Source organism: Amphiura filiformis, chromosome 13 (genome assembly GCF_039555335.1).
Source record: "Amphiura filiformis chromosome 13, Afil_fr2py, whole genome shotgun sequence".
In the NCBI taxonomy this organism is placed as follows: Eukaryota; Metazoa; Echinodermata; class Ophiuroidea; order Amphilepidida; family Amphiuridae; genus Amphiura; species Amphiura filiformis.
In genome coordinates this window covers 24,168,865-24,231,975 of record NC_092640.1, presented here as the reverse complement: position 1 = coordinate 24,231,975, position 63,111 = coordinate 24,168,865, and the positions used below count along the sequence as shown (strand labels likewise).

The following is a 63,111-nucleotide window of genomic DNA, read 5'->3' as shown; positions in this document are numbered from 1 at the left end:
CATTTACCTCAAAGCGACTGAGGGCACAATAAAAACATCAATAGATTATTAAACTAAGCTTGTTTTTGTGTTTATTTGTGTTGTAACTTGTGACAAAATAATTTGAATAAAAAAATGTGTATTCTGTCATGGTTCTGTGAAGAGAAAATAGAGTGGCCCAAACATTTCTCAAAATCAGACATTGATCTGTTGGGCTGCGATCACATAGTATACGGTATTCACTATACGATATATGCTCATTCAATCAGGCTGAGTTCACATAGTATACTCCTATGAACTCGGCCTTATCGAATGAGTGTATAGCGAATACAGTATACATCTATGTGATTGCAGCCTTAAGGGGGTACTACACCCCTGGCCAATTTTGTGCATATTTTTGCATTTTTTCTCAAAAATTATAGCGGATTGGTGACAAGATATGTATATTATAGGGGCAAGGACTACAACTACTGTACTGAAAATTCAGCAACTCAAGACAAGTAGTTATTGATTTATTGATCAAATATTGGTTTTCCCTCATTTTTGACTGAAACTCCACAACTGTTGTCTGCGTTGAAATAACATTTCCAGTGCAGTAGTTGTAGTCCTTGCCCCTATAATATACATATCTTACTTGTCACCAATGCACTATAATTTCTGAGAAAAATGCAAAAATAGGCACAAAATTGGGCAGGGGTGTAGTACCCCCTTAAGAAACGATTAAGTCCATTTCCAAGCTTCTAGCAATTTCCACGTGATTGTGATGAAGTATTGTACTGTGAATCTTTCTGAATTTATAGAATGCTCTGACACAGTGGATCATACTTTTGATAACATCTTCGTACAAAAAGAACAGTGCAGCATTCATATTCATCAAGATATTTTTTAGAATTGAGTACATGAAAATACAATTTTAGATATCAACGAAAAAAACCCAACCCTGTTCTACAGATAGTACAGGCCCAACCAATCCAAAATTTGCATTTTGCAGAATTAAAAAAAAAATGTTTTGCTAAAATGTAAAATCAGCAGTTTTGGGGCCCAAATTGATGAATGAAGTCTTGGGTGAGATAGAACCAGGGCTGTCAACTTTTTGGAATTGCTTGGCGTGAGACAGCCGTACCGGGATTTATCGACTACAATGTTCATTTTGACCCATGATCAGTGGCGTAGCCAGGATTTTGGAACCGAGGGGGCACAACTTGTAAATGTACCGACGGAAGTTGTGATTTGTTGACCCAAAATTTTTTAGCATGGTTTGAAAAAGTGAAGAGCAAAAAAAAAAAAAAAAAGGATAATAGGCGCTACTAACATAAAAACACATACTTTTTATGTGCAATTGTCAATTTTTCATCATTTTCGTTACAATTCTCCTAATTTTTCTGTCCCCTGGATGGAAAATAGTATATTGTTAACCCAATTTTTTCAACAACGCCTTCCGCCTACCGACGGCCTTACATGAACCGACGCCCATGACGAGCGGGGGGGCACCGGCCCCCCCCCCCCACTGGCTACGCCACTGCCCATGATTACTTGAGCCATGGCGCTCAAGAATCTGAAAAGCTGGGGGGGTATTTACAGCAAATTATTTTGACGATGCGTGAGTATTTACTCATTTTCCAGCATTTTGCGTGAGATTTACTACATAGGTGAGATTATACTACCTTGGCGTGAGAAAGTGACCCAATGTGTGAGAGTTGACAGCCCTGTAGAACCCATTGGTATAAAGTCATCTTAGGTTTATGGTAGATAGCATCCATAGCAATGTTAGGTTGATCTTGCACTCTATGACTCCATCTTAGGTTAAAAAACATCCATATTCCCAAAAATCTCTAATTTACGTCTGTAGATCAGAAACCATGCATAGAAAAAAAGCTATGTTAGAAATGTCCCTAGGGGTCAAATTTCATACAACAGGGTTCAAATTTCAAAATTGCTCAGATTTTTTTTAAATCACACCAAAGTATTCCACTGGTCATAATGTTCAGAAAAAGTATAGTTTGACCTATCTGTGGCACACTCCTATCTGTGGCACACTGTTCTTGGGGGGGGGGGGGGGTTTAGATGACATTAACATTCTTGATTTGGCTCAAGATTTCAGTGTTCGCATGTACTGAATCGACCAATCGATACCCCTTAGGCTGTGCTCCTTTGAAGTTGTGAAAGTCAAAATGTTTGCGCGCTTCGTGCTCATTTTAACATAAATCGTCATTTGAAAGACTTGTTTTAAGACTGAAATTCAACTTGATTATAGGAACCAAATTAATGGTATGTATGCAAATTTTTGCACACAATTGTTTTAGGAACTTGCCCCTTGGTGCCACAACCTCCAGAGCTCTCCAGCTATTTCACTAACGACAAGACTTCAAAAGTAAAGACAATGGAGAAGATGTCAACATTTCTTTGAACATGATAAGTTCATTGAAATGTAAAAATAAATTTAATCTGAATTAAAATACCATTTGTATGGTAAGTTATTGGGTTTATGGCTTTCAATGCCAAAATTGATTTGCTCTGCACCATGCACACCCTTGATCGGGGGAACCCGAGCCTGTTTCCCACCAAACCCTGATCATGGGCCAAAATAGTTTAAAATACCAAATAACTTAACATGTACAGCCTCTCTAACGAAAACCAGTAGGCATTACCGCATTAGGGGCTGTGCAATAATTATGAGCCGGGAGGTAGAATTTTCAAACCGGGTTTCAAACGGCCTGCCAAAAACTGTCCCCCCCCCTCTCGGCCTGCCAAAAAATACTTTCCCCCCTTGCACATGCCAAATTATTTGGATCCCAATTTGTATAAAACCCTAAATAGTTTAGATATATATATTGTGAGCTCACCGAGCAGGAAAATTTGCATATATAAGTGTTTCTGTTCTGTTACTGCATCAAATTTGCATATATAAGTGTTTCTGTTCTGCTCCCCCTCCCTGTGGGATGGTGGCTGCCCCAATATTAAAGATTTTAGGCATTTTTTTTGCACTTATTCCTCTTTAAAATTGGCCTTGCCCCCCCCCTTTGCCCACCCTCTGAAATGTGCTTGCCTTGTCATTTTACCCTGGACTTTTCCAATCAAATGATCCCCCTCAGGGCCGTCACTTTTTAGATTTCTGAGCGCCGTCCTGGCTAAAAAAAATTTGGGTCAACAAATTACAAAAAATTTCCGTCGGTAAACCATACTGTACACCCCCCGAATCATATTGGTCTAGCGACGCCCCTGCCATTGCGGATCCCCCTACTAACTTTAAAAGGACTGATTTTTTTACCCCCCCCCTCCCCCTTCCTCCCTTTGTAGGAACCATTTTCTATCACCCTATATTTTTCCCCCCCCCCCCCCCCTCCCCCGAGAATATTTATGATCACTCCTCTAGTTTTTAGGAAAACCAGAAAAACACATTTTGAATTTCGCGGGATATGAACGACAGGCGGTCACTAGCCGGGGCTACCAGCTGCACTTATTGCAAAATCAATTTCGCCAAAGCGACAGTGTGTTTTAGGAAAGTGGTCAGAATTCTTCGTTTTTCACAGAGATCAATTGCATGATTATGCTGCGGAAGGAAGTAAGTATTGGTGTACATTATCCAAGTGTTAGAAAAGCATTTGATATAAAAGCAATGGCCTTTTTAGGCCAATATTTTAATTATTAAATTAAGTAAGCTTACCAACTTACCATAACCTAGTTCCAGTAACTGTAACTCGTCATACCTTAGTAGATGTCAGGTCCGTAGATGTCATTATGTTTATGATAAAGACTGAAGTCTTGCTGGCAGGACTAACCATAACCATGCAATCAATGCCAGGTGAATTCAAATTTGCCATCAAACTGCATCATTGTATATCAAATTAAAGCCCTGGCTTGAGTAGGTATGTGAGCATTCCTTACCTGAGCATGCGCAATATTCAGCCTCTCAGCATAGGGAAATCGCGCCCGGCGCCATTTGAAAATTCATTAACGGTAGTAAATTTTACGCAAAAAAAAAAGAAAAAAATTTTGGGAGGAATTAGATCGAGTTAAAAACAGTTCCAAAGCTTACAAGGTCAAGTCAAAGGTTGAACTTGATCATAACCCGGAAGAGGTCAGATGATTACATGCGTGGTCGCGGCAAATTTTGGCGACTTTCTAGTGGGTTTGAAAGTGACGATTTCGATCTAATTTTTTTTTTTTTTTTACTCTCCAAATATCTAAATAACGGAGTTGAGCGGTAAGTTAAATGGAGCACGCGGTGAATAAAGGTAGTTTTTTGTACATAAAAATGTTTGGTTTGATGAGATTGGATGGATGCCTTGCGCAAAAAGTGAGTGAACTGGGGACTTTGTGTAGTACTGCAATTGGCGACTTTTGCCAGTGAGTGAACATGTTTAACCCGGCATGGTTTTGCGTATACTAATTGAATGGGCTCATGCTGTGGATGCTGGGATAGATTCTCATTCTGTGTCGACTTTGAGTCGGGGGAAGAAGCAAATTTGGACCTTTCCTATTCCTATCCCATCATGCATAGTGCTAGCAGATTTTTGCTATGATAGATGCATGAATGACTGTGGGCACATCGGGTATGATGGCGGGGGGACGGACACATGCCGTTTTTGCCATTTTCCTATTTGATTTTCTAAATGTTCAAATTGATGGGGGCGTACTCCTATGGCCTTCGTCATTGGGGGTAACAGGGGAAAGGGCGGGGTTCATACTTGAGCAGGAGTGACCCCATTCTGATGATCAAGTGAACTGGCCCTCGAGTTTCGCAATGATCTTGAATAGGGAGCATGCGCCAGCCAGTGCTCCAAAGGGTGCCTGCTCAAAAACATTTTCCTGGGGGGGGGGTGAATGCATCAGCTACTGCTTATAATAATTAAACATTTTAAAGGGTGCCCCCTCAAACAAATTACCCCCCCCCCCCCCTTGTATCAGTGAAAAGGTGTACTCGGGTGGGTAGTATCAAAACCGTGAGTTTTTCAATGACAAAAAAATAAAAATAAGACACTTCAACACAAATTTCATCTTTTTGAATAAGTTTTTCTTTATTTTTGCATTTGGTGTTGGCCCTCACTGTGGTTTCCCAGGGACTGCCTTTTGAGGAGAGCAATCGCTCTCTAGGGCCTAAGTGCTCTCCTTAAATCGGATATAGGAGAGTGATTTTTAGATTTCCTTAGTTGACCATTCTCTCATTACATTTTATTGTAAATGTTCTAAACAGCTCTTGAAGGCTCTAGAAGAGCTATTTAATGCTCTCCTGCAAATTCCAAAAGACAGTCCCTGGTTTCCATCCTCTGTCAAACCTGGAATCTGCATCAGAAAACAGAAATAAAACAAAATGTTACTCATACATGTTCATTTGTATATTAGGGGCTATCATTTTCTGGGCTCCCAAATTTACAAAAGTCAGCAACAATAAAATTGTGACCCCCCTATTTCGGCAACAAAATTTTATGACCCCCTCCCCCACCACCCACTGATACACCTTACACGTACTCCTGAAGAGGCTAAAATTGTATTCAGTTTTTTTGAATAAGATAAACACACTATCTGTGGTCATCTTGCGACTCCTGCATTTTGGTCATCAAAATTTTATGACCCCCCTATTTTTCTTTCCAAAACATTATGACCCCCCTGTATATTTGGGAACCCCCTTCCAAAAGAAAATGATAGGCCCTTATGTTCACATCAATACAAATTCAATCAATCTAGGATTACATTTACAGTTCAGTACCAGTAAATAGCAAGACAGCGCTTGTTTCTTAAAATTGTGTACTCACAATGCACAGTATAGGCCTATAAGCATTTTAATATGTGCATGCACAAAAAGTTTGTACAGGAAATTGGCTGAAAAATTGAGCCATTCAAATTAGCATATCTCCGCAACCACATATCGTATGACATTCATTTATGCCTCATCAGTTTTCTTTCATTTAGCTCTTTAATATGAGATTACTTTGATGAGAATCAAAAAAAGTTCAATTTTTTTTGTATTATACCTAGCTTGAGTAAAGAAAGCCAAAACTGAAAACCTTTTTTCATAGCACTTTCCGTAGCAAAGTTACATCTTGTCAAAGATTGACTTTCATCAAAAAGATTCTGCTGGCAAAATTCCCCAAAACGGCATTTCGGGGGTGTTTTTAGATCTTACTTAGTCTCATTATGATAGCAGCTTTTTTTTAATGGAACTGCTATCAAAATCCCTCTAAAATTCCATGTGCGAGTGACTTATCACCATAAAAAATCATATATTTGGGTTAAGTGAAGTATAGACAACATATTTATGTAGGTTTCCTTGACTATGTTAGGTATGCCCACATTGCCTATCATAGAGGGCTCCTTTTTAGTTCAACACCCAACTTGTGACCACAGAAATGGCTTAACTGTGTAATCCCCATAGGAAAGTACAAAAATTTGAAATTTGGACACCAGGAACTTTACGTAGAAAGTAAAAAAATGTCAATTGGTATACCTTGATACAAAAGTTATCATACAGTGATAGTAAGATTTTTTCAAATAAAATCGCTTTTGTGTAAAATGGATCGCCGTGCTGATAAATGCTGCATTACTTGCTTTTTTGTACAGTAATTCTTTATAATTTATTATAAAAGGTACATCGATGATGGTCACAGAATTTGGAATTAAGACATTTGCCCATAACTTTGCTATTTTTTGTCCTACAGACATGGTTGACCCCTCATTTTTTAAGGTGAACAATCACCTTTCCAAATCAAACAATTTCCATGTGAAATATCCTACTTGAAAATTTGATGATCATACCTATTTATATATGTATTGTGTTCTAGGCGAATTTGGCTGACTAGCAAATGTGTTAATTAAGGTTTGCCTGGCATACCTACATAATATCCATGCATGCATGTAGGCCTATACTATAGACGAATCCAAATCCACGCATTCCTACACCTGACTAGCAGCCTTTAGTTGGGTACCCGTCGGCTCCAATACTCCCAAAATGTGAAATGATTCGGCCTTGGCGGAAATTTTAAACTGCATTCCATCACCCGTTAAATTACATCTTTTGCGAAAACACAGGTAGACAAAAGAATGATTAAAGTTTACAACACAATAGGCCCTACAGTTCCCTTCGGCAAAACACACAGCTTCTACATGGTCTATTCGCTGTTGAAGTGACATAATAATCGGACTAACTACACCATATCAAACGCTACAAATGGATGTACTTGCGAATAATAGGACTATGTATGAATAGATGCGACGGGATTACCTGCGGAATTATCTCTATTGTATTATTCTATCTGCACATGCTAAACAGCGTATCGGGTAAGCCAGGGTGCCTGTGATTTTAGGTTTAAACGTTATTTATTTTTTTGGGTTTAGAGTGTCCCTGGACCTAAAGCTAAATGCTACTGCTAGGATCATTCATGGTTGACCTACTAAAAAAAATTGTTTATAGTGTTTTTAATAGGCAAACTGATAATTTGTGTTCACCGGGGTTGGGGTGGGCGGGAAGTCGTCAGGAACTTGTCATTGAAATTGAACAGAAATGAACTGGGCGGGGACTTTTCGAGTAAAAATCGAGTGTATGCTAACTTCCAGGTAGTACCCCAGGGACCCAGGGACCGGGAATGCAATTGACAGACGCTTAAAATAATGCAACTCAAAAAGCGAAAAACAAAAGGTTTTTTCAAAGCTGGATTTGAAGAAGTACCGTATGTTTTAATTTACAGTGAGGCCTACTGTTGCTTCTGGTCATGTTTTTTATATTGGAGTGCGTGCATGTGTATTTTCAAGCGAATCACATGCTTTTACAGGTTTGTCACTATAACTTTAAAAGTTTACATTAGAACCCAATTAAAGTATATATTCTGAGAGCATATACTCAGATGATTTCAGAAATGACACAATGGGAGTCATTATACAGGGTGACCCATAAAATATACAGGGTGTAACAAGCAAAATAAGGATGAAAATATTAATTCAGTTAGGGTTGTCACCCCCCCCCCCCCAACGTACATTGATAATGTAACAATTTGACAAATGTTTAATATTGCTAACTTAATTGCCGGCACCCAGTCATATGGAACTTATGGCGGTCAGGTACTTCCAATTATGTAGATACAGGGTGGTCAAAAATCTATCTATATTTATATAAATTTCTTCTAAAGACCCCTAGTCTGGCACTGGAGATGCAAATCGTCATGATTGCGGTGTGTAACTAGATGTAAAATAAGCTCAACAATCCAGTTTTCATAAAATTGTACTTTTTGGATCAAAATTGAGCATGAGGGCGCTCTTTCAGATTTGTCGCATACTTTCTATGTTTTAATAGTTTTTAGTTTACATAAGTAAAGAGGATCACAACCAAGGTCTGCTTTAAAGAAATTTGAGCCTTTTATCATGTTTCGTTTGCCCATAGCACCCTTTTGAATGTTCCCTACATTAAATCCCTACTCAAATGTAAATCCCTAGTCAATGAACTTAATTAATATAGCAACATGTAATTAGTAATTTTTAATTGTCTTTAAATTAACAAATTCTGAGTGCATACTAATTCAATGTGTCCCTGGCTGTTCAATAGCGGCAACAGTACGGTAATTAAAACATACAAATTCATCCAACTTTGAAGAAAAACATTTTTTATTAGCAGTTGACAACCTTGAATAAAATTGTGTGTGTCTGTGTTTTCGGGTACCAGGAATCCCCGGATTCCCGCCCGAAAATTCAATCAGATGCCCGACACAGTGCAATTTACCCATTACCAACTTCAAAATCAGTGGTGGCGCTAGGAATTTGTTATGGGGGAAGTGAATTTCAGGGGGCAAAATCTGCAAATTTTAGCATAAAATTGCCATAAAAAGTGGACATTTTCGTACTTTTGGGTTTTTCATGGGGGGCAACAGGGTTTGGCAAGAGTTCTGACTGGGGGCATTTGCCCCCCCCCCCCTGCCCCCTGTGGCACCGCCACTGTAAACAATCGAATATGTTGGAAAATCACTAGTGAACTTCCATTTTTTTTTCTACACCCTGCTATGACGAGTACATACAGTATTTGTGTCTGATTAATTGTTGTAAGCAGAATCCATGCGCACAGCTGACTCCCCTTTATACACACACATAAAGGTCAGATCACACAAAAGATGGATTTTTAATATCATGAAAAACAACAAAATACGCACAATTTGCAAAGCACAATTTGCATAACAAATATCAGTGCAATTCCATTTTACGCTAATACACTGTTTCTTTTTCTGTAGGGATACTACACAACACTCCCGACAACACTGTGTTAATGACAAATTAACATTGACATTATAGATAAACAAGTTAATTATTTGCAATAAAATCTCATGTTATTGAGCGATTCTGAACTTTATAATTAAGCTCACAAGTCATCAGTCTTCAGAGAGTTTCTGAAAATGCGGAATAAAATATTTTATAAAAATCTTTCTCCTGACCGATTTTAACAGGGTTTGAATAAACTTGTGCCGTGGACACGCTAAGAAGAAAATTGCCCTTGAATTTTACAAATCGGCTATTTTAGAAGCTATGCAGTGTGGGTAATATGCCTCAGAATATCAGATAGTACAAGTTGAGATTATGTACAATTACCGTGATTAGTCCGAGTATAGTCCCACGTCCAGTATAGTCCCACCCCCATTTTTGAAAAATTCCAGAAATTGTAATTCATGGTTGACCTAAAAAAATACTTAATCCATAAACAAAGGAAGCAGAGAGGGATGCTAAACGTGATACTTTGCCTAAAATTGTGAGTGTGATGAAACCTAACCAATTATACCCAGTGAAATAAGGCACAAGGTCACTCAAATGTTTTTCTTCATCCAAAATGTCAGGCCATCTTACTCAGGACTCCTAGACAGATAGCGTCATAGCAATGTGCCTAATATCCAGCAAACTGGGCAGCGCCAAAATGTTATTGACACTTTGAACCTTCCCAATCTTGCGCAATATCCGGTATCGCATCACAGTTTGCTATACAATCTAGCCAGTTTGCTATGCAAGTTCCATATGCATATATAGCTATATATATTTTGCTACGCAAGTTTTTACACATGTAATGTGTAATTAATGTAATGTAATGTAATGTGTTTCTTTTAATCGGCCATTATTTACGATCATTTCAAAGGAAAATGTCACAAATGAACAGTCTAAGAACCATTGCACAGAGAGCATTTTGAAACCTGTTTTAAAACTATACAAGGATATGCTCGGCAAACAAAAGAGCATGATAATCTATTTTTATTGCCATTATTGGACTGGTTCATTTGGTTGGCAAGTCGTAATATTTCTTATTCTATAAAACAAACATGTATATTTATGTCAGAGATGGGCCTTCAATAGTGTCACAATATTTATAGGCTTATTTTGAACCCTCAGTTTTTCTAGTGCACGCCATATTCATCATGATGCAAATAAATATACGATAAAAATTGCTGCTCAAACTGCTATACAATATTTGAAAACTGCTATACAAACTAACATTTGCATAGAATTTTGCTATACAAAAATTTGACACTATCATGAACCCTGCCATTGGCTCCTGTAGACACATAGATCCAGTCCTTGTTGGCCCATAATAAAGTCGTTACTAAGCATGGTTAGCCCCACTAAACTGTTTCACAGGAGGTAAATCCATTTATTGTATATTTATTGTATAGATACAATAAACTTAAATATTACTATATATTGTATTGTATATACTGCCATTTCATAAAGACCACATTGGATTATTATCTTAATTCATGTTTCATCTACATTGTAAAGCCAGGTGGGGTTTATGATACAGTCATTATTATTAATTATTTGTTAGTATTTTTTTTTTAGTATTCCATATTATTACACACAATGTATAGGTCTGTATGATAATGAAATTACACCTGGAATTTAAAATTCTATGCACCTGAATTTTGCAATGGTCCATGGTTGGCAGGATCAGTGTGGATACTGGATAGCAACACAGGTGTTGCATGATTGTAGATTTAATTAAATATTAAGTATGCTATATCTGTGTACTAGATATTTTATTAGTATTACATGTAATTTGTAATTCACTGTTCTGAACTGTTGTGTGGTTTCTTTTACTCAGTTTCAAACAGCAACACATGGAAGCCTATTGGTTAAAAAATATTTTCACAGGCTTTTAATTTGCGGTTCTGAAATTAACCGCTAAAGGTGCGAAAATAAAAGCCTCCCCACTATAGTCTGTATATCTACCTCGAGTCACCGGCACTAGCTTTTAAGTTCAGCATGTGCTGTGTTGGCTTAGCATAGTTCCTTGCGTGTACATATTCAGCATGTTGATCGCGTGCGTAAAAGTATGTACATGCACCAAGTAATGCTAAGCTAACACAGAACATGCTGAACTTCAAAGCTAGTGCCGTGATTCGAGGTAGATCTCAGGTTATATACAGTATGGTGTCATCAATTATTATCACTATAGCTTACCTGGGTGATTATTTTTGTCTGAATTTTTTTCATTGACCACTACAAAATGTAGTACGGTATCATCAATTATTATCACTAGCTTACCTGGCCTGGGTGATTATTTTTGTCTGAATTGTTTTGCATCGACCAGTGGACAGTACAGTATCATCAATTATTAGCATGAACTTATACTGGTTACCTGGATGCTTATTTTTGTCCGAGTTTTTTTATTTCATTAAATAGTGGACTATACAGTATGGCACATTGTCATCATCCCTATATCTTCGTGTGAAAAATTGCCGTGATAGTGCCGCAAATCCTCTTGTTTATCAACAGCTACGCATGGCGATTTTGTTCGAGATAGGCCGAGTGACTCAGGCTAAGCATACAATTGACTATCATATGAGATACCACAGAGTTTCTATATTCTACACATTATTACGATTTGTGCATGCTCTAGTACCCCATATGATGTTTCTATTACAAGAAAAATCGATTTGTTTTCAGGTAAAACCAGGGTTTTGTTTCCAGTACACTAACTAGAAAAGCAATACACTAATTAGCGGGGCCTTGCAGCTTGCTGTGGATATCTTTTAATGCATTTTATAAGTAAAGATTTTGAAATCAAAGTAAAAATTGTGATATATTTAATTTTGAGAATTACAATTATACTTTATAGGTATAAAGGAACACGTTTAGCCCATTCAGCTAAGTTCCAGGTGCAAGTCCTATAACACAATGCATATGAAAACTTTCTTTATCTGTGTCAATAATGGAATATTGATTTCAACGGAGAATGGAGCTGTATAGAAAAAATATTTATAATACAGGGTGTTGACACTGTGTATGGTATCATCAATTATTATCAGTACATGTAGGCTATACACTAGCTTTTAGTAACTGGGTAATTATTTTTGTCTGATTTTTTTTTTACATTGACCAGTGGAGTTGATAATTCCAAAAAATTACGAGCCTGGCTTTAATGTACAAGAAGCTGGAAGCTGGCACAGGTCTAGACGTTTACCTGCTGATTTTCTTCAATTAAATTAAATTAAATTTTTTACACCCAAAATATTACACATTTGTTGACAACTTGATGAATAAGGACTGTATAAGCGGAATCTCTGAAATTTGTCTACAGAATTTCAACAAAACTGTAAGTTTGCAAAAACAATGGCCATTTGGGAAGGGTCAATCAAATCAAATGGATTTTTGTTAAATTCTGTCAGAATTTTGGAAGACACATATGAATAAATCTGTTAGGTAGCTGATGGTGTAATAATGTCAAGATTTGAAGTCAAATTTGGAAAGAATTTTCAACAGTTTTTCGGAATTACATGTGTAAGAATATTACAGTAGATGATAATTGCTCCTATACCGTGATCCATTTGGCTTTAATTTGTAACATATGTTATGTGAAGGATTCAAACAATGTAAAAACCATATGTGACTAGAAGTGATGTAATTATTAAAATGATAACGGTGTTCATGCATGTGCATTGATATCGACATATCACATGTGAACAAGAAGCCATATACAGTGAGAGCCAGCTGGGGAAGAGTACAGTATATCGACTGCTCAGTAATTGGGTAAGTGCAATGGCTGCCATGAGTAGATCAGTACAATATACTGTGTGTAAATTGCCAAATGTTCACAGGGCAGCTATTGCACTTACCCACTTCTGCCACTGAGCATTCGATTCAATTATTACATGTAAGTCTTGTCCAATGAAAGTGGATTCATTAGATTGGTTTCTGTTTTCCGTCCGTACCATTTTAGGCAATATTTTCATTCTTAATTGACCATACTAGCCTAGGTAATTACAAAATACACTTCTTCATTACAACAGTTTCGTAAATGTTTTAGGTCTTTTATGAAAATTCATTCCTCATTCAGAATGCAGTTTGGTGTGTCTGATGTGCTCTCATGTCCCACAAAAACATTGTGCAAACGTTGTTATCCGATCCCTTGAAAGTAAATTAAGGAAGATAATGAATAATAAAATGAAATGGCCACATCCTCCCAGATCAAAATTATGAAACAGACCAAAGAATCAACTTCCATTAGCCTAACTGGGTAGCACTAGCTCAACAGTGTTACATGTATGCTATATATACAATTACAATAATACAAAGAAGCCCTGGATATAACATTCAACGTTTTTTTTTAATATAACACATTTGAATATTCATGATAAAAATATTATTTACATCATAATTAGATAAATTATACATAAAACAGAAAACATCAGAGATGAAATATTATAATCAGTCAATTTATGCAACAATCATATAATTTTGTAAAAGTTCCAAACACAAAACACTAGTAACAAAATTAGTAAAACATTACAATTTTGTATGTGTGATTTGCCGAATGAGTTGATTTTAAGGGAATATATATCATTGATATGGGTGTACAAATGACTAAATGAGATTTTTAGATTTTTAAAACACAACGCCGAAAATTATAATTTGCTCGATCGTGTGCCTATATCATTTTTGATATATTTTTTAATGATATTGATGTATATAATTCATTTGGCATTATGTTTTTATTGTACTTATATAAGAATATATTATTATTATACTAGTGAAATTACTGTATCTAGTGATGGTTTCATTATAATTTCTTACTATAAGAATATATATATAAGAATAAATTATTATTATTATTATTTCAAGTGAAATCCATACACCTATAATAGATGTAAGACATGATCTTAATCTCTTACACAGGGAGTGTGAATTTCAAATAGGACTCCCTGAAATCTACACTTCCTGTGTAGGAGATTAAGGTCATATCTTCCACAGTGGTTGCGACCCTGTGTGGATTTCAACTGGAATATCCCATTTTGAGGAAAATGAGTTGATGAGAGTCTCACCTGGTGCATTTAGAACTGGACATCTTGAAGAACTATCTGTCCTGTTATTTAAGAAAAACGTTTTAGACTTACAATGTCAATCTTTTGAGGTATGGAAGCATGATCATAAAAGACAGGAGCATGTTGGACTGATAGATCTTAAAGAATTTGCTGCAAAATTGCTATAAAACATTTCTCTCTTCTTGATTTTAGGTGACATTGATCTAACCACCTACCGCCACCATGCCTTTCAAACTAAGCGCACTGTACATTACCACGCTAGTATTCTGCATCGTTGAATTCCTCAGTTTCAGTGGGATCATCTATGGATGGGGTGCACTAGTATTTGTCCTGAAAGAACAAGGCTATTTCACAGATGATTGTCCAGTGAATTCAACTGAAGTTATTACGGAAGTACCGAATAGCACATACAGGTAAGGAACAAAATCAAAGTGTTGCTTGAATATAAGCACCTGGGAAAGCCAAACAACACAATTTTCCAAAAAACGGAAAGCACCATGATTTCCCGGAAAAAAAAGCTAAAGAAGAAGAAGTTATAGACCCTAAATTACTTGTTATTCAAGTTTAAAACCAGAGAAATACTACTACTACTACTACTAAAAATTACAAATTCTGATGTTTTTCTTCAAAGCTGGATAAAGTAAACGCATTTGCAACCAAAAAATGCAATTGTGGCCATGAATACCGCAATCATGTTTTCCTCATGTGCTTACTTTAATATGTATGAAATTTGTACTTAGAGCACGGTGGCCGAGCGGAAAGGGGTACGACTCATAATCGGAAGGTTGCGGGTTCGAGCCCTGGCGACGCTATCGTGTTGTGCCCTTGAGTAAGGCACTTTATCTCGATTACTCCTCTTCACCCAGGTGTGAAATGGGGAGCTGTTATGAATACTGTCCATTGAGCGCCGCCCAAAGGTATGAGCATGCCTTGGGCATTGTATGGCAGCTGACATATTCTAACGACGGCGGAATAAATGTAAAGCGCTTTGGTACATGTTCACATGTGAAAGGCCCTGTATAATACCAACATTTATTTATTTTTTTTTTTTTTTAGTGAAACAGGAGTGGGCAGTGGTTACAATACACTCTCTGGATAATTTATACTAATGTGTAGCTATGGGTCTCCATAAGTGTTTCCACTATTCATTCATACAAATTAAGTATAGTCTCCGTATTTTGTCGTTATGATGTCACAAAGTGAGCACATCTTCAGGAAACAGAAAATGCTATAAATATATGGAACATGTGGTTTTTGGTGAGAAAATAACAGACAAAGATACATTTAAAAAATTTTATTTGGTGAGTTTTTACTCAATTTGAACCATATTCCAGGTACAATGATGCGAATGGTGAGTTGAACCAAGGTGCCAATGGCGGATGTGACATCAACCAGGGGGGATGTAAGCAACAAGATGAAATGCTAAACCTTGTCTTCACAATCAGTGCCTTCACCCTCCAAGGGAGTGCTTTCTTCTGGGGTCTTATCTATGATAGATTAGGTACCAGAGTAACAAGGATATTATTTAGGTAGGTACATGCATAGGCGTAGATCCCGGGGGGGATGGGGGGATTTATCCCCCAATATTTTGCCAGGGGGATGCTCCATGCAATCATCCCCCCCAATGTTGACGCCTGAATATAAGTTTCTGACCAAATTAACCTCATATTTGCCCATTTTAGCCCCAAAAGTACAATTATTCCACTTTTGCACCATATTTCATCAGTTATTTCTTCAAAATAGCACAAATTTTCGCGCGGTTCGCGCGCATTTGCACCATTAACTTATTCTGTCGCCAAAAGGTGCTGCATTCACTATACTTCAAGAATTTTTTCCAACCCCATCCCCCCCCATGTCAAAAAGAAATCTACGCCACTGGGTACATGTGACAATCAGTGCCTTCACTCTCCAAGGGAGTGCTTTCTTCTGGGGTCTCATCTATGATAGATTAGGGACCAGAGTAACAAGGATATTATTTAGGTAGGTACATGTGACAATCAGTGCCTTCACCCTCCAAGGGAGTGCTTTCTTCTGGGGTCTTATCTATGATAGATTAGGGACCAGAGTAACAAGGATATTATTTAGGTAGGTACATGTGACAATCAGTGCCTTCACTCTCCAAGGGAGTGCTTTCTTCTGGGGTCTCATCTATGATAGATTAGGAACCAGAGTGACAAGGATATTATTTAGGTAGGTACATGTGACAATCAGTGCCTTCACTCTCCAAGGGAGTGCTTTCTTCTGGGGTCTCATCTATGATAGATTAGGGACCAGAGTAACAAGGATATTATTTAGGTAGGTACATGTGACAATCAGTGCCTTCACTCTCCAAGGGAGTGCTTTCTTCTGGGGTCTCATCTATGATAGATTAGGGACCAGAGTAACAAGGATATTATTTAGGTAGGTACATGTGACAATCAGTGCCTTCACTCTCCAAGGGAGTGCTTTCTTCTGGGGTCTCATCTATGATAGATTAGGGACCAGAGTAACAAGGATATTATTTAGGTAGGTACATGTGACAATCAGTGCCTTCACTCTCCAAGGGAGTGCTTTCTTCTGGGGTCTCATCTATGATAGATTAGGAACCAGAGTGACAAGGATATTATTTAGGTAGGTACATGTGACAATCAGTGCCTTCACCCTCCAAGGGAGTGCTTTCTTCTGGGGTCTCATCTATGATAGATTAGGGACCAGAGTAACAAGGATATTATTTAGGTAGGTACATGTGACAATCAGTGCCTTCCGTCTCCAAGGGAGTGCTTTCTTCTGGGGTCTTATGTATGGTAGATTAGGAACCAGAGTGACAAGGATATTATTTAGGTAGGTACATGTGACAATCAGTGCCTTCACTCTCCAAGGGAGTGCTTTCTTCTGGGGTCTCATCTATGATAGATTAGGGACCAGAGTAACAAGGATATTATTTAGGTAGGTACATGTGACAATCAGTGCCTTCACCCTCCAAGGGAGTGCTTTCTTCTGGGGTCTCATCTATGATAGATTAGGGACCAGAGTAACAAGGATATTATTTAGGTAGGTACATGTGACAATCAGTGCCTTCACCCTCCAAGGGAGTGCTTTCTTCTGGGGTCTCATCTATGATAGATTAGGGACCAGAGTAACAAGGATATTATTTAGGTTGGTGCATGTGACAATCAGTGCCTTCACTCTCCAAGGGAGTGCTTTCTTCTGGGGTCTCATCTATGATAGATTAGGGACCAGAGTGACAAGGATATTATTTAGGTAGGTACATGTGACAATCAGTGCCTTCACTCTCCAAGGGAGTGCTTTCTTCTGGGGTCTTATATATGGTAGATTAGGAACCAGAGTGACAAGGATATTATTTAGGTAGGTACATGTGACAATCAGTGCCTTCACCCTCCAAGGGAGTGCTTTCTTCTGGGGTCTCATCTATGATAGATTAGGGACCAGAGTAACAAGGATATTATTTAGGTAGGTACATGTGACAATCAGTGCCTTCACCCTCCAAGGGAGTGCTTTCTTCTGGGGTCTTATATATGGTAGATTAGGAACCAGAGTGACAAGGATATTATTTAGGTAGGTATGTGACAATCAGTGCCTTCAGTCTCCAATGGAGTGCTTTATTCTGGGGTCTTAACTATGATACATTTGTTAAGGGATCTAAAATGAGCGTTTATTATGCGTTTCGACAGTATTTTTTGTGGGACATGAGAGCACCTCAGACCTGTCAATTGCATTCTGAATCTGAAGCATGTCTTTCTGATATCAAATAATTTTCATTTTTGAAAATCACAATATAATATAAATTTTATGACAAATGATAAAAATTTGATATTTTTCAAAATTTTGATATATAACAGTCCTCGAAGTAAATTATATAAATCTAATGACATATTCTTAAAGTGTATGTAGCAGGGAGGAAAAGCCGACGGTCAATTGAAAATTTTGACCTTTCATATTGAAGATATGGATTTTTTCCCAAAAAGACCTAATTTTTTTGGTGTTTTGGGAAAAAAAAAATCCATATCTTCAATACGAAAAGGTCAAAATTTTCAATTGATCGTCGGCTTTTCATCCCACCTACATACACTTTAAGTATAAATCATCAGATTTATAAAGTTTACTTCAAGTACTGTTAAATATCAAAAATATCAATTTTAATGATTTGCCATAAAATGTGTATTAAATTGTAATTTCAAAAATCAAAATTATTTGATATCAGAATGACATTCTTCAGTATTCAGAATGCAATCGATATGTCTGATGTGCTCTAATGTCCCACAATAAATACTGTCCAAACATTCATACCCCAGCCCTTAATAACTAAACTACAGGGTGTCCCTGAAAGAACTGTATCGTCAGAAACTTGATTGTTTTGGTATTTTAACACCACAACTAAACATGACTAAATAACTAGTGTGGTTGTAGAATAAATACGCTATCACATACTTTGTGAATTTTGTCAATTGACCGTTCTTGAAATATAAGAATTTTACAAAACTCCCTCATTTTCAAACTTTCGCAGATTCAAATATAAATCGATGATCGGTGCTAATCAGTGCACAAAGCGTCTATTGTCATTGATAAATATTTTACTCCATGGAGCGGATTGAAAATGAGGGAGTTTCAGTAAAATTTTCTATTTCAAAAGCGAGCAGATCAATTGTCAAAATTCAAAAAGTATGTGATAAACAAATGGAAAAAATGATGATCATTTGCAAACTAGACAGTAATTGCTATCTTAAATTCTGATATGCATACATATCATCATAATTCACTTGTCTGATTTTATTTCAGTATAATTGAAGTGTGTGGATGTCTACTTATAGCATTCAGTACTAAAGCAACATCTATAATGGTGATCCCAGCAATGGCTTTCTTGGCTGCAGGTGGGATAGCGGTTCTTATTGCCAATATGCAGGTAGGTGATATATACTACGCCAAGAAAGTATCCTTACACTTGAAAAATAATCACAGTTTCAAAGCTAAACCATATTGGGATAAATTTGTTTTTGTAATAGATGCACCATCTAATCCTGCACATTATGACACCACATTGAATCCAATGTGACCTCAAGAAGTAAAGTTACAAGCAATTGAATAGTCGAAGGTCCAGTTTTAAAAGTGACAAATTTGCCTATACATAAGGCGCAAAAAGATTCCAACAAGCGTAACAAAGAGACTACACAGTTTCTTCAATGAAGCTTTATTTAAAGCAGTATTTATTTCAGTTTTTGCTTCTCTGTACTTTTCATAACTTGCATTTTATTTGTCAGCTCTTTTATTTCAGTTTTTTTTGTTCCTTTTGTTTTAAATCAAAGGCACACACAAATTAGCCATTTACCACTCTCAAACCAGATGTCTAGTCCGTGGAGTTTTGAATAGGCCAATTTGTCACTTTTAAAACTGGACCATCGTCTAATCAAATGCTTGTAACTTTGCTTCTTGAAGTCACATTGGATTCAATAGGGTGTCAAAATGTGCAGCATTAGATAGTGCATCTATTAAAAAAACAAATTTACCCCAACATGGTTCAGTTTTGAAATTGTGATTATTTTTCCAAGTGTAATGATACTTTCTTGGAGCAGTATATATCTTGTTTAATTTGACCTAACACTTTCAGTACACTAAACGTTTCTTAATATTATCTTGATTCCATTGCCTCCTCCAGTGTAGCTTTGGAAGTTGACATATGGTGGGATGTACTGTACTGGTTCCCACCAGGCTTAGTGGCTGTTTTGACACTTCATCATCTCCTTTAGATATATGTCCCCTCATCTCTGTTTATTATTATCATCCACACAGGTATCAAATCTATTTGGGCATAGGAAGTCTACTATAATGACAGGACTCAGTGGCTGTTTTGACACTTCATCATATCTGATGGAGCTCCTTTAGATATATGTCCCCTCATCTCTGTTCGTTATTATTATTATCCACACAGGTATCAAACTTATTTGGGCACAGGAAATCTACTATAATGACAGGGCTCAGTGGCTGTTTTGACACTTCATCATCTATCATGCTTTTTGTTAAGGTGAGAATGTAAAAATAATTGTGATAGCTTAAATATAATCTGTAAATGGTTTCTGATGGAAATTTTTTGATTGAGAAGTTTTTGACCAAAATGAAAGATATTTGCTTCAAAGAGATTTTGATAGTGAACAATGACAGGTGATCAAAAGAAAACTTGTGAATAAAGTTTGTTCGGCTTATATAAGGCGAAAAAATATGACTCATAACACCATGTATTGATATAGAATAGCGTGGACACAATTGGGCGCAGTGCTTACGCTAGTTGTATGTTGTGTAATGTGTGACTGGCGCATGCTTATGTGAATTTATGCAAGTGTAAGTTGGGACATTATTGACAGTAACATAAAACGAATAATTTTGTGGCAAGGGGTGGTAGGTGGCAAGTTTTCCGTTTTACAAAAAATGGGAAAAAATCATGGAAACCACAGAAACAGCATTTTGAAAATTAAGTTAAAAGTTTAAGTTCAAAATATTGGATAAAAAAATTCAATCATTTACAATAAATAATTTAACAAAACTTCTTGTTATTTAATCATTTGAATGGATGGGATAGCCAACCACCATCGTTTCATGCACCCTTATGGCCATATCACTTAGAAATCATTGTGTAAATCCCAGATTGGAATTCAGAACTACAACTGAGCTCTCCAAAAAATCCTACATGGCGAGTTGGCGACATTCATATATATTCTATAAAATATGAAAATAACCTGGTTTTTTTAACAGTTAGGCCATAGATCACAAAATGCTGTCCAGCCAAGGTCAAAGGTCTTAATTTACATATTTCACATTTTTCTATTCTAAAGTTTAAATGAGTATCTAAATACAGCTACCATTGGACTCCTGTGTTGCATTTTATAATTTGTGTGCTTATAATGCTGTAATTATCCCAATACAATATAATGCTACTAACCAATCGTAAGTGCGTTGGCATATAGTTGGATTCACTTCCGCATTATGCACACACATCCCCACATGCTGGTGTACATTGCACAGTATACGCGAACATTTGTCAGGCTGTGTTCATTCAATTGAAATTTTTACTGTAGTGCTCATTTTACTAGTAACTACATTAATGATGCATGATACTATAACAAAATGTCTTCATCTTTGTATTGATGTCACACAGTCTTCTGGCTATAACATAATAAAAAATAACAAAAAGCAAAGTAAATCACCAATTTTTTTAAAAACTTTTTTCTGGAGATTCAGTCAAAATGATGTTTTAATCTCTTTTACTTAGGGAGCCAACTCCCATATCTGGGAAGCAAGGGACATGTTGAGTTATAAAAAGTTGACCTCTAGGTGATTTCTGTGGGTCATGGGCAATAACATGCCCTCAGCAATGACAACTTTGCACCAGGTCATGACCTCTCTGACCTTTTGACCTTATGTGATATTAGAAACTTAACCCACCTCTGTTTATATTCCATCCTCATTCATTCACAGCTTGCATCTGAAGCCAACATCTCGATTACGGATATCATTCCTGTTCCTAGCCGGCTGAACGCTACTATTTAATATTAATACTTTCATACTGTTACCAAGTAAACATATCCCATATCCTCTACCCCCTGGCTATACTGCCAGAGGGGTTAGGAAGGATGGGATGGTTGAAATTCAGCATCAAGGTGAAGAAGACAATGTCATGATGGAAAATGTGGCGAGATCAAATGGGGAGAATCCAAAGGGTATATTAACAAACAGTGTTCGATTTACAACATTAATTGTGTGTAACAAAAAGTGCTATGTAATATTTGAAGAGCTTGTTTCTAAACCATGTTAAGTCCACAAACACATGTTTCTGATTTACCTGTGCGATATTGCAATGGGTTGTGATGCTATAGGTATAGTAATTTCAGTTGGATGCACCATTACAAAGCAAACAGTGGATGCATGCACAGTAACAATACTGTGTGAGGCCTTTGGTTCCCAAATGAGAACAATAGTCTGCATATTGTTACGCAGCGTTCTTGTGGTAAATAATGGCTTGTTGATGGTACAACTCAATGTTGCTAATGTCAAACATGTCAAAGTAATTGTGATTGTATCACACAAGTAAATGAGAAACATGTGGTTGTGGACTTAACATGGTTTGGAAACAACAAGCTCTTCATTTGTTTTGTATAGCAATTCCAAAATTTTGCATAGCAATTTGTTTTCATATAAAATGAAACCATCTCCTACCTCATGCTAGTGGCTAATGAAACAAAAGGTGAAAAACAGGGTGAAACTAAAAGTAGAGTTCAGTTCACTGGAATTTGGTGTGAACTGGGAGCTAGTTTTATTAAGGGTGGTCGTAACCCTTGAATTATGGAAACTTTTGGACCTCATAATTGCTAAATTATTGGTCTAATAAAGTATATAAAATTATACTCCCAAAAACAGGTTTTTTTGCCCCAAATTTTTTCGAACCACAGAACAATTTTTTTTTAAATTAATTTTTAAAAAGTAGATAAAAATATCTAGGACCCATTTTTTATTTTTTTGAAATTTTATCAACTTCACCAAAAATATTTGAAATTTGGGCGAAAATCAGGCTTTTTTTATGATTTAGGGCCAAAATTTAGTATTTTTTTTAACCATTTTTGGTGCAAATTAAAAAAAATAAATAAAAAAGCAGGTCTTATATATTTTTATCTAGTTTTTGAAAATTAATAAAAAAACATTTGACTCAAGAATTTTTTTGTTACGTGGTCCGAATGTAATCCATTGCATGTTGGTAGGTTGACAGTATAATTTGAAAACATAATTATCATTCATTCATTCATTCACTTTATTTATACACGGTTACATGTTCAAAAATATTTGTTCTTCCACACGTCCGTGGTGTAAAACATTAAACATAAAACATAAAACAAGATTAAAAGATATTGAGCTTACGGCAAGGAGCACTGAGTGGTCACATACAGACATACATGGAGACCTTTTTTAATAGTCAACAAGATGGTCAATATCAAGTATTATATTTTCTATTTTTCATAAATTAAATATTGTGTTTTGTTGTCAGTATCACCCAAACCACTGCCTTTCACTGAACGTGACCTTTGCTCTCTACTAGTATTAGAGGTCTAGCCATTTACCAATTACAATAAATACCCCACTTGGGGTTTATTGTACTAAAACTGTCACTTCTAAGCAATGTTTTGTGTTGTTTTAATATTAATAGATCTGTCAAATTTACTAAATATAAATAAAATAGTGGATGGTTTCAGGTAAAAGTGATTTGAAGATAAATTTTTCCATTGCAATTTTATGCTATGCATTTCTAGAATTGTGTCGCAATTAATCCAAAATGAGGAGCATATTGCGAGGTGACACTGGGTAAATCGAACACTGTTATAACAAACATATATGTGTACATCCATATCAAAACGATGCACTTGTCGGCTGCTACATGTGTCTCATTTCAAATAATAGCTAGGAATAAGTAATGAGACTTATCTGAAATGGAGGTCACTTCAAATCATCCCTAAGTCACATGGTTAAGGAATGTTCTCTGTATTCATAAACCATGTGACTTGGGATGATTTGAAGTGACCTCCACTTGAGTTGAGTCTGGTATTTATTCTTAGCTATTATTTGAAATGAGACACATGTAGCAGCCGACAAGTGCATCGCTTTGATATGGATGTACACATATTAGAGTGTATTAAAGTCACCAAAGTTTGATTTTAAGTGCTATTTCCAAGACACTTTTCCAAAACTGGTTACTAACATGGTGTCTATGCATTGGTGTTGAATTCTGCTCTATTTTGTGACAATTGAATTATGCATGTTTATGTTCCAGCCAAGGAGATAGAACCAAAGAGTACCTACTCTACCATGTATGCTTGTCCCTCATGGAGGGCAAATAGTATACCTTCACGCCGTGATAATTTTGCTATGTGCCCGGGAAACTTCAAGCGTTTGGTTGTTGGCATTCTACGAGTTGTGCCAGCACTGAGTTTGCAAACCTTTGTAACACTCATGCTAAGGGATGCAAATTTTCGTTCAATTCTGGGTTCTTGCCAAAAAAAGCATAATTTACACTATTTGTCCTCCATTAGCATCAAAACAATATGGCGGATTTACCATAGCATTACACGCAGGGCACTTGGTACACTTTGGGCATCATCTCTTTGGCTTCCACACATCAGTATTTTTCACTTCAAAGCTAGTAGATTTTCATTTCTTATTTATTTAATAATCACTATATTATTTCATTCTTAGCTATTGATTTAGTTCCTGTTTTCTGTCTTTTATATTACTGTATTTTCCTTTATAGAGCATGTAGTATATGAAGAGCTTTGTTGCAAAACCCCTTACACCCACTTAAGCAATTTTGAGAACACATCAAAAATCATCAAAACAATCACTGATATAAGGGGGTTTTCAACAAAAGCAGTTTTTGGCGGGATGCTCATTCTACCCAAGCATCCCGCCAAATACTGCTTTTTTTGAAAACCCCCATAACATTACTTATGTAATGCAAATACATCATGGTATAGAGGGAAGAACAAGTGTAAAATACAGGTCCTGAGGTATTGAATGATTGAAACTATTTCTGGATATAAAACCCAATATAAACCATGTTGTATTTGTACATCATAAATATTAGACAGGATCAGAAGCTTTTTAAGCTTACCTAGTCCTCATTCATTGTTGCACTGTTTGGGTATCTATTCAGCAGAAGATTAATCAAATCCACAGTGGTCTATAAATAATCATTGTTTAGGCCAAGGCTAATGCTGGTTTCATACTTTCTGCCGCTTGCTGCTGAGCGGCGTGATGCTTCATCATGCCGTTTGCAATTGTCTGCAAGCGGAGCGGCACACCGCTGAGCGGCAGCGGCATGACTCTGAAAGCCATTCTTGCCGCTCAGCACCGCTCCAAAATCATATTTTGTTCTCATACGTCAAGAGCGGCACCGCTCCGAGTTGACTTGTATTCAACTCCCAGCGGTGCTGCTGCCGCGACAAAGCGGTGGAGTGATCAATATATCGGCTTTCTGCTGGTCACCGCTAGCGTTTATGGTGCGACTGCGCAGTGAAGTAAAATCATCTTCAAAGCGGCAAGCGGCAGAAAGTATGAAACCAGCATAATAATCGGAGGCTCACAAACAATATTGGCAACACAGTGAACCTTCTTAATTTTCTGTCTTGTGTGGGGATAATTAAGGGGTGCAATATAAAAGATGCAATATAAAATGTACAGTATCCTCACATTTGTCCCCTTTGCATGCACCACACATGAATGCTGGGTGATAGTCAAAATACTGCACTCGGGGGATGGCACAATTGACCAATTAAATGACAGGATTATATAATTTGAGACTGAATTAAAAAGACTAGTTTGCTTGTGACGTCCTGTCAACCAAATCAAGAATGCCATAATGCACAGGTCCGCAACCAATTATGCTTCACCTTTGCCCTGACATCAGATGCAAACTATTAGTCTTTTTAATTCGTTCTCAAATTATAGTACCTTCTATAAAGATATTTGCTTGTATATGTTTTCACCAGGTGCAATTTTCTGCCTGTTCTCGTGCCGTTTGTTGGCTCTTGAAAGTGTTTCATGACACTATATGCACCCTCACTACTAACTTTTTATTTTCCAAAGATATTAGACCTAGAAAGAACCAACTCTGTCATATTAGCAGGCTGCTCATGGAGAGCAATATAGTGTACTAATTTTGCTATGCACCCATAACTTTGGATTTAAAGTGTGTGCCTGTTTGTGTGTAGTGTATTATGCCAATAGCACACACTAATTGCTACAAGCTCAAAGGTGCAAATGATTTTTTATTTGGGTCCTTTGTGTGTAACAAACCAGCATTACGGATAGCATTATACAGGGGCAATTCTGAGTTGGTTCTCTTGTGTATAATCTCTTTGGTATATTCACAAAATAACTTTTGTTTTGTTTTTTCATTCCTCTCAATTTAGTGCTTGTTAGCCTGCATATATGTGACACGATCTGGTCCATGGAGGCCAAAGGAGGCATTTTTGAAAATTGGGTTACTATAATTATTACCTTATACAAACATTATGCTATCATATACTGAAAACACCAAAGGACTAACATAGTTGGTTCTAAAGTTATGAAGTTTTGTGATGTCTATAATTTTGCCACTATCTCAATTTCAAATTTGCTGCCTTTGGCCTCCATGGACCAGATTGTGTCACATATAAGCTTTCTTTGTTAAAGGGGCATGATCCAATTTTTGTATGTTCTGTTTTCTATCGTACATAGAGGCCTATCATTAAAACAAAATGTTTCTAAATTTGGAATTTTATTGCTCCAATGCTTTTGATATGAAATGCAAAAATGTGTATAATCTTGAAAGTTTTCTCAACCTTCCAAGTATAACAATGCACCATAATACTTCCAGTTGTAGTTACCACAATCCACCACATTTTTGTTAAAACCATCTAAACGTAGCATATTTTGGGCTTTAAATTTTACTGGTGTAACGAGAAAAGTATGAGCTCTCTTATACCAAAACCAGAAAAATGGTGGATGAGGCTGTCGGTCGGATCACACCCCCCCCCCTTAAAATACAATCCAAATATCTACAAGAACTATGACAAAGTCACTTCAGTCAACAGTATACAAATATTAACTGTCTATGAGTGTGATGGTTGAAATATAATCACGAGGTGAAAGATGGATTGTTCCATTCCACGAGCCGGAACGGCGAGTGGAATGGAACAATACATCTTTCACCAGTGATTATATTTCACCATTACACTAATTCAAGACAGTTAATATTTGTTTTATATCACTCATGCATAAATTCTATTACTAAAATACTATTTAAGGTAGGAAATACATTTTTCATCAACATAACACCATGTTTCGTCGTGATATACTTCACATTTTGGGGTCCACCCCATTACTAAATCGGCGAGTCCAAGAGTCACGGCTTTGCGCAGGCGCAGTACGGCAGAGCACATGATGGTAAAGACTATCACACGGAGAGGGTGATAGTAAAAATGATAAACGGTAATCAACCAATGAACTGTCTAGAACTTATGTATGAGTGATATAATAAAGGACATATCATGCTAGCATTCACAAGGTGCGATTGTCGGTCCTGAGCATGCGTAACACTGAAATTTGGGGTTTATCGGGTGAGATAAAGTGTTATGCATGCTCACGAGTGACAACCACACGCTGCGACTGCTAATATGATTTGCCCTTCATTTAAGCACCTAAAAAATCTTGCGCTCTGTTGCAGCATGCATGGCCTTCTGTTGGCTATACTTGGTTTTACTATGAGTTTGATAGTGACGTCATTGCTTTTACGTAGTTGCACCATAAGCGTACCAACAAATAACCATTGTACACATACGTAAAATGCTTCCTGGGTTTAGGTTAGTATTGCATTTTGATACTGTGACCAGTACAATATTCACCTACGTCACTTCCAAACTCGAGGTGAAACAATGTATAGTTCAAGAGCAGCAAGCTAACAATGGGCTATTCCATTTGAAATCCATACACCCCCTATGTAAGACATGACCTTACTCTTCTACACATGGAGTGTGAATTTCAAATGGGGTTACCTGAATGGGTGACTCCATTTGAAATATACACCCCCTGTCTGGGAGATTAACCCAAACTCAATCAAATCTTATAAAGCAAAACCACAGGGCATGCATGCATCCCATGTGATGTCATGATGCAATCAGCCCAAGTCATATATAGGCACGCCTTTGTTGGCCGGGAAACACTTTTAGCGGAGGGTTAAGGTCATGTCTTCCATTGGGTGTAAAGTCACTTGGATGAAAACAAAGCTTTTTGCATAAATTTCTGCATCCTCTTTCACTTAAATGTCATAGAACAGGTTTACCTTAATACTCCATTGTCGTATTGAGTAAAATTTCCAAGGGAAGCAAAACTGCAAAATAATGCTGCTATCTGCTACCAACATGACTTTACCGGGATGAATGTGCACTAAATATTTGCAGATGGAAGCTTAATTTTGGTAAATTTTGTCCTGGTATTTCCAGCCAGGGGCAAAAACTTCCTTGTCTTTCTTGTGATTTATAAATTGATTGTTGCCATCTGACTTTATCCGCAGCCATTGAAGAAGAACATGACAACAAGCCAGCTGAAAATGATGACCGTGCAATGGCAATGAAAGCAGCTGAAACAGCCCGGTGCACTGATTTCCCCACCCTCAAGTCTTGCCTACTATCCCCGCTGTTCATCCTAGCATTGCTGTATGTAGCTATTCTACAATTAAGGATGATATTCTTCTTGGGGACGTTTAATCCATGGCTGGAAGCATTGGCAGAGTGTGACAATGAATCAGGTGAGGTGATTTTTTTAAAAGAGGAAGTACCGCCAAAGCTGTTCTGGGGTGAACCAAACCTGCCTGGTTATCAAATTAATCAGTGAAAAGGTTATTTCCGAATTTGACAGGTGCTAACTAATGTTTTACCGTTATTGCATCAATTAGCACCTGTCAAATTCAGAGATAATCTTGTCACTGATAAATTTGATCTACCAAAAAACGTTTCAAAACGTAAAAAGGGGGCCAAAGTTTTAAAAATATGGTATATGTATCTCCATTATACTTTTGATGTAAAAGATATGAAAAAATATACTTGCTCAAAGTCTTTAAATTCAAATTTAGGCCTCAAATAGCTTAAAGCTAAATATCAGGTTTGTGTTTGTGTAACACATACCAGCCAGGCAGGTTACAGATAAAGGAACTTATACCTGCCTAAACTACTACTACTGACCCACTAGTCATGCTGGTGTTAAATTACATTCATCTAAACCAGATTAATCATTATTTCTTATCCATTTTGCATTTTTTGATAAATCTCCTTTACAGTAAGCTTCTACACTACAGTGTTTGTATTCTGCCAGTCAACAGGGCTTGTGATGTCACCGCTATGTGGACTACTGTTGGACCGAAACAAATCAAAGGCTAATATGAGTAAGTATATGCCCTAATAATCCCAAGCTATTGTCTGAAACTGCTCCCAGGAGGATGTATCATAAGAACTCAGTCTTCAAATGATAGTCATATAACGACCAATAGATAAATTACTGACTTTCATTGAAGACTGAGTTCCACAGTCTACATTTTGTCCACTCTGGAAGTACAAAGTGACAATGCGCTCGTATACAGCGCGTTAACAGTGCATAGTGCTGCATCTCTGCTGCAGGTATGCGTGCCTTCAAAGTTGGCACAATGTGTGCGTGCTCGTCTGTACTTTGTACTTCAGAGTAGACTGACAGTAGTCCAGGTAATCCTGTATCCCCTGCCAACATCTTGATGTAATCTTAGTTCTTTCCCATGTTTGGGCTGCTACATGATGATGCTGCTAGCTCTCTGCTCCTACACAGGTTTCCTAGATAATTTTGGTAATCACCTTGGCATAAATCTTGGCATAAAAACCTATGGCGGGTTAGTGTAGTGGTCTTCTCACTCACTTCTGCTGTGGCCGGGGTTCAATTCCCCGCGGTGCCACATGTGAGTTTGGTTGCTGATCCATGCTCATCCTCGCAGGTTTTTCTCCGGGTGCTCCAGTTTTCCTCTTGCATCTAAAATCGGACCTCTTCCCATATCCCTGTCCCGTCATATCTGGATGGCATCCCTTGAATTTAGTAGCCTCTGAGCCTGATTTCGGCCAAATGTTATAAATAAATTTTTTTAAATTACATGATCACATCATTAATAAGCATGCTTGGTCAGCCGAACATGTGCATTAACATGACATTTAGGTTTCTTTTCGGGAGTTGGAGAATTACCGAAATGGTAAATTACAGAATTTTGCGTAAGTTAAATCTTTCCTGATTTGCTGCTTGGTTCAAGATGTGTATTAACATATTTAAATACCATTCATTGCATCTTTTCAGGTACAAGGGGCCCTTATCAAGACCTTCTGGACAGCGCCCTCGCATTTGCTGTTACGTCTGCATTATTTGGATTGTTTTCAATCACAATTCTGATTCCAATCTTAGAAGTACAGTATGTGACTTTCATGCTTCATGTGATCACCAGGGCTTTCTTGTATTCTCTTGTAGCATCGGCAACACCCATCTTGTAAGTACAGATTTTCACAAATTGGGCCTAAAAAAATTGTTTGATTGGCGTAACATGAAAAAAAATTAGGGTAGGTCAGTCTGCATTTTTTTACACACATTTTAAGGTGTAAATTGCGTATGATAAATGCCTTGGAAGTTAAATTTAAAAAAAATTTATTTCAATTAAAAAAAAAAAATTTGCCAAAAAATAAGAAAAAGTCTACTGGTCGGGCCTATTTTTAGGGTTGGTCGGGTTACGGCCGTTACGCCAATCAAACAATTTTTTTTAGGCTTATTTGTAAAAAATTTGTTTCATGTTGATACACAAGCTTCAAAAATGGGCTGTGAGAACCATTTCCAATAGCCACTATCGGAGTCATTCTGGGTCACTTTTCATAAATATGATATGATTTGATACCTACAAATTAGAATTAGGTGTATTTATGTACAAATACTGTCTTAATCAATTACCAAACTCGTTTAATAACTTCTTTACAAAACATTCTGATATCCACAGCTATCACACAAGAAACAGCAACAATTATAATCAAACAAGAAATAAAAAGGTTTTTACTGATCAAGCGGTCAGAACCACAGGCCCAATCCTGTGGAACTCCCTAAACGAAAATGTCAAAGAAGCTAAATCATTGAAAAACTTTTGAAGAAAATACAAATTGCATCTTTTCTCATCATACATTTAATTCTTGGAGCAAATTTTTAAGTTTTATGTGTCTTGTGTGATAATCTTTTCATTTTGCTTTTCATTTTTCCGTCTTATAAAAGGGGGTGGTCAATTCTGGCCTTATTGGCCTTTCGATCATTCCCTCCATAATCGTTTCGTTTAATCTTTCTTTGTAATAATGTATCCAATAAGTATTTGTCTGTTTGTTTGATTATGGAAAATAAAGTTGAAGTTGAAGTTGAAGTTGAACAAGCATTTATATTGTGAATAACTTCAACATATTTCATTGTTTGTATTTGAGAAATCCAGAAAATATGGTATCTTCTTGCATAAAATTGCAAAATAAGGATTTCAAAACATGTTCTCATGTAGTGTGGTTACAAGCCAGTGTTGTGCATGATGGGGATGGGAGATAGGCCCCCCTGACAACTCAAAGAAAAAAGAAACATTCCTTGTTCTTATTACTGTTTAAATACGCACACACACATTCGGTAAACGCCATAACGTGGATATAAAATAGCGTAAAATTTCAATTCAAATGGTATGAAACTGAAATTTTTCACATACTTTATGGGCCAATTTTGTGTTTTTCCCCCGCACCACTGTTGTTATAAGTGAGATGAAATCAATACAAGTATACTTCAGTCTATTGCTTTGTAAGCGATATGTGACACGATCTGGTCCATGGGGGCCAAAGGAGGCATTTTTGAAAATTGAGTTACTGCAATAGTTTATCATTTACTGAAAACACCAAAGGTGAAAGGTCTAGCATACTTGGTTATAAAGTTATGAAGTGTTTTGGTGTCTGTTTTCATATGTATTTTATTGTTTTTTACTTCATATTTTTACCTTTATCTCAGTTTCAAATTTGCCACCTTTGGCCCCCATCGTGTCACATATGACCATAAATTATATTTGGGATCTGAAATATTTTAACCTAAATCCTGATAATATATGATTTTCCACATTTTCTCTATTTCAGTTTCCCTATCCAGTATTTTGGGACCATCTATGGCTTGTTGATAGGACTTGCAGGCATCTTTGGTCTCTTACAATACCCACTGTTCCTTCTGTGGACAAACTTTCTCAACAATGACCCATTTTATGTAAGTTGATTTTGTTTTGTCTCAACTCCTGTAAGCACATTTCCACACATCCTTTGTAGTATATCTCTCAACTTCAGGAGCCCCAAATTACCTAAAGAAAATTCCCACTGACAGATTTATACTTTTTAGAAGAAAAGGATATAGGGAAAGAGTAGATGCTTTTGAGATGTGGTGTTACAGGAGGCTTCTACAAGTGACATGGATCCTCGACAAGATTGGTACAAGTCTAACCATCAGAAGCGGCATAATGGAGAGAAAGCTGAAGTACTTTGGCCATATTGTCAGGAAACATGGAGGTGTAGAAAAGCATATTTTGCAAGGGGCTATGGAAGGCAAACGAAGAAGAGGACGTCCACCAACATCTTGGACTAATGATGTGAAGCTGGTTCCTCACCAAGGAATACAAGGTGCAACGCACTTGGCATCAGATCGAGTGAGATGGCATACTCTTGTGAAGACCACAGCAGCGCTACACAGCGCCACCTGACACAGAGAGAGAAGAATAGACAGTTAAAAGACAAACAAATGTCTACAGCTCAAAAATAATTTGTTTTTGGTGATGTCATGTCTCCCAACAATAATGATGTTTTCGTTCTTTGTAAATTTATTGCTATACAGGAATATGAGGTTATTTTCACATTGGCACTTTAGAAATATGCTGCTTGTATATTTTTTTAATCAATGAATAAATAAATGTTTGGTATTTATACAGCGCCTTTCACATGTGCACATGTGCCATTAAAAGCACTTTACATTTTTTCTGCTGTTGATAGAATATGTCAGCGGCCATACAATGCCCAAGGCATGCTCATACATGTACCTTCGGATGGCGCTCAATGGACAATATTCATAACAGCTCCACATTTCACCCCTGGGTAGCGATAGGCAAGTAAGGTAAAGCGCCTTGCCCAAGAGCACAACACGATGGCACCGCCGGGGCTTGAACTCGCAATCCACCGATTTCAAGGCAGAGCCTGTACCACTGCGCCTTATGTGCCCCTACAATTATAATGACGTAGGTAAACTGTTAACTTTCTCCACAAACTTAATCATATTTTATCTATCATTTCTCACACAACAGGTTAACATTGGCTTGCTGCTACTGTGTGGTCTGACATTCTCCCTGCCTGCATATATTGTAATTCATGTGAAGAGGAAGTCCACGCTTGGTGTTCCCATACCAAGCTATTGAGAGACTCTATGGTAGTGAGGAAGGTCGTAAGAACATCAAAAGCTTCTGCTACTGCCTGGTTTAGCATAAAACCAGGGGTCCCAACCAGTGGGTCACAACTTCAAATGGGATCACATGCTTAAAACATGGTATCGTAAGACTTATAAGGAATATGATGGAACGCATGACATAAATTTGTTTGATCACATGCTTAAAACATGGTATCGTAAGACTTATAAGGAATATGATGGAACGCATGACATAAATTTGTTTGACACTTACCAAAATTAAAGGATCAGAATCCTAATGTACAGTCTTTCTTTTTCTTCTCATGGTGCTGACTAGACTACTGCCCTCAATCGTTATTCGTCTTAATTGACGACTGAGAAAACTATGTGGAAAAAAAGTGGCCAACTTTGCAACAAGAATCTTGTGGCATAGAACATGTGCAGTTGTGTCCAAATTGACCTTTTGACTAAGTTTTTTGTTTTTAGAACTTCAGATCGCAATCTTTTCACAACGGTGCAGTACACAGGCACTGCTAGTCAGTCGCTTTATGGCGCATTACCAAAGTCTCAAGAGAATATTTTCATAAGTCTGCCACAATATGAACTGTAAGTTATTCAGTCGTTACTACAAAACATAACACAAATAAGTGTATTCATCGAAGATATATAACAAATGTCATGTAATTGTAGCAGATAAGACTCTCATTCATTTGAGCTTTCAACTTGTCAGCATGTACAGTGCACGTTATACACACTTACTTGTCTGGACGCTCATGCTAGTTTCAGTTCGCTAACGCATGGAACATTACACAAGACTTATTGTCGATTCTCATGGACCAAGGCCTACCTTCCGCAGTACAGGTTTGACTTTCCAAGAAATGGGGTCATCTTCAAAACAAAAAAACATGGTTGGCACCCTTTGGAATAAACCGTACCTGCCTACAAGTGTATTCACCAAAGATAAGCAACAAATGTCCTGTAATTGCAGCAGTAAGACTGGTGCTCATTAAGTTTAGTAAAGAAGTGAAATAGATGATAGTTGCCATGTAAATTGCTAAGTAAAACTGTTTTTACCACAAGTGTGTTGGTGATATTCTCAAATGCGTTGTACAAAAAATGTTGTAAGTAGAACGTAAATGTGCCAATTGTATCGAAACTAGTAGGTCACATGTCATCAGAAATAATGTACAAGCTTTGAGTAGAATTTTAATTAATCAATTTGGAAGTGTTTTTGTTTTTGCTGATACAATGTTTGTTTATTACTTTCAACAATTGCTCTGTAAGCATGCATGTTCTGTGAAGATTTTTAAAAAACAAGATTGAGTGTGTTTGTTACAAAAAAGTGCAATGGCAAAATGCTGTGTACAAAAATGATTTGTAAAAAAAGTTTAATGTTTGCAATTACCAAGCATTGTTGTAGAAATAAAACATTGTTAAGTTAAGAGGCAGGTGGGATACACTATGTGGATTTATATAATATTGGATGGCATTGAGGGTTGTATGAGAATATACTGCTGCGCGCCATGAATGATATTCAACGAGCGGTGCGGCGAGTTGAATATCATTCATGGCAAGTGCAGTATATTCTCATACAACCCAAATAAAGCCATCAATATTATTATTATTATATAATATGAAGCTTTTTCTATGCATTTTGAGTACCAAAGTATCAAACTAAACATGCTGGTGCCATTTGGAATCCAGTCGTTTAGTGTAGGCCTAATCATTTTCATCATGTTTGCCGGTGGTGCAAAACAACAAACTGCGTAACTCCTGCTTTGGTCTCTCCGGCGAGGTGTGCGGTAACGAAGCGCTACAAGTTGCGAGCAGCAAGCGAAATGCGCGCCCCGTTCAGCATGTGGTATAGCTAAAAGCTTCATATTATATAATAATAGTCTATATTCAGCCCTTGTGAGTTCACATAAATAGAAAATTTAGTCATACCCTCTTTCATTTCTAAGACAGAAAATAGGTTGGACTAACTTAAACACTAATAACTGCAGAGATTTTCATGATTTTAGCACAAATTTAGGCCAAAAATTATTGGGTGACTTTTAATGATTTTAAGGATCCCTTTTCTTTCATTTATTGTAAGGAAACTGGTGGAATTCCCATGGTCTTTATGAGCTTAAGCACCATGGACTTAGAAATCCAGATGGATTTGGCAAGGGTTGATTTCAACCATTATAGCTGTTGCTAAGAGCTGACTGGGACTCTCTTGTGTAGAAAAGAAAAACTGATGTTTTTACACCAATTTTATATGCAACTCTATGTGACTGGCATTTAGTGATGTTAAACCTGGTTAGCATTCCAGCAAAATAAGTTTAATAGAAAAGGTTTAAATATCAGGTTATATAAAGGGTATAAAAACATTTCAGTAACATTCATAAACATTTTTGAAAATGTTTGCTTCAAATATTTTACAATAATGTTTTAAAAACGTATACATGATCTGCATACATGTATAACCCGACTTTTAAATTTGAATGTTTTAAGAATATTTTTGTGTTTGCTGGGATACAAGTCCAAAGTCCATCAGTCAATAACATGGCATAGCAGGATAGCATGTGATATCATCCTCGTAGTGTATCTACATTTGCCGCTTAAGTAGATCTCAAAAGTTGTAATTTGATTGTGAGTGAGTGAGTGCAATGCAAGTAGGTAGCAGTTGGAAGCGTGATAAATCAGACCAAAGTCGTTAATAATGCAATTGAAATGTATTGTAGGCAAAAATAAGGAGCAAAATATAATTGAAAAGATTAAAATGATTTTATTGACAAATTGTTCTATTATTCATTATCATACATGTAGAAATACAGGTCCCTAAATAGAAGTGGCACAAATATATGAAAATTTCAGATGATAAACACGATATATGGCATTCTCAAACAATTTGTGTTAAGGCCGCTAAAACCTAAAAAAAATCAAATGTATATTTTTAAAACTATGGTCAAAAAGCACATATTTTTGTATTAAATTCTTTATATTTGATGAGTTTCTGCAATCATATACCACTTTTTGCATCTGAACACTTCATATGTTTGTTTGTGTATTTAGTCTTTCCTACAGGGTTGTGTTTTGTTGTTGCGTATATTTTGAAGATAATAAGCTAAATATATGAGAAGTTATATTTTTCCTTGTTATAACCTATATAATTATTGTATTGGTTTTAAAGTGTCTATTTTTAAATGTGTTAATTATCGACTTTTAATGAGCTTTTAAGTTCTTTTGTTCTTTTATCGACTTTTAATGAGATTTTAAGTACTTTTGTGGACCTTTAAGCAGCTTTTAAGTACTTCTGTGGACTAAATAAAGTACTGCAGTATTATAGTTTCATATATAGTATATAATGTCAAAGTTACCTCTATCAATTATTCCTTCATGTGTTTCATATGAACTTTATTGACTTTCAAACCTCTTGCTTTCAACTCATAATTCAACTCTTAATTTTTGTGGTGAAACTTTAAACCATTATTTGGTTTTATGTTTATTTGTATTTGCCTTAAATAACCTATATATTATATCTATTTGATTCGAATTCATACTATCAAATCCATTTTTGGTGACATACCTTATTACAGTTTCATGCTGCTACACAAACTGGCAACCTTGCTTCTTCTTCTTTCCAGAAGTTGCTGCCTTGGAAGAAGAAGCAAGGTTGCCAGTCTGACGTAACTAGGTATGTCACCGAAAACTGGATTTGATAATATGAATTCCCATAAAAGATTTTAATTGACAATCCAGATGAACCTAATACAACATATATATTGTATCTGTTTTAAAATGTATTAATTATTGGCTTTTAATTATATAGTCTCATAGTATATCAGGACAAATTTAGTTCTATCATTTTTATGCCTTATATATGTTTTCACATGAAATTAATTGACTTTTAACTTATTTTATGTGGTTGTTTTTATATAGTGCAAATTAAATTTGTAACCATTGGTTTATTCATTAATTAAATTACAAAAAAAGAAGGTTTTGTGTAACATTTAAGAAGCATTTGAGAAACCTGTATAGTATATTTTTTGAGATTCCCTAATAAAGCACCTTGAATGAATTGGGCTATTCCAGTTAACATCAATACACCCCCTATGGGAAACATGACATTTATCTTCTACACAGGGAGTGTGAATTTTAAATGGGTTACCTGAATGGGTGACTCCACTTGAAATCTGCACTCCCTGTGTGGGAGATTAAGGTCATGTCTACTAAGTTCCATAGGGGGTGTATGGATTTCAACTCGAATAGCCCATTAAGTGATCTAAAATGAGCGTTTATTGCATTTCGACAGATTTTTTGTGGGACATGAGAGCACCTCAAACCTATCGAATTGCATTCTGAATACGAAGCATGTCTTTCTGATATCAAATAATTTTCGTTTTTGAAAATCACAATATAATACAAATTTTATGACAAATTAAAAAAATTTGATATATAACAGTCCTCAAAGTAAATTATATAAATCTAATGATATATTCTTAAAGTGTATGTAGCAGGAAGGAAAAGCCGACGGTCAATTGAAAATTTTGACCTTTCATATTGAAGATATGGATTTTTTTCCCCAAAAGACCTAATTTTTTTTGGTGTTTTGGGAAAAAAATCCATATCTTCAATCTGAAAAGGTCAAAATTTTCAATTGATCGTCGGCTTTTCATCCCACCTACATACACTTTAAGTATAAATCATCAGATTTATAAAGTTTACTTCAAGTACTGTTAAATATCAAAATATCAATTTTTAATGATTTGCCATAAAATGTGTATTAAATTTGTAATTACAAAAAACAAAATTATTTGATATCATAATGACATTCTTCGTATTCAGAATGTAATTCGATATGTCTGATGTGCTCTAATGTCCCAAAATAAATACTGTCCAAACGTTCATACCCCACCCCTTAAAGGAGTTGAAAAGGGCACCTCAATTATTTTTAAATAATGAGATTTATGTATGTGAATATACCTCACCACTTGTCAAAAGGTAGATAAAAAAAATCAGGCAAAAATCAGGTTGTTTCAAAAATATGTTTAATCTTTATATTATACATGCAGTCAGTACAGTTAATTTCAGTTCTTTCAGCTTGCTTTGTGTTATTGTTACTTTATGTGAAATATTTTTGTGTAACTTGTAAGGTCAACAATCAAAGTGTAAAATTGACCTTTGTAAAAAAAGGGCCTGGATTGTACCAATTATGATGTAAAATGATTTAATTGTAGTAAAGGCTCTATACCTGATTGAAATGTGTAAAAAAGGCCTAGATTGTACAATTATGATGCAAAATGATTTAATTGTAGTAAAGGCTCTATGCCTGATTGAAATGTGTAAAAAAGGCCTAGATTGTACCAATTATGATGCAAACTGATTTAGTTGTAGTAGTAAATGTTCTATACCTTTTCTCAAAGCTTGCTGCATACTGTGAAAAAAGCAACATAAGTAGTTAGAAATTTCCATTTATAAATATGGACATATACTGTAAATGTGGACATTTTCGTGCTTCATTTATTTGAGCATTTTTTGCATTCAAAGCAGCTATACCATTTTCTTATCCTCATTTGGCAGTGACGTCAGTGAGTATATCATTGGGCACAGCTTCAAATTGCTAGTGTTCGCTCAAAGCGCTGGCATTCTCTTGGTCGGGCTGACGTCACAAAGGGGAAATAGCCTTGTAAAACCAGTGTGCGCATGTGCAGCGCATGTGCAGTTCCCCTTTCTCGAGCTGGTTGCTATGGGCGCGCTTGTGCAAAGGGGACGAAGGGGACAATGTTCCCGGATGTCCGACCGAGTGAATACACGCACACGGTTAAAAACGCCACATAGATGCGAACGCAAAACAGCTGCCTCAACGCATTGACGTCACTACCACATCGGAGTGGGAAATGGTCTAGCACGAAACTAATAATGCGGGAATATATTCTTTTGTATATATAGCTTGATGTATGGAAGCTTAGAATTTCAAATTTAAAAACAAGTGAAATAGTTCCAAATTGGCAAAGCACAAAAAAATTGCACATCCAAAATTTCCACTTTTATAGTATGTGTGAACTAAGTGAGGACAGTGTCGCCACAGGTGGTTTGGAGTTGCGAACATAATTACCATTCAAATCTTAATTACTGTTTGAATACACAATACCCAATGTTGTAAACTACAGAACTTAAACCAGTGACGTATTGAGCGGTGGGCAAGTTATCCCCTGGTTCGAAATACCGGGGAAAAATTGACCAAGAGTTGGAATGTTTGTTTGTTTGTTTTATTTCTTCTTTAATCTGGGACACTCAATCAGTTGAAAACACAATTAATCATCTGTTCTTCCTTGAGGCCCAGGAATGTACCCTTCAACCTTTGACCCAGTTTAAGGCCACAATTGTCCTAATTTTTATCCATTTTAGCATTACAGTTGCAAATTTTCACATGCATATGGCCCAGGAAATTCATTTTAGTGGTGCGTCAGCTGGACTTTTTGGAACTCCCCCCCCCCCCCCCGGTATGCCTCTTTCAACCTTGGCTTTCTTGTGTCACAAAATGGTGGCATTTACATCAAATTCTTTATCAAAATTCTTTAACATTTAAAATTTACTTAATTTACATTGTCCTCATTTTGAAGAAAAGATAATATAATCTGTATTCGTGAAAAAAGGGAACAAAATAATGTAAAAAAGTCCAATACCCGGATTCTCTACCAACATGTTTGCTGTTGTTGAAATCATGAGCAGTATCACTGGACTTGGTATGTGATATTCTTTATATATGAAGCTACTGTGTATTTGCTTTCTGTTTAGAAATAAATGAATTATTGGTGCAATGGCAATAGTTTGTGAAATGTATTTTGTCTTTTTCATGTTTTTGTAATAAAAGCTATACTTTTGTGCCTCAGAAACTTGGATGAGCTAGACCCCAAAAAATTGAAAATGTGTTGGCGGTGGGTGGGGGGGGGGGGGCAATGCTTTACATCATGGGCTATATTCCAGTGCTCCTAACATTGATGGAAAAGGTGATAGATGTTCTTACAGTGGTCAACATTTAAAATAAGTTTAGTCATTCAACTTGATTTCAGTATCAAAATACAATAACGTAGGCCTACAGATTCGCCTAGTGGCGCTATGGGCTCACTGGACATAAGTGGAATTTTAGGCACAACCAAAAAGTGCCCTCCCGTAAAATTCCCACCAGCAAACAAGGGCACGGAACATTAATTCTTGAATTCACACTCTTAGCAGCGTAGTGTGAGGGTGTAAAGCCAATTTTTGTACCCCATTTGTCAATTTTTTGTCATTTTAAGGACACTTTACTCATTGTTGTCCACATTTTATCCCTGAAAAATTTCGGTGGGGGGGGTGGCAATCCCCGGCGGGTCCACCTGGCCACGCCCCTGCCCACTCTACACTAATTTTGCTCCACCTGATTGCACATCATCTTTTGGTTTCTTTTAATGATAAAATTAGGCCTACAAAATATGTTACTCAAGTCTGACCCTGACTGACAGAAGATTTCAGGGCCTACCGTTCTTACGTAAAAATTGCAACAACAAAACAAAAATTTTTGAAATAAGTGAACTCCTATTTGAAGCAATTTTAGTGATGAATGGTATGGTCAATAATTTTTATAAATTTGAAACCTCCTCCGGCCGCAGCAATGATTTCATTGAAAATATAGTAAAGTTACACATAAAGTTCCACGCGGATCACGCTCAGACGGTGCTTGCTGGCGTTCCCAATGCAATTTCAGTGTTGCCTAAAATTTCTCACGGCTTGACACCCTGCGAAACCGTGAAAAAGCCACCAAGTGTAGTCCTTGACCATTAGATCGTATGAGGCCATTATCGTCAAATGTAGCCCAATTTGGGTGCAAAACCGCAATCATCCTGTTACTACCCTGTTCATGGTCCATTTCTGGTATAGGAAAATAACGTGCAGACTTAAAATTGTCACTTGGTCATTCCTATTTCTAATAACACGAGTGGTGGCGCACATCTGAAATTTTCTGGAAATGTTGTCGAGGATGGCCCGCAAGGACATTGTTGTTTGTTGTTCTTTTGTGCGGAGACACGCTTAAGTCCTGAACCCGGGTCCTGAAGTGGACTGACCGCCTCAAACAAAATGCTCCAGCAGCCTAACCGGGAAGCCCAGCCTAGGCCTATAATATGAAATATCATATGCTGGCTTGTCCCGAGTATGGAAAGAAAAGAGAGACACGGATTTGAAGATACTGAGATCAAGGAAAAACTCCCAAAAAACTAAAGTGAACACGGATGGGAGGGGTCATTGGGCGACAAAGTCAGAGCTGAAAAATAGAGAGAGAGAGAGAGAGGAGTCGGACGAAGAGAAGAGAGAGAGAGAGAGTACTACGGACAGATGTTGCTGACTAGCCCGGTGACAAGTGTAGAACTGTTGAGTGGGGGGGACTCGGAAGTGAGAGAGAATAAGGTCTGAGACTGGGGAGGGGACAGTGAGAGCCTAGATGAAAGTTCCTGGGGGAAAAGTTTCACAATTTTTAGACCGTTCTAAACGGCAATTATAAACTGTCAAGGCTCATATAAACCCATTTGCACACATAACTTTTACTTTTTTTTATAGGGGCCTGCAATTATTTAGTGTGAATCCTCAAAATGGTCTGCCATAAATCGCTTGACCCCCTTTTTAAATCATGGCACATTGAAGTTTGCCCGAATCTTTTGGCGCTGGCCTGCTAAAAATATTAGCCCCCCCCCCCCTTAAGAAATCTTTGCCTCCCTATAGCATGATAATTCACCACCACAGGGGAAATAATTATTGCAACAACTTAACCCCTAACCAATTTTAGCCTGAAGGTATGAATAAGATAGATCAGTGCAGTGTCATTGAAAAAATATAAAGCTTTAGCTGCCCGAGCGAAGTAAACCACGCAGACGCGCCGGACGCGAGTTGTTAAACGGTGATGAACAACGGTGAAACATGATTGAATCCCTTTCAACAACGAAAAGAAGCTAAATATCGTATAATTCACGATTATTTTACGAGGAATGTCAGTTCATCATTGCCACTCAGCCTTACAAAAACTTCGATGATTTCTCGTTTGATATCAGCAATAAAACTGCAGAATAAAACGGCAATGTTTAGCCGCTACCTGAAAAATACTGAATTCAACTTGTAAGCTGGCATACGCACAAAGGTTCCAGGCATGGCGAATTTTACGCGCTCTCGCGTAACGCGTAGTCTCACTCGGCGTTCGGCAGATACGCTTACAGTAAAAGTGTGGGTTCATCACGGTTTAACAACGGTTGGCTCCTGTACAAAGGTATAGGAAGAGTTGTTGAATCCTGTATCTATATTGACGCATGGTGGCGCATAATACTGCTTTATATTTTTTCAATGACACTGCACTGATCTATCTTATTCATACCTTCAGGCGAAAATTGGTAGGGGTTGTTGCATAATTATTTCCCCTGGGGTGGTGAATTATCATCCCGGATTATCATGCTATAGGGAGGCAAAGATTTCTTAAAGGGGGGGGCTAATATTTTTAGCAGGCCAAAAGGGCATGGCGACTTCGGCGCACAGATATTTGGGGACTTCATTTCGAAATTCGGGCAAACTTCAATTGTGCCATGATTTAAAAAGGGGGTCAAGCGATTTATGGCAGACCATTTTGAGGATTCACCAGCCCAACTAGGCTTATACTAAATAATTGCAGGCCCCTATAAAAAAAAAAGTAAAAGTTATGTGTGCAAATGGGGTTTTTATATGAGCCTTGAGAGTTTATAATTGCCGTTTAGAACGGTCTAAAAATTGTGAAACTTCCCCCCAGGAACTTTCATTTAGGCTCTCACTGTCCGGCCCTACTCAAGGCTCCTGAACACTCAGGGCTCCTGGACTTCGTCCCCGGGCTTCGTCCACGGCCCTGTCCACCCGCTTGCTACGCCCCTGGTACCTACACTGCCCTGACTGACCCCTCTTTTGTCTTGCAGCAACTTCGACCGGTCGTCCCTTCCCTGCCAGTTATCACTTAAATTACCAAAATACTTAAGTTTCTTTGAACATTTTGGCTTTTTGCTTGACAAAACCAAGTGAATACTCACTGCAATATTTCGTCCTACTCATCAGGTATGACTGATATGACTGGCAAACAACTTCCGTCTAGAGAAGTCCGGGAAGCAATGGAAATAAGGAGACGGGACACTAAGACCCTAAACAGAGAGGAGGACACATACCTCTTAAGTCATGTCTACGATCCACTACTGAAGTCTGCAAAAGAGACTAAGGAACACCGGAAACCACTCAAACTTATTTGCGGCGGGAAAGTGGATCAGATGACCATATCAGTCATACCTGTGCATGATGAAGTACTCCGATGAGTAGAACGAAATATTGTAGTGAGTATTCACTTGGTTTTGTCAAGCAAAAATCCAAAATGTTTATTTAGGCCTACTGAATAAACCTGATGAATCTACTTTTTCTTTCTTTTTTTTGGGAGGGGGTGGGCTTTAAGAAGAGCCGATATGAACTGAATAAAGTTTTATAACAGTAAAACTTGAGTCCGAGGGTCTAAATAAAGTACTTAATTTAATACTGTTCGTGCATTTAATGATGATTATTGCTTCGTTTTTTTCGGGTGTTTTTTTTAACATTAATTTTCCTCCATTTATTATGCTTTATTCAAAACGTCCGACTCAGACGGTGTTAGTTGCCGTTCCGACTGTGACTTCAGTGTTGCCTAAAACTTTTCACGGCAAAGACCGCTGAAAACCTTGAAAAAGCTGGCACACATTTTGTCTTGACGCTTATAGCCTATGAGCCTCCTATGCGGCCATATCATCGAATGAAACCCAATTTGGGCGTAAAACCACAATCGTCCTGTTGCTACCCTCTTCATGGTCCATTTTGATATAGGGAAATTTACGTGGAGATGCGAAATAATCACAGAATTAAAACCTGTGGAAATAATCATTTGGTCATTCCTGTATCTGGCACCCAGCAAAAGAAATATGTGAGAGTGCGTACAAGATCATTACACAGGTGATTATTTCCAAAGAGTAAGCGGAATAGTGTGGAATGGGGCTGGCTGCTGCTGCTTTTCACACACTTTCTTCAAGAAAAAGGTCTTGTTTCATAATATTCCACTTACTCACAGATTTCTTGTGTTGGGTGCCAATTATTGGGCTGTGAATGTGGTCCATGAAGCTGTTTCATGTCAGCGTAATTTGCTGTTGTGTCAGTTGGACAATTGTTTGGTTACTGACCAGTGTTTAGAGTAGAGTATTGAAGCAATCCTGTGTGCAATTTTGGTTCGTTTTTATAGACAGGATTATAAGATATGACCTTGTGAAAAAATATAAGTTTCTTTTTGAGCCCAGTTTAGTATTATGTTTTTAATCATACCTCCTTAAAAATAAAACACATTTTACAGATCTAAATATAAATGGTGTTAAGAAAACAAAATTTCACCTAATACTAAAATCTGCATATTGATAAGGTAAAGTGGGGAACTTTCAAGAAACAAATTTTTTTCAGACACAAATAATTACAACTTTCAAACTTTTTTTTTCATACCATTGCACTTTATTAAACAAGTAATGCTCTATCAGGGAGAAATAAAAAGCACTAAAAATAGACATGCTTTCAATAAATAAGACAATACAAACAATAACAGCATTTTATATACTACTTATATATATGTTGCAATACATGGATTGAAAAAATTCCGTAGGCTTTATCTCATTCATTATTTGAAAAACAACTTCAAAAAAGCTGCTACTTTAAATATTGCAAACAAAAATAAATTAAAATCTTTCACATTTTCTAATTAACATAAATATCTATTTCGTCACTGCACATGACAGTGGGGCATACTCCAGAAAATTCTAATTGGTTTTAAGATAATTATTTTAACTTCCTTCACACATTTTTTTAAGGTTCTTTAGCAATTTGGACAAAGGTCGTTGATAGCACACACACATATTCTAGCGTTTTTAAGTTTGTATTTAATTTGCATGCACAAACAGTACCAATCTTGAGCTTCATTTTAATTTGCAATAAAATTGACCAATTAATAACTGATTAATCAATAAAACCCATTTTTACCCAAAAGTTTCAAGACATTTTGCTTATAAATCACAGCAGATACCAAATTTGTTTTCAAAGGTAACCATGGTAACTCAAGACTGGTAGCTATTACATATAATATTTTATTTCTAAAATGTTGTGCAGTGTTTCTAGTTTGGTAGCAGATGTGTTTTTAAAATAGGTTTGTATTTGACTTTGAGATGGTGACTAATGGTTGAAATAGTTATTTGTTTATCCCCGAATATTTGTGGTGATAATAAAAGTAATAATAATAACAACAATAATAATTTTAAAAAATGATAATAATAATAATAATAATACTTTTGTTAATTAATTTGAATCAAAATTGATAATTTTTACCTTTTATGATTTGTTTTTTATTGAGATAGAGCTTTGAATATATATATGGTATCGAATGAAAGAGATAAACAAATAACAATTTTTTTTTTGAATTTTTGATGAAATATTTTTTCATTTAATTTGGTTTTAAATGATTTTGGAGTAAATCAACATCTGCTACTAGTGCTGTAATACTGTTTTTTGAATTTTAAAGTTGAGATATATTGTTTTATTTTAATAATTAAAAAAATCATGCAGAATACCTTTGAAAGTGTAGGTCACCAGATTACTTATGAAAGCTACCACCACCACCACAAGTCAAATCTCGCAATTCTGTCTAACACTACACATTTCAAAAGCATAAAAAAACGTCAGGATATACCAAAATTCTGTACATATCTTGTAAACTGCACTTAGCCCTACCACCACAGAGGAGCTTTATGCGACAGTTTACAAGATTTATGTTTTTGTTGGGTACTCTATAAATTCTTTTTCTGAATTTAGATTTGTGACTTTGCAGCAAAGGCCTAGCCATTGATCAGAAACAGAAGTGACCACCACAACCACTATTTTGTTTCTAATTCAAAATGGCGGCCATTTTGCTACAAGTCTTTCTGTCTAGTTGCTATGGAAACAATATCCATATAAAAGGCATAACCAATGCTATTAAAACTCCACATGGTTATACCTTTTTTTTCATTAATAATAGTTTTATTTTCATAGTTTGCTATCAGAAAACTTAGTTTATTCCACCACAAAATAAACCAATATCTAATAGTCAAACGTGTTGCTATGGCAAACACTGTTACTACGGTAACAGTGAGTGTCAATGCAAAAATATTTGTTGTCAGGGTGACTGTAGATTTCTCAACTAATCCACCACAGATTGGAAATCTGACAGTCTACGCCTTAAATTGTGTGTTCACATCGCACAACTCGTACAAATTTCTCTGTCGAGTTGCGGGTATTTACTTGGTTGCTTTGAGCCGAGAGATTTTTTACGTCTCTCGGCTTCAATACATAAGTTACAAATTCACTCTTGTTACAGAGCATTAAATACAGCTATTTCAGCTTTCTCTTGAGAAAGTTACATACACAGTTCATTGAGTTTACAAAGACAGGATCTCTTATAAGCCACAAATTCAGGCATGTCAGCCTTGTGTGTCAGAAGATTCACTGTCGGTTATTTTATTATAAAGACCGTGGAATGTCCAGATGTGGCACAACGCCCTCGAGCACTGCGCCAATTACAGAAAGGATCTGTCGGTCAGTTCTCTCACTGTCTTATTTCAATATTATTCAATCAATATATACGATGTCAATTAATATCATCATCATCATAAAATAATTAATTATCATCTTCAGCACTGAGGGAGTGATTTTCTTGGCAAAAACAAGAAAATTCACATCACCTCTAAGCTCCTTGAAGGAACTTTGTCAATAAAAATATAAATATATATTTTCTTTGGCAGCAAACATCAGTAACTAGCCACAGCAAATCCCATAACATGGAAGTGGGCTAGGATGTCAGCCTTGTGTCTATACATATATATCCTAAAAAAGTGAACTTTTTGAAGTTCATCTATAAATTTTATATATCGAAATTGACAGTTTTTGAAAGAAATATATACATCTTGCCGACAGCATTAAGAAAGAAAAAAAAACAAGTTTCCTGAATTTTAAATTAATAACAAGAATGTCATGATCACTGTTCTAAAGATTTAATCTATTGTAAATGCATGCGTGTACTACTGGACATTCTACCGTCTATGACTGTTTTAATCCTGAGTTTGACAGTACCTACGACTACACTATTCATTTTCATACATGTACATTAACTACACAATATATTACACAATATAACATAATATTCAATTATTTCTTTCTGAAAAATATTGGTCGGTTTAACAATTTGGCTTATGTGCTTCTCTTCGCTTAGTTATAATTTCATAAGCATTCAATAATTTGTTGGTTTTACAATGTTTTACAATTAAAAATTAAGTAAGATCGGCTTTTTGTTTTGTCAATTAGGATATTTTGTCTTATGTAGGCATCTAAGACCAAACAAATATATATTTGTATAGTTATAGCTTATTTAATTCAATTCTTTTATCCATTAGTTACCCTTTTCCATTTTCATCAAATATTACATTCAAGATTTCCTTTATCACTCCATTTTACTTCAGATAATTATAGCTTAATCTGATAAAATAATAAGAAACATTCAATAAAATAAAATCATCAAGAAATATTCACCTTTTGCTCTGTTACAAATATGCATTTAGTTTGGCCTTAAATTTTAGTGTCACTATGTCCGAATATGGACATTATTTTTCCATATTTGGAAGTTTACTTTCCAAATTTGGAGACTCTGTCGAAGATGCTGCCGACTTTCTTTGGCTTTGGAGATGGCCCTGGTGGGGGCTTCTTGCTTAATCCAAACTTTCCAAAAGGTTTTCCAGCTGCTGCAATGGACAAAAAACAAGACAAGAAGAAGTTGGCAATTAGTAAAACTATCACAGTAAGGTTAAAGTGTTACAACAATGATGCAAAAACACACTATTACACTGGTTTTCACAGTGTCCGTCTGCTGTTAAGGTATATGGCAAGCATAAAGTTCCCTATATCGAATATGAAATAAAGTTTGCTGTGTAAAATTATGAAACAAGGTAAGCTAGGGTTAAGGTCTGGGTTATGGTAATGAGGAATGAGGTTAAGGTTAGATTTGACACAGTGAATCTTATTTCATATTCGACACAGTGATCTTATTTTTGACATAGTGAACCTCCAACTTGCAAACCTTCAACATAGGCTGAAACAATTTTCATCATCATCAAAGACATTAAGAGGAGAAGGCTGAAACAATTTTCATCATGATCAAAGACAATCAATATATCCTTGTATGAAATGCCCAGGAAATTCACCATATTGGATTGTTACTCATAAGGATCAAATATGTATCTCTGGCAGTTTTTGACAAATAAGTCAAAACCAAATAATAATTTGTGCCTATGGTGTTACAAAAATTTGCATACATAGCATTTTGGCACCTAGTGTAATCTGATTGGGAATGATCAGGTGTACCGCTTCATATTTCCCCAAACTTGGGAGGGGGGGGTGTTGAATTGTATAGAACCATATCTAGAGATATAATGGCTTCCCCTCCATTAGTGACTTTCAAATGCAGTATACAACATCTACAGTCATATTCTTTGATCATGATGAAACTTTTCATAACAGGAGTGACAAACACTTAGATACATTTATATTTATAGCTGTTATTGTAAATGATTAAGGCAAAGTGGTCAATTCACAGATCAAATATTTTATATTACAGTTCATTGTGGAAAAGTATGATTTGAGTGCACTGAGATGAATATATCATGTCTTCTGATGATGATTGCACAGTTGACTGCAAGAAGATCAAAAGTGTTTTGTTATTATTATGTACATATCGTTATGAATTCGGCAGACGGCCGAATCCAGATTCGGCTTTTGGTAAATTCATTTTATGCATTCATTACTTTTGAATTTGAGAATAAGGGATCAATGCTATACATGATAGAGGGCAGCATGTCAATTTTTTAACGGAGATCAGATGATAAGTATTCAAAAGAGGGCGGCATACAGGGTTAGCTAACGGTGACTCACAGTACGGTCAAAGCGATAACCGTTAAAAATTGATATGCCGCCCTCTATAGGTAAAGCATTGATCCCTTGTTCTCTAATTCAAAAGTAATGCATGCCAAAATGAATTTACCAAAAGCGAATCCGGATTCGACCGTCTGTCAATTCATAACGTTTATGATAAATCTTCCATTGAACTGACAGATATCTTAAATGTTTTCTTTTTCTCAGTGAAACATTCAATTCTAGGAATTATAAAAATATGATTTACAACATCACTGTGAATTGACCTCTTTTTTGCATTTTATTAAATAATAACAAGAATAAGGGCCTAAGGTATGGGACAAGGGCACTGTATCACAAGGAATACATTGGTTAGGTAAAGTTCTAGAATATTACTTATATTATTACATTTATGTCAACATAGGTTTAAGATAGTGGAGTTATTTTCTCATAAGTTTATAATGGAAAGAATTTGGAAATACACAAGGACAGTGGTAATAAAGGTTCTACAATGTATAAATAAAAATTATGTAATTATTAAAATAACACTTCAAATAAGTATATAGCTGTTTATATAAATAATTTCACACTAGTTAAATTTAACATTGTAAGAACAATTATACAGTACTTAATATATGTATACACAGTATATTTTACATATAGTTTCAGATCACAACTGAAACAACAAAAACAATGTACATATGTTAATTTTCACAAAGATAAAGATACAAATATTTTGCTTGAATCTATTGTTTCAGTAAATGATATTGGAAGAGATTTGCTAAAATATTTACAAAATAAACTTGAAAATTCAATTTAAATAATCATCATGTCAATCGCCAACCTTTTGTTAAGACAGTTCCTAAAAACTAAACAAAAGATTTTTGAATAAATTTTAATCATCATAAAATTGATAAAAAATTGAAATGAAATAATTATGTTCACTTCATCTTGATTGGCATTTCATGCACAAAATTTGGATAATGTAAAGGTTTTTTTAATATTCATACTCAATAAATGTATTTTTTTGACTCACAAATACTGGTGTTTTACACATTATATATGTGATATGCACCATAAAGAAGATTTAATCATGCCCCATCATGGAACATGTAAAATGTGAAGGCAAAAGTGTATTCCTCATAGTTATATTTAATAACCAGTAATTCAGAACTAGTCTTTCCAACATAGGGTATGTTCTATTGTAACAGTTCACATACATTATTTGATACAATTAATCTAGTAGTATGGGGAATTTAGTATTTAATTGCACTCCATAATTGATTATAATCGCTACTATTAAGACTATTTCCACATTCTTGGGTACATGTGTCCTTAATCAGGAACACTGTTATTGTTAAGTACCCTCAATATTTACCTTGACAGAGCTTTGATGATGCATGCATGCCATGCTAAATTTATGCTGATATGGGGAAAAAGCAAGTTGAAAATTGCTATAAATTGTGTTGAATAAAATAATGGACTTCCTTAATTAATTAGTCAATAGTTGATTAATAACAAGTTTCTAAGCAGCATTGACGGTCAATCTAAAGATCTAACAAATTTGGCTGTGGCTGTGATGTCTTACCCTAATATGATATATTGATAGTCAATGGTAAAATATTATTTAAAAGACTAGATAATCAACAAACCACTGCATAACTTTTAAATACTTTTCTATACATAATTTTCAACTTTTTGAAATTTTCTTTCTGATATCTAAAATTAAATTATGCATCTCTTGACAACCTAGTAAGTAACATTTCTACAAATTGCTCTAGCTATTTAATCCCTGCTGCTCGTCTCAGAGCTTATGTTTGTTTCAGGATTTCAAACAATATTATAACTATAATGATAATTTTAATCTCTCATATCAAACAATATTATAATTGTAAATATAATTAAATTTTTTCCAGGCAATGATCTTCCTGTAACCTTTTCAATTCATTCTGTCTCAATATTCAACTTACTTGGTTTAAATTCCAGATTTGTTTTTTCCTCTCTGTACCCTCAATGGTAGACATTCCTCTTTATATATAACCATTCTAGACAACTATCTATCTTCCCTAAAATTTAACAATTTCTGTATACTAACCTTTGAAAGAAAGTTTAGCCTTGGTTGACTGGGATCCTGCGGTATTCTCAGCTCGGCATTCATACTCTCCTGCATCATCCTCCATAGCCTGGGGGATTGACAGGGTGCAGTTGCCAGCTTTGGATGTAGATAGTTGAAGACGAGGGCTCTTCTTGATTAGCTTGCCACCCTTGTACCTGCATGATGAAAAACAATAAAATGTGTCTGTTGTGTCAAACGCTTTTTGTAGGGTGGGAATGATAACATTTGTTTGGATGAGAGGGGGTGTGGCCGAGGCCTCAAAACCCCAAGCCATTTCTGAGGGTTATTTTGCATTATTATTATGCATCTAGAACAAAATTAGATCCATGTCTAAGGATTCCTAACTAAAACACTACCCACTGGAGTAGCACATCCCTTTAAGCAGGGTTCGATTTACTTTGAAAAACTTGCATAGCAATTTTTAGCAAAAATATTATTTAGGTGATGTTCTTATAATATTAGCATATGTTTACATTGTAAAATATTGCTATACAAGCTGATATTTGTGTAGCAGGTTGTCCAAAATGGGGAGCATTTTGCTTCACGACACAAGTTAAATTGAACCCTGCCTTTAAGCCCTCACCCTTCTCCATTGTCAAGCTTGTATCATGAAACTGCAAAATTAGAAGTCCTTTGTGTTGCTATACATTTCAGCCTCACCTTGTGCCAGATTAAGTGTTTATACTTGAATATTGAAACTTTGTAATGATTTTGATGGGCAAGGTACATAAGCAGACATATGTTGCTGAATACATTGTTTTATGACTTTGTATCCAAGCCATATTCTAGTTGCATACATCTCTTATGGAAGACATGACATTAATTGCCCACATAGGGGTTGTATATTTCAAATGGAATCATCCATTCAGCTAATCTTGTGTGTAGGAGATTAAGGATATGTCTTACATAGGGGGTGTATGGATTTCAACTTTAATAGCCCAATACACTCGCATGGTTCAAAGCATGCTAACAATCATAGTTTACTTCAATGGAAGTAACATAAAATAAAATTGAAACTCAGGCTTTGCTTTCTCAGGATACCATCAGTGCCCCTTGGATGTGCCCTTGACTAAGTACATGCTGTGGTTCTAAAGTGTGAATGATATTAGGATTGCTTACCATTTGATATCAGGGGTGGGATCTCCTTTCACAACACACTCAAAGCGTGCAGCTTTTCCAGTGTTGCCCTCAACATCCTTCAATTGCTGAGTGAAGTTTGGTTTGACACCTTTGCTCTTATCTTCTTCTGGTTTCTTGGCTTCCTCAGTCTTTTTGGCTTCTTCCTTCTTTTTGGCATCTTCAGTCTTCTTGGTTTCTTCTTTTTTCTTAGCATCTTCTGGTTTCTTGGTTTCTTCAGTCTTTTTGGCTTCTGTCTTTTTAGGCTCTTCAACCTTTTTAGGTGCTGCTTTAGGTTTCTCTTCTGGTTTTGGTGCAGCTGGTTTGGTTTCTGGTTTTGGTTTGCTGTGTACATTAAATCAAAATATCATGGTTATCCTTCTTGAAAATATGTACCTATGTAACTAAAATATGATTCGTCATACATCTATACTTATGTTATCACACCTTTTATACGCATCACTTAATCATTCACCTGCTTACTCACTTCTCCTTTACTGTGTGTGTACCTACTCACTCTCTCTCTCTCTCACTCATACACTCTCTCATTCAACAACCCACTCATCTGCTTGCTTGCTTGCTTCCCTCGCTTGACCCTTACTTACTTACTCACTCACTCACTCACTCACTCACTCACTCACTCACTCACTCACTCACTCACTCACTCACACAACCATCCATTACCCACTCAGTCAGTCAGTCACTCACTTAATCACTCACTCACTCACTCACTCATATGCTCGCCTCTCACCTGCTCACTGATTGACTTACTCACTCACTCACTCAAGCATTCACACTCATGCTTAAAATTGTGCTCACTTGTGTATATGTATTAAAACTCACTCGTATATTGGTTTTTGAAGAACTGTGTTTTAATTGTACTTTGTGCTGTTTTTTGATGTTTACCTTGCATGGGTTTGGGTCTTCCCAAACCCTGTCCTGGGTTTTGTGTTTCCATTCTTTGTGTTTTTAATGAATAAAGAGTGGTTGATATATGACAGTGATTATTCTTACCTTTCTTCTTGAGGAGTCTTTGGTTTAGCAGGCTCTTTGGCTTTGTCCCTGTAAAGATAAAGAAATTGAATAAAATATGATAATTTACATTTGTCACATGAAACCATGCACAATTCATTCTGATTTTATGCGATTCATACTTCACAGAAAGCTTGGATGATTTAGAAGTCAGATATAGGAATCAGTTTGCTTTTATGGTCCCATTAAGGTATGTTTTCTTTATTTTTTATGGCCCCCTAGGACCCCAGGCCAGGGGGTATCGCACCCCTTAACCCCCATTAATATATCTATCTGCAATATGAACATAACCAGCCATTGTCAGAAATAAGCCAACATTTTCCAGGTCTAAGAAAAGATGTGAAATCTTTAGGTCAATCTGAAAGGCCCAAGCTCAATTTCAAAATTAACACATAACATGCATAATAAAAATTTCAATGTTACACAGGTTCACATTTGTGACACTTTCTATGACTAAGCATTGAGTATGTGTTGCTGACTTTGGTAACAAGATTTTAGGCCCTGTGGGACCGCAGTATAGCTTTCTAACACTAAACATGATACTTACTTTGCAGCAGCCTTATCGGCAGCAGCGCCCTCTTTCTTGGTAACAGTCAAGGTGACCTCACATTTGACCTCACCCTCATTGTTCCAAGCCATGCAGACGTATGGGCCGGCATCTTCGGCTGTGACAGGGTCAATCTCAAAGGTATTGGAGTATTTGTCGCTGAAGAGTCTGTAGTTTCCTCCAACTGTGATCTCTTTGTCGTGTCTTGTCCACTTGACTGTGTGAGAGAAACAAATTTTGAAATTAACAACTAATATGAAAGGAAGTTGAGGCTATAAAAGCATTGTTGTCTTTGAGACCAATTTAATTTGAAGCTACACTTTTGTGGATATTCCAGATTGCCCCACAATTTTTTATTTGCCTCAAACACTCATTTTTATCACTAATTCATTTATTTTAGGCTGTCAATATACAGAGTAGCTGCTTCAGTATGAAGTACTGCTATTTGCCTTCTCCATCTTGGGCTTTGTCCCTAAGTCTAACCTCACAATCTGAAATTTTCTACTTTTGAGGATAAAATGCCAATATATGTTTTTTCCTTCATAAAATGTTTACTGCCAAAATAATCTTGGTGCCACAACTATAGTAATAAGAATTTGTAGTGTAGCCAAAGAGTACCAACTCTGCCATTTTTGAGTGTCACTCATGGATAGGAAAATAGTATACCTCTGGATTATTTTACCATACACCTGGTAAACAGACATCACAAAAATGTCCACAAAATTGTAAGTCACAAAAATTTCTACAAAATTGTAAATTTTCTCATTTTTTGTTTAATTTTTATGGGGTAACTGGAGGGAAAGATCTCTGACTGGGCAACATTTTCCCCCATGCCCAACCTTGTGGTGCCACCACTGGGTGTTGCAGAACTTCTGCAGTAAATATCCTTCACTCTGTAAGTGCAAACGGTAGAGTAACCTAAACTGCATGTATGCCAACATAATACTCACCAGAAGGAATAGGCTCTCCATCCACATCACAGACAAACTTGGCGCATCCTCCTTCCTCCACCGTGGTAGAGGCTGGTTCCTCAAAGAACTCTGGTGGGATGTGTTCATCTTCAATGGTGGCACCTGTCGCTTGTTCTGTGATGGAGGTTGCTGTCATGCTGACACTCAAACTCATGCTGCCACTAGCCTCCTCTGTTGAAGGGAAGGAAAATAATGGAAAGGTGTGATTTGCAAGAGGAATGTCAAAGACAGAGGAACAGACAAATGTATTGTTTTGGGCGGAGGGGGCCAAGATGTTCAAGTAAACCACTACAAGTTTTTGAATCTCACCTACAGCAATATGCATATATATCTGTGTAAGTTTGGCTTCTATACTCACCAAGAGTGCATCAAGCCAATATCTGAATGGAAGTTGAACATGCAATAGTCTTTGATGGTGCCCCAGGATCAAGTCTTTGATGGTGCCCCAGGGTCAAGTTTAATTTGGGTAGGGATATGCCTCAGAGAATATATAAGTGGACCCATATAGAGATGGCGGACACTAGTACACACGTTTAATTTTGTGTCGTCGTGTATGGCCCAGCTATGTGACAGATAACGGGATTCTTTATGCTACATTTTTACTACATCTGATTATTGGAACTCTCCTGACCATTCACATCTGCTTGGTATGTCATTTTAAAGCCTTCCGTTGCTAAATTTGACTGATTTTGTCTCATATTCATCGGCCACAGACTGTGTGTTTACCCGCTTCATTCAATTTCCGTATTCACCGTGTGCTCACCATTACATTGTATTTGTATGCGTGCATGCTGTTCGGGCGGATTATAAACTGTTCTTATTTGAGTGTATGCGTGTGCTTACCACGCTCCACCGCACCTTTACCAGCTGGTCACTCAATTGCTCTTCGACTGATTACGAACTATAATTCGTGATGGATCCCGAATTGAAAGCCCTTTTAGACACTATGAGACTGGAGAATAAGCAGAACTTTGCTTCCATTTCCAAACAAATTCAGAATATTAAATCCGAGATTGCCGAAATTAAATCTGATGTAACTGACCTGAAATTGAGTCTGGATTTTGTTGACAACGAAGTGCGTGTAATTAAAGACGAAACAGTACCTGGGGTTCGCAACTTGCTAATGAAAGAAATTACGGAATTGAGAAAGCAACGTCTGGAAGCAGATATGTACAGTAAAAAGCGAATCTCCTCTTTTACGGTATTGAGAAGAGGTCAGCCGATGAAGACTGTGAGGCAGTCTTGCGTTTTTTCTGAAGGATGAGTTAAAATCACGAGAACTCAGAAACAACTCTCTTTGCTAACTGCCACCGTCTCCCCTCTAAGCGCAGTGACCAATCTAAGCCAGACCCAATCATCGCCAAATTTATTCAGATGAAAGATCGGGACCATGTGCTCCGATTGGCCCCTCGTTTGAAGAAATCCATGAGGCAGTTTTGGAATATCTCCTCATCTACCCAGGGAATTGCAGATGCGAAGACAGCAGCTTTTGCCGATCAAGAGACAAGCAATTGCGGATGGCAAGAAGGCTGTTATCAAGACAGTAGGAACTGAAGTTAAGCTATTTATTGACAATAATCTCTATGTTTCTGATTAATGCTGCACTGAGCTTTTGTCTCTATTGTGCCATTCTAAATAGCTCAATATGACTTTCATAAATGACTTGAATCATCATCAAATGTTTGCAAAGGATATCTGACTCTAATTCGATATATTTAAATATCAGTGCTATTAATATTACTATTAATTTTTTGATGATAAATTAACTTGCTGTTTCAGAAACGTTAGAGGTCTAACCCTCTGGTGCCTACAATATTTTCGTCACCGATATAATCACTGTTTTTCAAAGTAGTTCCGTAGCAGTTGTAAATTAAATCAAGTATCTTCTTATGTTATTATGATTCTGTACTTCAACCTGGATTATACAAGGTTTACTTCAACAAATCTCTTTTCACACATTGTTTGCTTGAGACATATGTTTTCATGATCATTAATTAATGCCTTTAGTATGTTTAGTCATTTTTCATCACCATTTGTTGAGTTTCTTTTCCATTTCCCACTAACATGTTTTATTCATCTCTTTTATGTTCTTATGTCCCTATGAAATAATCACTTTTTTTTTTTTGTGCTGGCCGTGTCCCTGACCCGCCAACCCAGTTTTATTTTTTGCATATATTTATTCTCTTATTATTTCATATTCTTGTTTAGATTTTTCGATTTTCTTCGTGTATTATTTTTTTTCTTTGTTTCTTGTGTTTATTTGTTATATGTTGGTAGTGTGATGGCTGAGTGTAATCAATGTAATAAGTGTATTTATAAGGTGAATTGCAATTCTATTCAATGTAAGTTCTGTAAAGCTATGTATCATAAAAGATGTGTTTATGGTAATCTTGAAGGCGACAATTGGTTCTGTTACAAATGCTCTGGTGATATTTTCCCATTTAATCACATTCCTGATGATGGTGAATTTCTGTTTACTATTCGTTATTTCAATAATTCTTATGATTATAATAAGTTGTTAGATTTAAAATTCAATCCTTTCTTATTTGAAGTTGGTATTAATGACAAATCGCATGATTACCTTCAAAACCTTGGCATTTTAAATTCTTGCAACTATGTGTTTGATCCTTCATCTGACTTTAACTTGTCGTTTAAAGCTGGGTTTTCTATTTTGCATTTAAATGTACGTAGTTTTAACAAGAACCAGGATTTTATCAATGCATTTATTTCAAATTTGAATTTCACCTTTTCGATTATTGCCCTGTCCGAGACCTGGTTCAAGGAGGATCATTCAAACCTGATTGACATTTCCAATTATAATTTGATAAGTATCCCTCGTCAAGGTAGGAGAAGTGGCGGGGCTGCTCTTTATGTTCATAATACATTATCTTTTAAAGCCAGACCCGATTTAAATTTGATTCAAGCCGATCGTAATGATATTGATCATTCTGAATCCATTTTTGTTGAAATCATTTCTCCACAATCCAAATACATCATTGTTGGTAATGTTTACCGTGCCCATCGTACTAATGTTGATTCTTTTAATTCTGATTTGTCTAACTGTCTCGATCGTATTTCACTTGAAAATAAATTGTGTTACATCTCTGGTGACTTCAATCTTGATATTCTTCATTATGACTCCGACAACAAGGTTAATGAATTTGTCAATAATTTTTATACTCATGATATGTTTCCACTTATAGACCGTCCTACACGTATTGTTAATAACTCAGCGAGTATTCTTGACAACATATTCACAAATGTTCTTAGTAAGCAGATTAAGTCGGGTATTTTTGTTAATAACATTACCGATCACTATCCCGTATTTCAAGTTACTGGTGCTATTGATTTACATAAACATAGTCCTAAATTTATCAATTGTCGTACATTTAATCAAGATAATATTAATTGCTTTAAGAATCATCTTCAGCTCACAGATTGGGATAATATTATGAATGATTTATCACCTCGAAAGCCTATTCCAATTTTGTTACAAAATTCAATGATTTGTACAATCGCTCTTTTTCCTGTTAAGCGCTTAAGCGTATCTCTCGGGCTAAAGGCATTCCTCATAAACCATGGATCACCAAGGCAATTCTTAGGTCTATCAGCAGAAAGGACAAACTCTACCGAAAGTATAGATCATCACCAACTGCTTCTAACAAGCGTGCCTTGTCAGATTATAAGAACAAACTGACCTCTGTTATTCGTGCATCTAAAAAGCAGTATTACTGTAACTTACTTGATGTCCACAGACGTGATCTTAAAAAGACTTGGGGTGTCTTGAATGATCTTTTAGGTAATAGAAGGAAGAAGCCTTTGTCTGATTCTTTTGTCATTAATGGTTCTATTGTTTCCGATTCACAGCAAATTGCTGATGGTTTAAATGATTACTTTGTTAATGTTGGTCCCAATTTAGCTAGTAATATTCCTTCAACTCAAACAAAATTCAATGATTTTCTCAATTCAGTTCCATCACCTATGCACTCTCTTTTCTTATCTCCAACTGATGTTGAGGAAGTCGTTGATATTTGTTCTTCATTTAAAGCTGGTACTAGCAGTGGTTTTGATGACGTTAAACCAGACATTGTCAAGATTGTTATTGATTTAATTAAAATACCCTTATGTCATGTTTTTAATTTGTCTATCAGCTCAGGTATTGTACCAGATGAACTTAAAATTGCGTGTCGTTCCCATTCACAAATCTGGAGATGCTACTTTATGTAACAATTATCGTCCTATATCTGTTTTACCTGTGTTTTCCAAAATGTTTGAAAGTATTATTCATAAAAGATTGTATAAATTTCTTGAATGTCATAATTTGCTTCATAATTGTCAATTTGGTTTCGAAAAAAGCTCTCCTCTTATATGGCACTCATTACCGCCTATGATAAGATTGCTACAGACCTTGATAAAAGATTACATACAATGGGCATCTTCTTGGACCTCTCGAAGGCCTTCGACACGATTGATCATCACATTCTTCTTGATAAACTACATCATTATGGTATCAGAGGAAGTGCCTTGAGTGGTTCAAGAGTTACCTTACCAATAGAACTCAGTATGTTTGTTTAGATGAATGTAACTCATCATATCGTAATATAACATGTGGTGTGCCCCAGGGTTCAGTCTTAGGCCCTTTACTTTTCATCATTTTCCTAAATGACATTGCTTTTTCTTCTGATAAACTTGCTTTTGTAACCTATGCAGATGACACAAATGTTATTGTTTAGCATGCTAACCTCCCTGATTTAATAACTATTGTTAACCAGGAATTAGATAAGCTTTCTGTATGGTTTAAATCAAATAAGTTGTCGTTAAATGTAGACAAAACAAATTACATTATGTTTAAAAACAGGTATAGCAATCGTGTGTATAATGATTTAAATATTTTCATTGACGGAGTCAAAATCTCCAGAGTTTCCCAAACAAAGTTCCTTGGAGTTCTCTTAGAGCGAGTCTTTAACTTGGTCAAAACATACTTCAAATGTTGTTAATATTTTATCTAAGTATTGTGGTATCTTGTATCGCCTTAAAGAAGTTCTCCCTTCCAAAACATTGTTTTCATTATACAATACTCTTGTGCTTCCCCACCTATCTTATTGCAATTTAATTTGGGCAGATTCAAATAACACCAATCTCCACTCAATCCATCTAAAACAAAAAAAGAATTATGAGGATCTGCTCGAATTCTCACTGGCTCGAGCATATTCCACCTTTATTTAAGAATTTTAATACTCTGACTATTTATGACATCCACAAATTGACCCTTTGTTCATTTATGCACAATTATGCTTCCAATAACCTTCCTGTTAATTTTGCCGATTATTTCATTCAAAATAGGTCCTTTCACAGCTACCCCACCCGCATATCCTCATTTTATCGTCCGTATAATTTCAATACTGATTTAGCAAGAAATACAATTAGAAGACAAGGTCCTCTGATTTGGAATACAATTTTGCAAGAGTTAAAGAATGCCAAATCACTGTATGTATTTAAAAGAAAATATAAGTCATATCTGTTGTCATATTACCAGTAACTTAATTGGTTTGTTTTATTTTATAACTTTTATTTTATAAGTTTGCTATATGCCATCATCACTGCCTTCACCTTAGTGTTTAGTTGCACATGTCCTGTCCGGTCCTGTTCTGCACTTACCCAGTCCTGTTCCGTGTTTGTAGTTGTCATGTTTTAGTAGTTATTTAAGGTAGTAATCTATAATTATCATCATTTGCAACTTCTAGGGTGACCATACATTTCGAGCCTTGCTCTTTTTGGTCTCCCCACCAATGTTTTCCTTCATTATTTGGATTGTATAATATTGTATGGTGAAAATAAACTGAAACTGAAACTGAAACTGAAGAAGTTATTCATTAGTTTTCAAGAAAATTTGACCCATTCTTATACCTGAGCCCAGAATTTTGGGAATTGGACTCCAGTTATTTAGGTGACATTGGTATTTTTTATGGGATTTTAACAAAATTCCCATTTTTATACCAGAATTGACCTGGAAGAGGCCGGTCCATTAATTGTCATACCAAAAGCCCGAAAATAAGACCCATATTTGCGACACATTCCTGTATGGTTATTTGTACCGAATGCCCCCAATGTTCTCAGCTGTTGAACCTCCTGAGCACTACCTGCCAATCCAACATTGCCTCTGATTGGTCAATTACATGATATCTTCACTTTAATCACCAATCAGAATGGAGCTTTTCAAATAATTCACCCCAATTTTTTTGTGTGGTGAAATTATTCTAACAATGTTGCTGATTGGTCCAATTGATAATGAAAACTTCTTTTTGGCCAATTGGCAGGTAGTTCTCATGGGGTTAAGCATTGGGTACCATTAACTTACCAAGTACATTAATCATTGCACTACTGTCAGCCTCTCCACAGTCATTGAGGGCTTCACATGTGTATTTGCCGCTGTCTTCTGGGAAGATCTCAGCAATCTCGAGTTGATGGATGTTGCCACGTGCGACGTAGCGGAATTCTTCGCTGTCGGGGATGTCGTGTCCATTGCGTAGCCAGCCTACATCCATTGGACGAGCACCTAGTGAACGATGAAGAATGTTACGCAAGGGTTATAAATTTCTAATAAATGTCTAATTTTATGCACACAAAATAATCAAAAGATCTAACTAACAAATCAATTGCTATATTTTCTTTCTTAATTTCGAATATCTAACAAAAAGCTATGCAGAATAGCCTTTAATTTGACTGAATGTGGTAGAATAGATTACTGGTTATAAAAACAACAACCAATCATTTGTAAACTAGACTCTGTTGTTGAGTCTCTTATTGTGACTGTTCTTGAAAATAAAATAGTACCTTCTGAAGTGCATCTTCAACTTCCAATATTCTTCTTCATTCCCACAGTTTGATGTCATACAATTTATGCCAATTTATTAACGTAATTCCCATCATTCAGTATAGATCAATCCTCGCCCAAACTGGGAACAGCAGCTAGATGAGGCCATGCACACAAATGGGCTATTCCATTTAAAATTCACACTACCCCTGTGGAAGATATAGCTGAAGTCTTCCACAGAGGGAGTACAAGTTTTGAATCAAATAGACAATTGGGTAACTTCCATTTGAAACACTCACTCCAGTTATGGAAGATGTAGGTAAAGCTATAATACAGGGGGAGTATAGGTTTCAAAATAATTAACTCTGACCAATTACATTTGAAAAACATACTCTCCCTGTGGAAGATATTTCCAAAATTCTTCCACAGGGGTAGGGTGGATTTTAAATGGAATAGCCCAATGCTCACATCGTCAACAAATCCCTAATACTTACCACTGATTTCAACCTCCAAAGTTACTTTGTCACCATCCTTGACAATCTGTTCAGTCAGTCCTCTCATAAATATTGGCGGACCTTCACCCTCTGTGTCATCAATGATAGCTGCTGGTACTTCTTCAACCTTCTCTGCTTCCTTCTTCTCGATCTTTACTTCTTCCTTCTTCTCAACCTTCATCTCCTCCTCCTTGACTTTCTTCTCTACCTTCTTGACTTTCTTGACTGCTCCCATTTCTTCACGGGGTGGTCTTGCAGCTTCTTTCCTGGAGACTTTGGGGACTCGTTCTTTGCCCCTCTTGTCCACCTGTTTTGGAAATAAGAAGTAACAGAGTTTTAGTCAAAAATCATCAGTAAAAGGTTCAAAATTCCTGACAAATATCACAGTTAAAGGTGGGTGGCTTGATTGATTGGCAGTAATTCCCATCATTCACCACACCCACTTTATCCCATCCAGATTTTTGTCAGTACCCCAGTCAAACTTTAGGTCTGAGATGTGTTTTTAGATGGTACAACAACAAGTAGGGAAGGCTAGTGTACCACCCCCAAGAGCATACTATTCTATACCATATTTCGATTTCACACATGCATCTATCTATGTGGTGTCTTTAAGCATGTGAGTGTGCATGCCAGCACTTTGAGCGAATGCTAGCAATATGAAGCTGCACCCAATGAAATGCGTACTGATGTCACTGCCACATCATGGTGAAAAATTGTATAGGGACCTTTAGGATACAAAGT

General features: G+C 36.4%; 1 protein-coding gene and 1 pseudogene across 1 annotated transcript; one reads left to right on the top strand and one right to left on the bottom strand.

The window, feature by feature from the left end:
• The first annotated feature begins 3,431 nt into the window (after positions 1 to 3,431).
• LOC140167518 (equilibrative nucleobase transporter 1-like) lies at positions 3,432 to 34,702 on the top strand. Its single transcript, XM_072190824.1, is given in 13 exon segments — positions 3,432 to 3,541; positions 14,451 to 14,671; positions 15,593 to 15,787; positions 16,575 to 16,638; positions 17,713 to 17,813; positions 19,035 to 19,158; positions 20,182 to 20,282; positions 21,723 to 21,964; positions 28,342 to 28,575; positions 29,104 to 29,208; positions 30,135 to 30,321; positions 31,967 to 32,090; positions 33,172 to 34,702. Coding segments are annotated over 12 exon segments (1,779 nt in total). The 5' UTR covers positions 3,432 to 3,541; positions 14,451 to 14,480; the 3' UTR covers positions 33,283 to 34,702.
• Positions 34,703 to 46,339: 11,637 nt separating this feature from the next.
• LOC140167517 (twitchin-like) overlaps positions 46,340 to 63,111 on the bottom strand; it is a 118,454-nt pseudogene continuing 101,682 nt past the window's right edge.